This window comes from Lytechinus pictus, unplaced genomic scaffold (genome assembly GCF_037042905.1).
Source record: "Lytechinus pictus isolate F3 Inbred unplaced genomic scaffold, Lp3.0 scaffold_19, whole genome shotgun sequence".
NCBI classification, from domain to species: domain Eukaryota; kingdom Metazoa; phylum Echinodermata; class Echinoidea; order Temnopleuroida; family Toxopneustidae; genus Lytechinus; species Lytechinus pictus.
The window spans coordinates 17,263,649-17,335,737 of NW_026974140.1; the positions used below are offsets into that span (position 1 = coordinate 17,263,649).

The 72,089-nt window shown below is 35.8% G+C and overlaps 3 protein-coding genes and 1 long non-coding RNA gene across 6 annotated transcripts in view; 3 read left to right on the top strand and 1 right to left on the bottom strand.

The window, feature by feature from the left end:
• The window catches only part of LOC135157727 (uncharacterized), a 5,995-nt gene extending 4,891 nt beyond the window's left edge, over positions 1-1,104 (top strand). Inside the window, exon 3 of the long non-coding RNA XR_010296705.1 lies at positions 1-1,104. This exon is cut by the window's left edge and continues 1,689 nt beyond it. This is a non-coding gene — a long non-coding RNA (uncharacterized LOC135157727).
• Positions 1,105-10,452: 9,348 nt separating this feature from the next.
• On the top strand, positions 10,453-18,643 carry LOC129260783 (nudC domain-containing protein 2-like). Of its 3 annotated transcripts, none has more exons than XM_054898753.2 (6): positions 10,453-10,563; positions 13,007-13,208; positions 13,494-13,542; positions 14,436-14,587; positions 15,295-15,392; positions 15,916-18,643. In XM_054898753.2, the coding sequence occupies exons 2-5, from the start codon at positions 13,026-13,028 to the stop codon at positions 15,370-15,372; spliced, it is 462 nt and encodes a 153-aa protein (XP_054754728.2). In that variant the 5' UTR covers positions 10,453-10,563; positions 13,007-13,025; the 3' UTR covers positions 15,373-15,392; positions 15,916-18,643. The 3 variants fall into 3 exon arrangements, with proteins under 3 accessions (XP_054754728.2, XP_063970691.1, XP_054754729.2); XM_064114621.1 differs by having other exon boundaries at positions 14,436-14,513; XM_054898754.2 differs by lacking the exon at positions 15,295-15,392.
• Positions 18,644-25,017: 6,374 nt separating this feature from the next.
• LOC129260782 (gem-associated protein 5-like) lies at positions 25,018-53,403 on the bottom strand. The gene is given in 27 exon segments (XM_054898751.2): positions 25,018-25,166; positions 25,168-26,039; positions 26,432-26,585; positions 27,258-27,418; positions 28,455-28,587; positions 29,020-29,236; positions 29,795-29,914; positions 30,323-30,470; positions 33,052-33,189; positions 33,683-33,775; positions 34,916-35,023; positions 35,816-35,960; positions 36,478-36,705; positions 37,396-37,532; positions 38,068-38,239; positions 39,759-39,901; positions 40,423-40,982; positions 41,197-41,270; positions 41,884-42,017; positions 42,535-42,614; positions 43,137-43,222; positions 43,782-43,994; positions 44,435-44,591; positions 46,860-47,055; positions 48,268-48,464; positions 49,817-50,007; positions 53,018-53,403. Coding segments are annotated over 27 exon segments (5,211 nt in total). The 5' UTR covers positions 53,321-53,403; the 3' UTR covers positions 25,018-25,115.
• A 17,079-nt stretch (positions 53,404-70,482) lies between these two features.
• LOC129260781 (uncharacterized protein C8orf48 homolog) overlaps positions 70,483-72,089 on the top strand; it is a 10,420-nt gene continuing 8,813 nt past the window's right edge. The window contains exon 1 of the mRNA XM_054898750.2: positions 70,483-72,089. This exon is cut by the window's right edge and continues 94 nt beyond it. Coding sequence (XP_054754725.2) covers positions 71,937-72,089 — 153 coding nt within the window. The 5' untranslated portion in view covers positions 70,483-71,936.

The following is a 72,089-nucleotide window of genomic DNA, read 5'->3' on the forward strand; positions in this document are numbered from 1 at the left end:
CACATATGCTTTTCTGTGTTAGTGATCATCAGAATTATTGATTTTAAGTTCAAAATTCATGATTTTACAAAGATACAAGTTTACATTAATTTACCAGGGCCCCGTCTTACAAAGAGTTATGATTGATCCGATCAATCGCAACTATGGACGGCCAGCAACGTTAACATCTATTAAGCATGTTTGTTCAAAATATTTTCTAGCTATGATGTGTGTTCATGCATTCATTGTTTTCTCAAAAATTTGCTGCGCTTCTCTTTGCATACATAGGACATTGTGCAAATTTTTCGTAGAAAAAAATTATGACACTGATGGGTTTCCTTAGAGTTATGATTGATCGGATCAATGGTAACTCTTTGTAAGACGGGGCCCAGATCTAGATTATGTACAATATTTTGACAATTAACCTTAATTTAAAAGACTTTCCGAAGAATTAATTGTTTGCTGCAACTACTCTCTTTTACCCCTAAGTGATAGTGTAATACAACCCAAACTTTTCATAAGAAGTAATGTACATGTATGATTCTTTCACCCAAATGCGAGCTTCCATAAATCCTGAAATTATTCCAACTCAGGTATTTTTTTTTACATACATTACATAGTTGTCTAAAGTTGAAGGTATATTTAATTACAATTTCAACGAAAAAGCTTTATTCTTGGAAATCATTATGCCTCTGTTATGTATTAATGTGTATTTATACATGTACAATTGTATGTATTGGTATAACAAACATTGTAATTTCATTCCTTTGACCCTAATACTGCATTTTCATAGAATGATAGAAAAGTGGTTTTTTTTTCAATCTATTTAGAGTTTTCAACTTTTTGTTTTCCTTTTTTTTTGCTGGTAATATCATGTTATGCAACTTTTATTTATTAATAGAATATTTGCCACGATTTCGTAATTGAAATGCGTACATGTATTTGATTTCGTTTTCCATTTTTGTATATATTCGTTTTTTTTTTTTGGGGGGGGGGTCATGTTCTTGAGACTGAGACAAGTTATGCAAGGCCCTGGCATGGAGGATCATTATATTGTTACTGGGAATGCTAGACATTGTCAGACCACCTCAGTAGTCACCAAATATAGATAATCCTCAATGACAAGGTCTTTGAAGTGATGTGTGTATGTACATTGCATGTAGAATTTAATGTTAAGGTCATTATCACGTCAGAATACGTTAAGATATCATAGTTGACTCCAAAAGACGTCATATTCATTTCAATATGCGACGTCAATATGACGTCTATTACTAGTCAGCAATATGTTGCAAAGTCGTCATTCAGACGTCGTAGATGACTTATAAAGACGTCATAATTACATCAATATGACGTCTGAAACTGGTCAGGAATACGTTACAAAGTTGTCATTAAGACGTCGTAGATGACTTTTAAAGACGTCATAATTACATCAATATGACGTCTAAAACCGGTCAGGAACACGTTGCACGGATGTCATTAAGACGTCGTGGTTGACTCTCGAAGACGTCATAATCACGTCAATACACGACGTCAATCTGACCCTTGATACTGGTCCGGAAAACGTTGTAAAAACGTTGCAAAGACGTCATTAAGACGTCGTAGTCACTCTTGGAGACGTCATAATGACGTCAATATACGACGTCATAATGACGTTATTCGCGGGTGCAAGATCCCGTGATTAAGACGTCATGTTACGACGTCAATATGACGTGAGACTCGTCGTAAAAATGACGTAAATAAAACGTCATTTTTACCAGTTTCTGCTATCAGGGTGTTCTACAAATTATATGGTGAAGCCAATTTAAAAGGAGGTGAGGCAAGTTTCAATGGAGGTTTTTAAAAAGAATAAACTGTTCTACAAATTTAAAAGGAGGCGAGTCAAGTTTCAATTAATGGAGGTTTTTAAAAAGAATAAACTGTATTATGGTGAAGCCAATTCAAAAGGAGGTGAGGCAAGTTTCAATGGAGGTTTTTTAAAAGAATAAACTGTTCTACAAATTTAAAAGGAGGTGAGGCAAGTTTCAATGGAGGTTTTTAAAAAGAATAAACTGTTCTACAAATTATGGTGAAGCCAATTTAAAAGGAGGTGAGGCAAGTTTCAATGGAGGTTTTTAAAAAGAATAAACTGTATTATATGGTGAAGCCAATTTAAAAGGAGGTGAGGCAAGTTTCAATGGAGGTTTTTAAAAAGAATAAACTGTACTACAAAGCCAATTTAAAAGGAGGTGAGGCAAGTTTCAATGGAGGTTTTTTTTTTAAAGAATAAATCAAGTTTCAATTAATGGAGGTTTTTAAAAAGAATAAACCGTATTATATGGTGAAGCCAATTCAAAAGGAGGTGAGGCAAGTTTCAATGGAGGTTTTTAAAAAGAATAAACTGTACTACAAATTATGGTGAAGCCAATTTAAAAGGAGGTGAGGCAAGTTTCAATGGAGGTTTTTAAAAAGAATAAACTGTTCTACAAATTATATGGTGAAGCCAATTTAAAAGGAGGTGAGGCAAGTTTCAATGGAGGTTTTTAAAAAGAATAAACTGTTCTACAAATTTAAAAGGAGGCGAGGCAAGTTTCAATGGAGGTTTTTAAAAAGAATAAATTACTGTTCTACAAATTATGGTGAAGCCAATTTAAAAGGAGGTGAGGCAAGTTTCAATGGAGGTTTTTTAAAAGAATAAACTGTTCTACAAATTTAAAAGGAGGTGAGGCAAGTTTCAATGGAGGTTTTTAAAAAGAATAAACTGTACTACAAATTATGGTGAAGCCAATTTAAAAGGAGGTGAGGCAAGTTTTAATGGAGGTTTTTTAAAAGAATAAACTGTATCATGGTGAAGCCAATTTAAAAGGAGGTGAGACAAGTTTCAATGGAGGTTTTTTAAACGAATAAACTGTATTACAAATTAAAAAGGAGGCGAGGCAAGTTTCAATGGAGGTTTTTTAAAAGAATAAACTGTATTATGGTGAATTAGCCAATAGGAGGTGAGGCAAGTTTCAATGGAGATTAGGTCACAGACATCAGTATACATGTATACCCAAAATATTTCCTATTCGCATGTCGTACATAATCATTTGAGGGTCTACTTCCAATATGGCTTATGACTGGTGAAATGTTAGCCCATGAGGTCAAAGTGCATGGTATAACAGTCATGTCCTCAAAAAGCATATTCTTTCACCCAAGTGATATTTGTGACTACAGAGATTTTGCATATTTATGAGCTTGATGAAGACCAAAACACAAGCCACGAGAGGAATATGATGAATCTGGCCAATTTGCTCATTAGCATAGGGACCTGCACTCTGACTGATAAGTTTTTAATCTCCTGAATTCTTTGAAAGGATCAAAATGAAAATTACCTCTTGTGTGAGTGAAGATTTTTAGTCAAATTTATATTGTCAGCAAGGTCATGTTAAAAATGTAAATATATAATATATTCTTGGTCTAGCAAAGGCAGTGCCATAAATTTTGACTGCATGTAGTTGAGAATCCATCTAGTTAGTCATAAAACATCAACGGCTAATTGTATCCATTCAACTCAGGCGCGTAGCCAGGGGGGCGGTGGGGGCGGTCGCCCCCCCCCAAAAAAAAAAAAAAACGTCCCCAAAAAGAAAAAAAAAGAAGGGAAAAAAGAGAGGAGAAAAGGAAAAGCGAAGGGAGGAAAGGGTAGAAAGGTAGCTTTGTGGGTTTTTCTTCTTCTTTATTTTTTTTCTAAAAAGAGAAACTCATTCACTCTTGCTCTCAATTTATATATATGAATTTTGCTTCCGCGCTGCGCGCGATTAAATGACAACAATTCTTTGTTTCCCTCACCTTTTCTTTAACCCTGTTTTTCCACCTCAGCTATACGTGTTTCTTGCCAGTTCAAGTTCAAATGTATACATGAAGGCATGGAATTAGAGTAAGGTTAGGCCGAAGTGTATGAAGTTATTTTTTTTCTTCAAATTGATCGCGCAACTTCTAGACGGGTCGGCTCCGGGCTGGTCAAATCTTTATATCAATTTCTGCCAACACCTCCATGTAGGCAACTTCTCCCGACTTTCAGCTCATTACTAAACAACCATAATTTGGGGGCAAACAGGTTTCTAATTTAAAAAGAGGAAGATATAAAATTCGTGTCATATTAAATAAAAAAGTACAATATTTTTTAAATCAAATTTTATTTAATTTCATGTCATTTCTCTGCACATTCATCTTTTGTCGTCTTTTGCGCCCTCAGTTTGAAATTTTGAATGACAGTTAGGTTAATTTCTTTATCATTCAAAATGAAGTGCTTCAGGATTAGGCAAAGAAATTATATATCATCCTTTTTTATATAATTTCAATAAATCACAGATATTTCAACTTTTTGAGCGGCATTTTCCTTGTAATGAAGTTCAATAATTTTAGAAAATCAATTGAATTAGAGCCGATGGGGTATTAGAGATATCTGCATTTGATGAAACGTCCGCCCTTTGAAATTTCAGAGTTTCGAATTGCTCTGCACGGGGAGGAATATCTTCCTCGATCCCGGCATAAACCCTTCTTCTCCTCTGTTTTGCGACTTAATTAAATATGCACTGTTACTAAATTGTTTGTAATCAAACCTGATCTTTCCAAGGAAAGCATTCAATATGACTTAGAGAATACCCTTTTCTCGGGATTCTTTTCTTTGCCAAAAAAAATGATAAAACGCTTTAGCTTCCGCGCTTCGCGCGGGGTAATTATTATTATAATTTCCTCCATTTATCCCTTTTTGTGCGTTCACAAACACTTTTGAAAACAAGGTTCAAAATCACAATATAGTCAACTGAATTGGAGCTGATATAGGTACTAGAGACAAGAGAGACGGCCCCTTTTCATTTTAATTTATGAAACACCGAAAGCTTCGCGCTTCGCGCGGGAGGGGGAAACTCCCCCTCCCTGCACCCACTCCCTAGGGAGCGCGCTTCGCGCGCTCTGTAAGTGTTGGCACCGTTGGCACGCTTCGCGTGCATTTACCGCCCCCTCCAAAATGAAATCCTGGCTACGCGGTTGATTCAACTTAGGGTTTCTTACGATACTTGCTAATGTTAAATCATGGAAGAATCACCTGTGTAAATAATGATACATTGTTTGTTAGCATTAATCGGCATTGAGGCTGATCAATTTCTTTGATAACTATTTGATGCAAGATTACATGACCTTTTTGTTTTATTCAGTATATTTAGAATGTCTCATAGCATTTTGAACATAATTTGCGACCATTTTTGCTGCCCACTCAACAGTCTTTGTAGATGTTTGTGCAAAAACTTGATAAGAATGCATGCCGTTATCACACAGTACTTGCCAACTTTTAGTATCTTTTATCATGATCCTAGGCCTGCCAGTACTGAAAATAAACGTATTTTAAACTGTATTATAGCGTATATTTTTATTTACTCAAAATGCAGTTGCTTTCCATGATCATGTCCTGGTTTTATAATACTTGCTGTTAACTAATGTAATTGTCACTTGTTTTTTTCTAACAGCGAGAATATATTGCTATATGTGTCCAGCCACCCCAATACCAACAATAAATACATTGATTTAAAGATTCTCATTGATCTTGAACAATCACATCCTAAGCTGTAAAATTATTTATCTTGTTAATATTGATCAATAATATCCCTCGCTAGTACTTGATTGAATGCGAATAAGTTTGGGGAGAGTTTCAACAAATAAGAGAACAAGATTTGGGGTTCACTTAAGCATGCGATGTGTAATATGTAGTTCAACTACTTAGCAGTGAGCAAAACACGGATATCAAAGTCTTGTATTTTGTCTTCAACTTTTACAACCTCACATTTTGACAGTATGAAGAATTTTTTTTTCGGATAAACCAATATTCTAAATATGCGTTTGGAAAACTGAATTACTATTTTGGTTATTTTTTACGAACCTTCCCTGGCAACTTATTGTTGATATTTGGGTGGCTGGCCACATTTTGTTTTGTTGAGAAAAAATATCAAAGAGTATATGAAAAAAATATTTATGTAAAAAAGCTTGCCTAGCTGTTGGTATTTTCTTCTGTTGTACTTTGTCATGTAACTCTGATAGATTTAATTTCGTTACACAAAATGGGGTTCAGTATTCAGAAAAACCATTAACCTTGCCTCAACCACAACAGTACTTGCCAAACTGGATATATCAACATTATATCAAGCTAAGTAGAAGAACTTAATGATCATGTAGATACCATTAAGTGCATACATATGTAATGTATTTCAAGCTGTATGACATAGATATTCTTTTCCATCCAACATCAGCTTCTACTATTTTTTTAAGGTTAGTATTTATTCATGTTGGCAAATTGTGAAATAGTTCATGTTGAAATATGTTGCATTACCTGTCATGCATTTCTAATGTTATTTTTTAGAATATATTCTGTCATCATTTTCAGTACATAAAAGTTTATTCAATGTATGCCTTTACCAAAGTTGGCCATAAGCACAGTGGGTACTAACTATCACTAAAGACAACACGACAATTACTCAAAATATATAGCCTTATAAATGTACAAGTCAATAAAATCTACTATGACTACATAGCTTTTCTTTGTGCAACACAGTCATATTTCATTTGGATCAATTCAAAATTGAGTGGTGTTTTGGGGGTAATGCTATGGTAACTGCAGTTCTGTTGTCCTCTGACAGTTGGTGTTGTAATGATGTGATTGGCAGTGTGTGGACGTCATGTTATAAGAGAAAAAAGAAAGTTAAAGTGACAGTGTTGGCTTTGAAATGGACTCAACCTATGAAAGTTAAAGTTTGTGCTGCAGAAACTGGTGTGGTAGTGGGATGATAATGATGATGAGGAACATGGCCGGTATTCAATGCTACTCTTAAAGCCACAATTCTAAGTATATTTTACTCAGTATTTTGCAAAAGTAAAGTACTTATCCATCTTTGGTATTCAATTGCATTTTTTTTTGGCTAAATATTTTGCTTAAATGTAAGTCAGCCATCTACTAGTCTTAAGTCTACATATACAAAAATGATACGCACAGAAATACATTCACATATTTGGCACTATTTGGCTCAAAATTTATAACATCACAATGGGTATTAGTATTTACTTCAATTTGGATAAGGTAAATTCTGAGATCTGATCTGCATCAAGTTTAAGCATTTTGTTAAGCCAGCCAAATTGCTAAGTAAAATACTTACAAAATGAAAACTTAGAATTTAATAGGCGGCCGAGGTATTATTTTTTTTCCAGAGGACATGTTCAGATTTCTTGTTGACAAAGGATGACGACGTGATGATTATTTTGCATAACCTGGCTTATCAAAAAATATATTATGTATATTCCATTTCAGTGATAATTGCATTTTTGGGGAGGGGATATTACATATTTGGGGAATAGAAATGTTCAAAATTAATGCATACTTAACCTAATTACGCAGGGGGGGGGGGGGGCTCTGAGCTCTGTGATTAAAAAAAAAAGTCTTTTGCATGTTTTGCGAAGCCCGGGTACTGGGTTCTGAAAATTACCAAACAATTTGAAGGTACATATCAGACAAAAATGACTCAAAATTGTGATATTTGTGTATACCACGTCAATGGAATATGCGTTTTCAACCAAAATTCATAAATGCCTAATTGTTTTTAGTTTTGTTGAACTAAACTGATTTATTTTATGCTGTTACGAGAGTCCCAGCAAAGTTCGTTGAAAAAAAAAACAATGCAATACAAAAGTACAAAACCCAAGAATTATTAAAAAAAACACCACAAAGAGTTTCTAAACCAAAAATTAGACCATTTGGAGCTTTATTTGGGGAGTTAGAGGAATAGGTATAGTATACTAATTATGCACAAATGAGCATAATCAATTAATATCAATTTGCATGAAATAAATAACTACACAATTTTGTGGATTATTACAAGCAATTGCAATCTATTTCTTCACTATTCATTGTTTTTAGAAACCTCATTGTAGACTTGCCTCATGCACCTCCTCTCAAGTTGGCTTCATCATTTGAATTATATTCTACACTTATCATTCTTTAAAAAAAATCATTGTAGACTTGCCTCACCTCCTCTCAAGTTGGCTTTACCATAATATTCATTCTTTGTTAAAACATCATTTTACACTTGCCTCACCTCCTCTCAAGTTGGCTTTACAATACCCTTTTCGTTAAAACATCATTGTACACTTGCCTCACCTCCTTTCAAGTTTGCTTCTACATAATATCCATTATTTGTTAAAACATCATTTTACACTTGCCTCACCTCTCAAGTTGGCTTCACCATAATTTGTAGTACAGTTTATTCTTTTTAAAAACCTCCATTGAAACTTGCCTCGCCTCCTTTTAAATTTGTAGTAGGGTTTATTCTTTAAAAAAACCTCCATTGAAACTTGCCTCACCTCCTTTTAAATTCGCTTCACCATAATTTGTAGTACAGTTTATTCTTAAAAAAAACCTCCATTGAAACTTGCCTCACCTCCTTTTAAATTCGCTTCACCATAATGCAGTCTATTCTTTTTAAAAACCTCCATTGAAACTTGTTTCACCTCCTTTTAAATTTGTAGTACAGTTTATTCTTTTAAAAAACCTCCATTGAAACTTGCCTCACCTCCTTTTAAATTCGCTTCACCATAATTTGTAGTACAGTTTATTCTTTTTAAAAACCTCCATTGAAACTTGCCTCACCTCCTTTTAAATTCGCTTCACCATAATTTGTAGTACAGTTTATTCTTTTTAAAAACCTCCATTGAAACTTGCCTCACCTCCATTTAAATTTGTAGTACAGTTTATTCTCTTTAAAAACCTCCATTGAAACTTGCCTCACCTCCTTTTAAATTGGCTTCACCATAATACAGTTTATTCTTTTTAAAAACCTGCATTGAAACTTGCCTCGCCTCCTTTTAAATTTGTAGTAGGGTTTATTCTTTTAAAAAAACCTCCATTGAAACTTGCCTCACCTCCTTTTAAATTCGCTTCACCATATAATGCAGTCTATTCTTTTTAAAAACCTCCATTGAAACTTGTTTCACCTCCTTTTAAATTTGTAGTACAGTTTATTCTTTTAAAAAACCTCCATTGAAACTTGCCTCACCTCCTTTTAAATTCGCTTCACCATAATTTGTAGTACAGTTTATTCTTTTTAAAAACCTCCATTGAAACTTGCCTCACCTCCTTTTAAATTCGCTTCACCATAATTTGTAGTACAGTTTATTCTTTTTAAAAACCTCCATTGAAACTTGCCTCACCTCCATTTAAATTTGTAGTACAGTTTATTCTCTTTAAAAACCTCCATTGAAACTTGCCTCGCCTCCTTTTAAATTGGCTTCACCATAATACAGTTTATTCTTAAAAAAAAACCTCCATTGAAACTTGCCTCACCTCCTTTTAAATTGGCTTCACCATAATTTGTAGTACAGTTTATAAAAACCTCCATTGAAACTTGCCTCTCCTCCTTTTAAATTTGTAGTACAGTTTATGCTTTTTAAAAGCCTCCATAGAAACTTGCCTCACCTCCTTTTAAATTGGCTTCACCATAATACTGTTTATTCTTTTAAAAAACCTCCATTGAAACTTGCCTCGCCTCCTTTTAAATTTGTAGTACAGTTTATGCTTTTTAAAAGTCTCCATTGAAACTTGCCTCACCTCCTTTTAAATTGGCTTCACCATAATTTGTAGTACAGTTTATTCTTTTTAAAAACCTCCATTGAAACTTGCCTCACCTCCTTTTAAATTGCATGGCTTCACCATAATACAGTTTATTCTTTTTAAAAACCTCCATTAAAACTTGCCTCACCTCCTTTTAAATTGGCTTCACCATAATTTGTAGTACAGTTTATTCTTTTTAAAAACCTCCATTGAAACTTGCCTCACCTCCTTTTAAATTGCATGGCTTCACCATATAATACAGTTTATTATTCTTTTTAAAAACTTCCATTGAAACTTGCCTCGCCTCCTTTTAAATTTGTAGTACAGTTTATTCTTTTTAAAAACCTCCATTGAAACTTGCCTCACCTCCTTTTAAATTGGCTTCACCATTATAATATGCAGGTAAGGTATATTCATTCTCTTTTTTAAACATCATTGTTCGCTATAAGCTTAATCCCTCACCTAGATCAATTGGCTATATATAATACCTTTTATTCTACATTATTCTTCCCTTAAAAAAAAAAACATTGTACTCCTGCGCCTCCCCTGATCTGACATTTGCCTCTCAACGTACTGTACATAGTGTTATTATCTCTTTATATCGGAAACTTCGTTTTACCGAATTGCCATGCACTCTCTCCGACGCGGTGTGTAGTACAGCATGGAATACTACCAGCCGATGGTACACACACACACACGTTATTTGACAACTTGTCTCTGGAGCCAAAGTTCCTCGCATATAACTTTCTGCATGCCAGCTGTACTCAGTGTGTATTGAACACGCACGACCACGATCTAATGAATATTCATCGGCGAGAGTGACGTAATTTTACGAGTCTCCTTTCAAACTTGGTTCATAAGTGCCTACCATATTAAATCCAACTACTAATGGTGCCGAATTGATGTTTTGACTTCGAGCTCGAGCTGCTAAAGTTAGCTGTGGCAAGTGGGAAATCTCAGAAATATTGTAAGGCAGTAAAGTAAGTAAAATGAGCAGGATTAATATGAATAAAAGGAAAGGGGCAGTAAAAATTGAATGAATTCGAATTATTTGAAGGTCTAACTCTAAGTTACGTATTCTTTGCAATCATTAGCCGCTGTTCTGGCAGTGGCCTGGCCCACATCACATGCTTATTTTTGTGTTTGTGAAATTGTCAATTGTGTCAATATGGATTTGGACGTGTAACTTATTTATTTAGTTATGTATAGTGAGTGATTGTAATTTGTATTACCGACCGGCCTTGTATTACCGAACGCGCGCATCATACACATCATAAAAAAAATTCATACATTCAAAATTTCGCAACATCCTTCCAAAGAGAACTTGAATAGAAAGATGATGAAAAATGGTCAAAAACACATTTTCAAAGTCTTAATATTCTAAAAACAATAAAATATGGTCAAAATAGCTCATCAGTGATTTTGTTGTTTTCTCAACTTTTCCCATAGAAAACACACGTTCGGTAATACGATACCTTTTTCAAGTGACCAAAATATTTCACATGCGAAGAGGGGTCCGATTGGAAGCAAAAATCGTAAAAAGGAAAAACGATTGCGGCAAAAATTTTACATATTTATATTTTGTAGGTAATTGTGTATTTATGGTGAAAGTTTGGTGAATTTTATGAGAATAATGTGCTTGATATGATTGAATTCATGAAAAGTGTTCGGTAATACGATCCACTACCATACTAATATAGTCACTGTAGCCTGTAGGCCTAAAAAAAATGAGATCTAGAGTCTAGTCCTACTAGATTCTATTATATTAGTTCATACTATGAACTTACTTTATTAGAAATATAATCTAGCCTTTCTAATTCTAAGTTAGGACTAGAAAAAAAAGTAGAATAAACATACATAAAGTTAGATAGTCATACTCATGGACATATTACACCCATGGGCTCATATCATCTCGCGTGCGAAGGAATATCATTCATAATAACGCGACACACACGACACATCCATATACTACTGGGCTTTCGCCCACATAAAACATCACACATAATTAGGGATTTCACATTCTGCTATGATTTTATGAAACTTACCCAATCATTTAGATCCTTCCGTGACTTCTTGAAGTTTCTTCTAAAAAATATGTATATTTTCTTGATCTTTAGTGAAGATTTCACAGAAATGAAATTTGGTCAGCGCCGATATCAATTTTCGTCTAAAGAGGGCGCGCGATTTACATTCATATCAAAGACACGACAAGGGAAAGACGAGGCACCTACACTATTTTACACGCAAATTGACGCAGGTCATTACGCAAAGTCCGTGAAGTGTCCAATCTTTTCACTGTAAAGACTTTGGTATACCATATTATTGATGTTCGTTCTGCTGGTTTCGTTCCAGGCACGTATATTTTTTTCAATTTTTCTTTATTAGTCATCGTTTTAAATTAATTGCAGAAAAGTGTTATCATCGCCAATAATAATCTTGAATTATGTTTTTGATATGTTTGAAGGTATTTCATTTATTGGTGCCCATAATTAGTAAATTAATCATAAGAATTGCGCATTCAAAGAATTTAGACACAGTTATAAAATTACCGAGGAGCTGAATCAAGGTTGTGAAATTCATTAGCGCCACCAACGGGCCTCCTTGTATTTCCGTAGAAGAGACAAGCGAAGTTACTTTCCAGGCTGAGGTGAGCGATATTTGCTCTTTTTGACCGATTATTATATTCAAATTACATTTTTAATTTTTAATGTATTGCTACTTACCAGAAAGAGCCCTGGTGAGTAGCGAGAAGGAGTTTCGGCAAATATTACTTCAGCAATGAAGCGATGTTTGCCGACTACTTCGAAATCAAGGGTCAAACACGGTTCGGTGTACGAGGTTAGTATATATATATATACTAACCTCGTACTAGTGTGAGTGGACATATTAGTACATCATCAAATCATCATATAATTACTTCTAGGGCAGCCGGCAGGCCTGTGAATAATGCGAAGCGTATTCTTCCCAAGTTCCCAAAGAATTAAATCATATACTAGTCTTAATTAGGCCTACTCTAGATCTAAAACACGATAGGCCCCCTATTGGCTATTCAAGAAAATTCCACTTTGCTTTCTTTTTTTTGTCAAGACAAGACTCAAGAGAGACAAGTAGATCTACAAAGTACAAGAATCAATCAAGCCAAGGTCGGTGCAGGTTAGAGTGAAAAATTCGCTGTTTTGGAGAAGTTTTTAAACATTTTTAAAAAAAATTCAGCCCTCGTACACATATAAGAATTCCATAGGATTTGTTATGGTGGTGGTTTGCTCGACACTTAACTACAGCATCTCCCTTTTAAAGAGTTTAGGAAATAAGTGTACAAAGCATATTTCCAATTTTAAGAAAGATTAGAGTTTTTAAAAGAAAAAAAATGAATTGAGTCATTGAATAGTGTGAAATTAATTCTTTATTTTCCCCTTCTTCCAGATCTTTTGCTTATTGTGCCATGGCTAACTTTGATGAGAAGAGCGGTGTGGTTCCATGTCTAACTCCTTGGGGTTGTTGGTATCAGACCATGGATGAAGTTATGGTTGAGATCAATGTACCAGAAGGAACAACATCAAAGGCAATCAAGGCTACCTTTGGAGTCAATACTCTATCCTGTTCAGTCCCAGGTGTTGAAATCAAGGTAAGTGATAAGAAATACAAAATGAGTGATGACGAGCTATAGATATCAATTTAAGAACATTTTATAGCTTAATCTTATTCCTAAGCAAAATTGTATTTTCAAAATTGAACAACAGTAATTACCCTCTAAGTGACATTCATGTATGCAGTTCAAGAATGTCCTTGTCAGTTTTATTAATAATATTCTGTCATAATATTCAATCGTTGAGAGTTGGCAGCTTTGATAATGCTAAAAATGTTATTTTAATGATTTTTATTTTCTCTATTTAATTCTTCATATTTACAGGGAGAGTTGTATAGTAGGGTAGTTGCTGATGAGTGCTTATGGAGTCTAGGTAAGTTTACAGTTTAGAATATATCTTGCTCATGAAAAAATTAAAGGAAGATTATTGAGTTTTCGTGGGGAACTTGACACCATTTGAAAATGAATCGCCTAGAGTAGAACAAGATTTGTAACCTGCAGATGTTGTATAATGCCATTCTTAATTGCTGTTTGGTTAAGTCATTATCTTAAATTTTCCTGGCCTGACAGTTTCGGAGGCTAAGCAGGCATGCCTTAAGAATTCATTAAATTGGCTTTCCCGTTAAGATGTATCTGTTACAGGTATTCCCAATGTTTCCTAATGCTTTTCACAAAGTCTGGGATCAGCAAATGATCTTCCTCCACGAAAGCTTACACCCATTTGAGTTCAACATATTCTACATTTACCGGTATTTTATTTGAGGTTGGTTGGTATGTACCATATTACTAGGCAGTCAGACAGATAGAATGGGATAGGTATCAGAGACTGAGAGTCTAAATTAAAGACCAATAATGAATATGATCTACATTTAGTGGGAACTATTGCTGCCCCCCCCCCCCACATAGAGATTTACAATCATTTTGCACTTCTCATCCTGTAGTAATTACCATTAAAACATTGATATGATTGGCTGCTGATGAGCCCTGTTACCATCTTGGTGAATATTGACAAAGTTACAATAATTGTAAATCTGTATGAAATGGCCACAAGATGATGGGACGATACTTTGAAAGATTTACTTCATATACCACAGTACATGATGCTAGTTAGATAAATTCTGATAATTTTCTTTGTTGAAAATCACTCAGATATATTAAAGTTTTTACACCCATTTTTCAATTAAAGAAAGTTGTCATGTACTACTCTGAGCAATCAATGATAGAGAATCTGAAAGTTCCTTTGTTTATGTTTGTTCGATATACCAGAGGACAGGAAACTTGTAAGATTGGTTCTTATCAAGTCAAATCGTCAAGCAGATAACTGTTGGAAGTCACTTCTCAAAGGTCAGTATGAGGCTGACCCTTTGACCTTTGACCAGATGGAGAAGAAGCTTACATTACAGAGGTTTCAATATGAGGTGAATGGTTGATGTTTATTAATCTGAGGTTCAGGCCTTGTCATATCAAAGCCGGTCCAGGGTAAAGTTTCATGAAAGACTTTGTTGGATATTTTATTCGACAGTTACCATAGTAACAGTCAGAGCCATGTGCTACTCAGCCAATCAAAATCAAGGAAAACTTGTGAGATCTGATAACTTGTTATATTTAACAAAATGAAGAAATGCACTCCTAGAAAGTTTTTCACCAACATTTGTCCATCTCATTCTTGGTCTTTTAACTTAACTTTATTTGATGGACCAATTTCAAACTTGGCTCGGGTATCTTTTGTAACGATGCCAAAGATCACAGATCATTCTACATGTAAACAATTCTTACTATCTTTATATCTAAAAGAATCATTAATGAGATCATAGGCCACAGGTTATTTCAGACATGAAAATATCTCCTGATAACTAAATTTTTATTTTAAACCCATATTGTATTCAAATGCCTTTGAAACTATCTCATAGAACTTGCACTATTTCCATAGGCTCTGTATCTCACTATTCCTTTCATGCGAATCTCCCAAAGTTTTGCTCTTAATTCTTTCTAGACAAATTCTGTGTTTATAAAGAGGGATTAATTAATTCTCTTTAAAAATCAACCTTCCTGTAAGGCAGAAAGTATATTGGTTGACCATCATCACATTATAATGCGGTCATGATGCCATGGTTTACCCCTACAGCAACCAGGGTTCGATTTCAGCAATGCAGATATAACAGGCAATTATACAGGAGGGGGGCCCCAGCTACCCGGGAACTAGATAGCTTCACAATTAGTCAGGTTAGAGTCTTCCGTAATATTAGAATCAACGCTTCTTCTTTCATGCATGGAAATATAAAACATTTTGATAAATTACTTGGGTACTGGTTTGGGGTTGGTAAATACAATGCTTTGTAGATTTCTTTGCATATCAAGAGGCAATTTCAGAATCACTAAAGTGCTTGCATTATCAATTTGATGATGTTAAATGTTCCAGAGTAGAATGAAATTTCAGATGAGTCAATTCTCATCATCAAGATTTCACTGAATGCATGATAACTAATCTTTTCAAATATTTGGAGTGTTGTTTGTAGCACTTTGTAACTGAGATGAGGTGCTCTATCAAATATCTTCTGGATTGGGTCATTGACATGTCCTCATTACATTCAAAATGTGTTTGCATCTACACTTTCATAGAATGTACAGAATTAATTCAATTTTTTTGTTAGATATCTTGATAATCACCATCACCATATTTTGATTTTATTTTCTCTTTCATCCTGCTCCCTCTCTCATTCTCTCTCATCTCTATTTTCTAATGTAGTATGTTGATCAGTTCCCATGATAGTCATCTGAAGGCAATGAAGACATAAATGAGTCATCTCTCTACTCTTGTCAATGGAGCAACACATCAATCTATCTTTGAGCTTAACAACAAGTGGATGTATTCTAGGACACAATATACTGTCATAGGTAAATGGTGTGGATGTGATATCAAGAGAACTTATGTGATGGGTAGAAGATCATTGTACTGGATCTGTTCTTGAGTGTAATTCCCTTTGCATCAGAGTCAGACTGCCCTCTTTATTCATGAATCTTCAACATATAGACTTGTTCTATTAAAGACAAAAGACAGGTGCTTATATGAACAGCATGGATGGATAGTCCCAAGTGAGATCATACTCCATTTGACTGAAGACAAATGTACTAGAGATATGTGACAGGAAACGGGTCTATAAAAGGTGGTGTGAAATTCTGATGAAATGGAGAAGAGGCGCCTTTTTTGTTCTTTCTTTGGTGACACTGGAGCGTATCGATAGAGAATGGGTCCATATCCCTTACATTATGCTGGCATGATGTGCTGCATTGAGCATCATTTGATGGGTCACCCAACATTTTTTTCTTCAATGATTGCTCCCTTCTTCATTTTCCTGAAGAAACAGAGTGAGCTCTTAAGGTTCTAATCAGGTTATGAATAACATACCTGTATTAGGACTAGTGTTAGGGTTAAGCTTTGTGGTTATTATTCATTTTAAGTCTAGGGAACATTGTGAGAATATCATAACAAATCTATCAAAGAGAGGCCCCCAGACTAAAAGTTGATTATACCATCCTAAATTTCAACTATTGATTTTTTTTGTTTCCGTAGAGCCGTACTTTATACTTTGTATTCTTCTTAAAGTGCTCTGCATGGTTTATCTAATAATTGAATTGAAATGATATCCTTTGAATGTATCACAGTTCATTTCATTTTTTGTTTATTCATTCATTTTTTTTGCTAATTAGAGTTTGATGTATTTGGATAGATAAGTCATTTTGAGATTGGACATGAATTGTCTGTTGTTTATTCACTAAAATGATTATTATGGTGCCATATCACTTATTTTTTTTTAGCAATTCACAAAGTGATTTGTTGGCTATTTTCTCTGCTAATTGTGGAAATTTACAGAAATCCAATGCAATTAGCGATTCTCACAGACAAGGTACTTCATAAACATGTTCCCATGTTAGGTAAGAATCAATGTGCCAAATTGTAATTTTTAAGATAGCATTTTGAAATAGTTTTGAAACCATGAAATGTCTGTTTTAACTCATGTAAGTCATGTATTTTTTGAGATGTGATAATGTATTCAAAGTTTTAGTTTTTGATTGTTGTTAATCCTTTGTTGATGTATTTCTTGTCAATATGATTGGCCTGTTGCAGAAATAGTTGTTTAAAATGTGAATGAAAAAAAAAAATCAAGTGCAAATAAAAAATATGAAATGATGATTCTGAATATGAAATTGCGTTTGAATGTTAGTAGCATTTGGTTGCAAATTTTTGCACAACAGGCCTTATATCAGGCTCAATAAATCCCCAACTGACTGTATAGGGGCCTGTAGTAGAAAGATTTGCAATTAAACGCAAGTCAAAAAATCAATCGCAATTTAATTTTCAACCAATCAAAAGCCAGCATCCAGGAATTTTCTTAGTTTCATTTTAAACATAACTGTTTCTACAACATGCCACTGGAGTATTGTTTTCAAGCTACACAGTATCTTTGTGGATTGGCTTTGAGAAAACCTAAACACTACAATTAGTTTCAAGTATCAATTGACATACACATATTTATTAATTCTGTTTTGTTTCCAGGTATAAAATACCTATAAAACAACATAAAATACATTTTATTGTTCATTCCATTTTTCAGTAAAGTAAAAGAAAACCCCAAAGGTAACCTGAGGCACATGGATTAAAAATAAGTATGGATATGATTTTGTTTAAGATACTCGAGAAAAATATCTTTTGAGAATTGCTGATGCGTTTAATAGGCATTCATTCATTCCAGCTTATCTTTAGTTTTGGTAAATGCACCTAAAGTGCATGTCACTATTCCAGTTCATTACTAGATTATACATGTATGAATGCATGTGCCCCAAAACAGTTATAGTGTGAAGGATATAAACAGATAATGGGTATTATTGAATAAATATAAAAATTTTATCAAATTTATATTAATCAGGTGCCCAATCAATATAATATATCTGCATATTTTTGTCATGTATAAAAACCTTTACTTAGGGATGGGATGGGCTGACAATTTGGGGATGAAATCTGTCATTAGTTTTCAAATATCCTATTGTAAAATCTGTGCCGAAAGGCCAATTTAAAATAAGAATTTAAACATAGAGAAAGAGGGCACTAGATGCCCAATGTATATTTTAACAGCTGACAAAATTGCCAATCTATATTTTAATGGCTGAAAACACAATCAATGACAAAGTACTACACTTTTGTAATATTGGAATATTAATATGATATCAATACACATTACTAACCCTGTATCACAGCTTTTAATGGGCTTTAAAATACAAATGCAGCAATTATTGTTGAGCTGTTTTAGAATGTCTGAACTGTGATTGTGATGTTGATAATGGTGGTACTCTGAAAGAGCCTTACACTTTTTTTTACTTCGTGATGGCATTCATGATCATGCATACAATGCAGATGTGTTGAAGTTTAATTGTGCTTTTGAAATACGTAGAATCTATATTAAAATGTTTTGATAGTATATGTATTGATGTTTGTATGTTATTTGTATGGGTTGATCTTAAATGCTTTTTATGGGGGCTCACTGGGTGAGGACTATTTCTATTCATGAATGGTCAAGGGCCAGAATTCAAATGGTATCAAGAGGACTCAGTCTGAAATGAACAGGATTTTCAAATGGAAAGGTCTCTGCGGTCAATCCCCCCCCCCCCCCCCCCCCGCACCTTGGCACTGCACTGCGTGCAAATTCTTTGATTGTTCATAATATTTTGTGTGCTTAATCATTTGATTTTACCATAACATTAATCAGAACTATTTCCTTTCTGAACTTGTAAACAAAAAATGTGCAGTTTTTATTGGCATGTTCACACGATTCTGATCTGGATTATTTGAGAGTGAATTCATGAAAGGGATATTAGGTACCTTGTTAGAAGTAAAAGCCATGTCGTTACGGCAGGAATCCTGCAAGCAGCCTTTAATTATCACACTTCATCATAAACATAACAATGGACAGTGCCAGAAAGGTGCAGCAATGAAAAGATGAATAGTATCCATATTACTGGAATCCTTCATAAAGACAGCACAGAGTTATGACAAGTTGCTTAATGCAATGTGTATTGATTGAATATTATTGTTCACTCATTACCAGCTTGCTCGTCTTTCTGCCAAGTGTACAAATGGGCAGATTAGTTGAAATAAAAAAATCATGAATTTCTCAATTTTGTTATTCAGGGATGTACATTTGGGACTGTCCATTTTTCCAAATTTCCTTATAACGCAACTCTGCTACATGTCCCTGGACTCCTGAATTGCATACCTAGTTCATAAAAGAATAAAATCCTGTCTATTAAAACTTCTATATATGAAAGTTGCTCTTTTATGATTCCTCATGATATTGGTCCATAAAAGCAATGTTTCCTTTCATATATTCTATGTCGATAAATTGAGATGAAAATTTAATAGTATTGTAACATATCCTTATAAGGAAAAGGGGTTTATATGAACTTTTGGAAAGGAGGCCAGTTAATTGATCCGAAGACATTAAATCCTTATCATGTAAGTGATCTTGGTGCATCTTAGATACAAAGCACCTGGGACCAGTGACATGTACAGTTTCTCATCACGAACAAGCTAAAGCATTCCCAACAGAAAAACTGATTTATATCCTCACCTGCTGTTTTAGATACACGGTTGATGTCCTTTCAGATTGGATTACACGAGAGTCGACTAAGAGAGACTCATCCCCAATGTAAAGATGATCCTTGCATTGTAACAAAGTTTTGTGATTGATCATACATTGGTTTTGTGCGATTTGTGATCAATGCAATCGGTTGTTAATATCAGCTTTACAATGTTACAATCCTGCACTTAAAGGTAAATTCCAGTTCTGGTAACGATCTCAGAATGACTTTTTACAGAATCTAATATAATGACCACCCAAGTGTCTGTTTGTATGAATAAAAAATATGTGCCAAAGGATTCTGGAAGAAATTGTGTAATTGCTGAGAAATAAGCGCGGATTCAGTCACTTCCGTCGGGTCTTTATTCCAGCAATAATAATACTGTCCCACGTGTGCCTATCTGTGTTGGCGATCTTCAGTGTGATCGTATTTCAGCTTAGATTTTATGATTTTACAGAGTTCAGTTAATGTGACTGTACCAGATCTAGATCCACGATGATATAGTCATACTTAACCTTGGTTTTACAGACTTTCTCACGAAATTAGTGTTTTACTGCAACTACTATCATCTAGCTTTAAGCATTGTTTTATATGGGGTCTCTGTATATTAACGTTACTGCTCATATGAAGAAAAAAAAATCAAAATTCCAAAGGTTTGTTATTCCAAAAACGAACTAAGGTTGTTATTCAGACGGTTCAAAAGTTAGAATTGTAACTTTAGTTGTGATCCATCAAACCTACTTTACCAGCAATAGTTTGTATGGTTTCTCTAATTAGGACATAGAGCCTTGGAAGGCTTAGATGTAACTAAATCACAAGGAAATCTTGAGCCTATCACGCATCCAGCAATAATGCTTGATGGTTACTAATCAAGAGGAATGACGAGGACAAATCTTAACTCCATCGGGAGATCCATGTCCAATTGTATAACAGTTATGTCAGATTGAACTAGAAAGCACTGTCATAAGAAATTGTGATCCTGTTAAAGTATGCAATGTTTATCAATAAGCTCCCCACCCCCCCCCCAAAAAAAGGGGGGGTAAATGAAATGGTAATTTTGGAAGGTTTGCATGGCAAAGAGGCTTCTGGTACACATGTATAATAATAATAATGAAGGTATATTTACCCAGGGTAGCCACTTCAGTTCCGAAAACTGTTCTCCCAGCGGGCCCTGCTATTATTACTCGGCTAAGCTAGGCTACCTATTCGGTGCACACAGCTTTTTTGAGGAATTACTTCCTGCCGTCTCTTGGAATTTGAATTTGTTATACAATTAACTGTTATACAATTAATGTCTCTTGGAATTTGAATTAAAAAGAGTTAAAATATGTTCTTAGCATGATCTTTGGATTTGTATTAAAGATAAAACCAGAATGTCAAAGTTTAATACTTTAATACTCTTTAACCCTAAAAGGCCCGGGGGGCGGATTACACCCCCCTCTATATTTTACACGATAAATCTGCTGCGTGAAGTTTTTCAACCACGCCGTGCGCTGACTTTTTACTTTCAAATCTCGCACAACTTTTGAGACCAAATTTGCGATGCCCGGATATGCGGTTACAAATTACGCAACATTACATGTATGTAAGTGCATGTCATACCCAAAACTGCTCAAAAAACGTGAATTCATGTACAAATCCAATGCAAATTGTGTATTTAGCCAAATTTCATACATGTAGCATTATTTCTACTTTTACTGATTAAACTTAATTAATTTTGTCTAGTTTGTGATAAGAATTAAGTCTGCAACAATTTCCATTGAAAAACAAAAGTCGAAAAACAAAGAAATACATAAGAAAAAAATTGTGATACTAAATTTTTTTGAAGTACATTTGATCGGGATCCTACAAAGAGTCTATGAATAGTTATATCATGGACACTACCGTGGTTATATGCACCACTGAGTGACATGCAAATGAAAGAGCTGATGGGCCATTCTTGGTCACTTGTGTGACCCAAATTATGACAAATCTTGACTTTAATTAGTTATAACTCAAAATTTTATAGAATTAGCAAATCGATGTTTATATGACAGTAACATGTTTGGTCAATTCTCATTTGGAAATATTTCTTGGTGACAATATGCTTGTTCAAGGTCAGAGGTCAAAAGAAGTGGGTCACGTGTGTGACACAATTATGTTGCTGTCAGATAAACATTGAATTACTAAATCTATAAACTTTTAAGAGTTATAATTAAAGTCAAGATTTGTCATAATTTTGGTCACATAATTGCAAAGAACGGCCCTGATGATGTCCCTCACTAACTTTTTCTTTGAATTTTTTTTTTCAAATTATACAATATTTCAATTTTTACAAATTTTACAATAAGGACCAACTTGACCGAACCACAAATGTTAATTCCGCATATTCAGGGAGGAATAAAACTCCCTTCACATGACAGTGAGAATAAAATATAAAAGAAATAGTGGATGATGTCATCAGTCACCTCATTTGCATAACCAGGATGTGCATATAACTGTTTTTTTTTATTAACCGAAATATAAAAATGTCATAACTTTCTTATTTTACATCCGATTGTGATGAAATTTTCAGTGTTATTCTTGTTGGATTTTTCTCTTTTTATTCATATCAATTTTTTGTTGAGGTGGACTTGTCCTTTAATGTCAAGAACACTAATGCTATGAATACCCTCCCATTGGCAATGCGAACAAGATCTGTGACGTCACACATGTACGACTCTCCCCTTTGAACATTGAAAATTTACCCAAAGCATCTTTTTTTGGCGCATTCTAATGATAGGACAAACAATTCATCCATAATATACTGTTGTGAAACCTATATTACATGTCCTCTCATAAAAAGAACACCAGATTTTGTGACAGACAAGATAAAAGAGATAATTTACGTGAAATATTTACCAAAGTAATGGGGAAGTTGTGACATCACAGACCTTGGTTGCATTACCAATAGGGATCTACATAGCATTAGTGATTTCAATATTCAAATGCTCATAACTTTCTTGCTACTCACTTCATTCTTCCTCAAACTTTCACTGATCTTTTTTTTTTCTTTATACATTGTTTCAAGGGTTTCATTTACCTATAACACATGTAATTTACTTGGTAAATTATCACTTGGTATACACCCACTTTGGTCTCATCAATCATGAATCAATCCTAGTTCATCTATTAACCATTTGGTTAAATTGGCCCTTAGCACATGTACTAATTTCAAGTTAGACTATACCCATTTTGTCCAATCCACTTGGTATAAGAATACTTGGTTTATATGATTCATGAACCAAATATTGGTAAATATTGGTATAATAAGTATAACAATACCAAAGTGCAAAAATGTATTAAGAAGATGAAGTGAAGACTCAATATTCCTGAAACCTGTCATTTCAATCAATAAGCATTTCAGAATCAAGGGTAATGAGATAAACAAAAGGCACTGATAAAACATGGTTATTTTGATAAAATTTGATACATAATTGTTCTATCAAGCAAATCTATTCATTACTCAAATCAATTATCTTATATAAATACATGTGCAAATAAGATGACAAATGAAGGCAATAAGTAGTACTTCAAAATTAATAAAAGGTTTCAAAAACATTTATTGAATGATAATGCCATGATTTGATCAGCATGTAACACATTTTTGGCAAAGCATATAAAAATAAAATATAAACAATACATTTATATCTGGCAGCTATTGCAACCCAGTTGACAAAATACTTGTCATATTTCTTCAGTGGCCTGTTTCATAAAGATTTATGATGATACTTAGTAGTATCTTTGCCATGTTACCATGGTAGTTATCATAACAAAGTAAGCATAATTATAAGTCGTCCATGAAACAGGCTCAGGTGAGTGGCTGAAATCAATAAACATGCTTAATTATTGCTTTTCCTTAGGCTTATAGCAGACAGGTAATACATATCAAACACTTAGAACCACAAACAGCTAAGTGGTACAAAATATCAATATGACAGAATGAGTGAGGATCTTGCTCATAACAACTTAGAAAAAGACAAGCAAATAACATGGAAGTGTTTCATGAAGCAAACAATGATTTTCACTGGCTTATTTGTTATAAGCCAATTAGATGCAAAGATTTTGTTCATTTATAATAGACAGTGACAATCACTGTTTGTCTAAAGAAGCATTTAGACAGGAGTCATGAGATAATGATTGCCGTTTTACTTTCTACTCACATTTTTTGCCTTATTTTGCTGTCATTTGTGCTTCCAACCCTGGGGAATCCATATTGTAAAACATTCAACAAAATTTTCTTTTTCTCTATTTATTGTAGTAGCATTGAAATCACAAAGATGAGTTGCCTTTTTCTTTTCCATCTTTACATATGACAGACAAAACATACTGGTATTTCTGCCTAAGCTGAATCAGGAGACCACAGAAATATTTACATTTTAGAGTAATCAACGTTAGAAGACATAAATTACACATTTTGTATAATTTAGTCTGAAACATTGCTTCCATTTGGGAGGCGATTATCTAACATATGGAAGTTAACTTGAGAAGACTGTATTGTATTTACACTAAAAAAAAAATGTTGCCAAAATGAAATGTGGATTTTTAAGTCTATCTTTCTGCATATTGCAAAATTAATAGAAATGATCCCCTAAATTAAAATGTGTCATCTTGAAATAATGCTGAGTAAATATTTATTAAATATGTACTCGGCATTATTTCAAGATCATATCTGTAAACTGGATAATCCTGTTCAGATGGTGATTGCCTTGACGTAATTTACTCTAGAAATTAGTGTGTGATTTCATGTTACAACCTCTTAAATTTTCGAATGGACAAATAACCCCATTCTCACTTTTAAGCGACTGTATTTTCATTTGATGCTCTATTTCAAAACAAGGATGAAACAATATATGTATTACTTTTTGCAGTCATTTGACTCTTTAAGAAATAAAGGAACATTGTGCTACCTCTTATTGTGGCAAATCAAATCTTGGATTGAAGTGATACCCAACTAATATATTCTTTCATGGATAACTGAATTATCATGAGTAAAGGTATGCATGAGATAAGAGAGCTGGAAAGTAACTGACTGCTCACAAATCAGTAAGATTTAGGACACAATCATCCTCATGCTCAGCTATTTCCCCAAATAGCACACTTAATTCGAGATTTTCACATTTGATAGACTCCCATCATCGTTCTTCTGCAATGTTTCACTTTGGCAGTGGATGGATCTCAATATAAATGTAAATTATTTCAGTAGATAAGGATTTCCCTTCATATAAAATAAAAAAAATATAAGCCTCTGCAATGCATTCTGTCTCGCTTTCCATTTATCTTTCTCTCTCTCCTTCAGATAATACTCTGTTCCATGGCCTCACTGCTTTGTTTCTTTGCATGAATCAGTCTGGAGGAGCTTTGAATATAGAATAGTGAGGACAGAAGGTTGTTCTTTTATCAGGATACTTCTCATGGAACTTATCAAAGGAGCATCCTCATCAGGGAGACATGGCTGCTGGCCACCAGTCCAGTAATGCTGTCCCTTCTTTTCTGTTCCTTCAATTGCTTCATGGTTTATTTGTTCAGCTGCTTGAGGACCAACCGATTTCTCACTTCTGATATCAGATGGCAGGGCTTTACAAGATGCTCTCTCTGTAGCAGTACCTGCTTCCGAGGTTGGTTTGATGGTCAAGGTCGGCAAGGTACCAATAAGTGTTGGGCTTTCTGTAACATCAACAGGACAACTGCTTCCATGATCAATACCATTCATACTCCTTTCCTGTTCTATTTTCGAACTCTCACATAGCAAGGCTGGGACTTGTATTCCACTAATCCTGCTAAGAATAATATCAGCTAACTGTTCTTGTGTCAGACCCTGGTTAGCAGCATAAAATGATCGTGATGTCAATGAGAGACAATCATCTTGTGATTCTACAAGGCACGATGAAGACATTGTCCATGATGAATCCCTGAGGACGCCACTCTGGAAAAGATATCCTTCAGTTCTGGGATTCAACACCAAGCTATCATCATCTGTCTCTTGTTCCTTGATGACATCATCACCTGATTGTCCATCTTGTTTTCCAGGCAAACCCTTGAAAATGCCATCATCCTGTAATTCTTTACCTTTGTCCAATCCTGGTGGTCCATGTGATCCTGAAGCTTTCATTCTTGTCCTCAAGTGATAAAGTTGAGTGATTCTGAATTGTGCTCTGAGGTTGAGTAGTTTTGGGTTCATATTTTGTTGGTCATTTGACATCATCACAAACTCCTCATCTTTAAAATGAAATAGCAATGAAATATTAAATGATAGTAATCATTCTCATGAACAATATGTTTCACATAGTTAGCTACAATTTGTTTTTATTTTTCAATTTTCAAAGAAACAGACAGACACAGAGAGTTAAGATATGTGCATGTTGCTACAATCTCTCCTTGCTTATAAATGTTTAAGAATAATAATAATAATAATAATAATACGACGTTGCTTATATAGCGCATATCACTACCCATGGGCGTCTCTATGTTTTTTTAATTGTTATTTGTATTTCAGTCACATTTTTTAGTGCAAGACTTTTACATATTAATTGGATGAAGAATGAATAACTAAACTAGCTTTTACAAATTGTTTTTATTTCCTACCAAAACCTTCCTGAATAGTACATTACCTTGAAACATGGTAAGCTGCAGGACACCTATTGCTACTGCTGGATGACATGATGTATGACATAGCTCCAAGGCTTCTGCAACATGACCCATCATCACCATCTCATCAGATGAACTAAGAACCTCCAATATCTTCTGTGCAGTGCATCTCAATACCTGAAAATATATGAAAGCTTATGAATACCCTGTACACTCACTCAACTTGCCATTTTCTATATTTGTCTGAATATGTTCATAAAAAGATATGAATTACATTTTTAACATGAATACTGATAGCATATTTTGTTTGAAGGTTTGCATGGTGGAATGTACAAAGAAGACGGACAGTCAACCTGCCCGAAACGTCGAGTCTCTCTACTGTTTCTACTCATCATCTCTACTCGCCGACTCAAGCCAGCATCTCCTCATTCATCCTTTTACTCAAGCTGTTTTCAACTCATCAATCTCTTCTGGTTTACAGTCCTTTTCAGGACTACATTCAAGAAAGATTACTCTACTCTCAAATTTCCACTTTCTCGCCTATCCATTTCTTTTTTCTTCTTCTATCCACTGTTTCTATAATACTCCACATGGTGTACCGTAAACCACATCAGCGATTGATAGCATATTGGAGATAATAAGTCATTTATGAAATAGGGCCCCTTGGTGAAAATGACAAATATCGGCAAATGTATTGCCAGGCACCGGTATACTAAAAAAGCATTTTTCTGTGAAATAGTGACATGGAGAATTACGGCCACTTAAGGGTTGGAAAACCACGCATGAAGTATCTTTATAAAAAAAAGGAATTTCAAAATATCAAATTAAAAAAAAACAGTAAAAATATACCTTGTTGATATCATGAGCCAAGTCATATGATGTCTCATCCCTCAGGCACTGTAGATCATGTGACTGATCACATGACAATCCTGCTCTAGCAAGCATTGTTTTCACTGACAGAGCCCCATCTAATGTGGGAACTGACCACATACAACTATTGTCACTAGGCTCTGTAATAACGAGAATGTGAGAAGGGGAATATCATCATTTGTACAACTAATTTTCAGCTGGTTTCATAGTTTCTAAATTAGGTAAATTATTCTGATGTGTGACAAATTTTTCACTTTATTCAGAGAAAATGTATACAAGAAACAAGATAATATATTAGTCCATGGTAAATGTGAGCATTACACAGAATCTTTGCTTCCAAATGTTATAATACAATACAAATGATATATAATGTAGATAGAAAACATAATACATCACAACAACAGAATTCAATATTAAAAAACAATTAAGAGAATAAAATAGGTGGGTGATATTAGATTCATGCCTGCTGAATGGAAATTACTTTAAAAAAATGCAGATCTTGTGCTACCACACCCTAAGCCTCACTTCCCTTTTATTGGGTTGGATTATCTACTACTCAAGGAGATAAAATTCTGTCCCAGTCAAAGTTATCATGATATCCCAGTAAATTAGATTCAGATTTCACTCTACTTTATTGTGCACAATCAGAAAAGAAACACCATTGGTTTCATATATCACATATTATTACCATGCATTTGGCTAATGCTTGATTGCATTTCTGCACCAATGAAATGCCCCCCAAAATACTGCTGAGACAATTCGGTGGATTCACAATACAGTGCATCATCTATTGCTCGCAGCCGACAGGCCAATTTCTAACTTTGGGGTCGACATCACGCGCACGCACTGTCTATGTGACTGTGATGCTTCAAAAATGAAAACCATATGGCAAAAGTGGAAGAAGAATTCACCAAAAATGGTCGAAATTTCGCAAATAGATATGCGGCCAATTTCTCTCCTACCTCCTGGACCCTAGTTAAAAGCACAATTTCATGCAAACCGCATCGAACAGCGCTGCATAGTGCACATGCGCAACAGATGTCGACCTGTTTCCCATAAGGCATTGCAAATTTCGACCTGTCCGCTGAAGCCGATAGGTGGTGCACCGTATTGGGAATCCACCAAATTCCTGTACTGAAGCGTACAATCATTTATGATAAAGTGAAGGAGTCTTACTTTTCCATTGAATATCAGGAACACTCTTGGTATAGGTGTCTGTATGGCTGATATCATGATCCGATGTCAGGTATCCTTCATGAGTCAAACAGCAAACCAGAAGCTCATAGATCATAACAAGTGATGCATACGTCTGAGATCAGAAAGAATTGTGGAACAAAATATTTCAAACCTTGATGATATTCAAGATAAATATTTCTCCAACAAATATAAAGTTTACATTGATCTCTTTTTGCACCAAGAACACAAATTATCCAGGTCTATAAATTATATTATCAATCATTAAATCATCCTGTACAGAAAAAACATTATTACATTGTACATTGTTAAAAAACATGATTTCCTCTGGCATTCTAAAAGTTACATTCTAATTGCGAGACGTACAGAATATGTATTTTTTACAATTATTTTTTCCAATATACAGATAACTAGTAATATTTCAAACCAGAGATTGAAAAAGAAATATCAACTTATCAAAACTAATTTTGATTGATAAAATCTTCTGATTTGATACTTGCTTATGAAATTTTTGTGTTTTAATCTATGGTTAAACAACAAAATGTACCTGATATTTCTTGTCAAGTGAGAAGATATCAAGAGCCTGCTTCCATTGACCAGTCAATAGACTGAGGTTAAGGAATCTAGTTGCTATGGATACTACTAGTCCTTCCTCTGTACAGCCAGACAAGATGGCGACATGAAGGGCTGTTCCAAGAGCTGTCACATCTCCCTTCCTGGCTAGTAACTTAATAGCATTTAAAGGCTGGTTCAGGGCCAGGTAGCTGGAAAAAAAGGAAAAACATCAGGGTATTCAAGAAACTTATCTTGGGATGGAGAATACAACAAGGAAAATGTTTATGATCAGTAACCCAAGCCCCTCCCCCACCCCCCCCCCCCAAAAAAAGTAGAAGGCCCAAACCTGCAAGAACCCCAATTATGATCTAAACATTAACATAGAGAAAATTTTAAGTAAAGTTTGTGGAAATTCAGTATCTGAAATGTAGTCCATTCTTTTAAAATATTATTTAAAACTATTTTTCTAATGTTCTGTGTTTATATCAATAGAATTGCCAATTATCATTCTGATATTCCTGGTTCAATCAAGATTAATTTGCATGAGTTTTGTATTTCAGGGTAGTATTCTATTAAACTAATTAATATAAGCTACTGAAATCCTTGCATATGATTGGCTCAGAGCAAATTTATCAGAGAAAATCACTGACAAGGTGCTTCCTGAAATATTCCCCTGGAGCTCCAGGAAAGTTTGTCTGAAAATGGTATAGGATCAAAGAAATAACACCAATAATGGAAAGAAAACAAGGAAATCTTGATATCCTTACCATCTAGCTGCCGGTTCATAGCTGTTGCTACTTTCAAGCTGGTTAGCCCAGGTCAAGTAAAGGTCATGAAGAACTGGGTCAGAGGGCAATAACCTGACTTGGGCAAGAGTGATAGCATCCCTGCAATACAAACAATGAAACCCATTACAATTATGTAATGTTGTGGTGAAAATAGCATGCCGACTACATTCAAGAGAATTCATATTACATGTAGTGACAACGCTGCATAGGAAGACATCTCCCTAACATCATCAATTAAAAAAGAATCTAATTATGATATCTCTATCAGGGATGCCACTCAGAAATTATATAAAATCCTGAAAATCATTATTAATGAGCTATGAGCTTTTGTACAGAAATGTGTTTTCTATGGCATGATGAGTTGTTGATAAAACCTGAACTCAGATTTAAGCAAGTAAAATGACATCACTGCTCTATGATATACTGTAAATATTCAAACAACAAGTGCTTTGGAAGTTAAATTATTTTAAAACAAATAATTTGTAGTTATGAAATGATATATTTCACCTGAACATTGAGTTCTTTTTAAGGATAGCAATCGCCTTGTAGACCTGATGACTGATAAGATAGAAGGAGACAGCCCGATGAATCTGATCTTGAGATTCTAACTGTTTAGCGTAGGCATCACAGGTCTGTAGCCATACATCATGTCCAGCTGTGAAACATAAATCATACCAAAATGTGAGACTCTGTGGGGTATAAATATCGTTCTTGGAAATTCCATACTATAATTAATATTTTATAACCCAATTTTTATTCTTTCTTATTGTTGAGGAACGACTCAGGCCACGTTAATTTGAGAAAATTATAACTCTTCATAAAAGTTGAAAAAAAAAGGACAAAACTTTCCTGTGCAATATCAGAGCATACTGCATGATTTGTCAAAATCTGACAAATTCCCCATAGGGTTCTGTACAAAATTACTAATTATATTGTATGGCTTTTCTTCATAAGAGGCCAGAAATGCTCTACTCCTTAAGACCAATACCATGGAATATTTCTAGTCTACAGTCAGTCGGCAGGTCCCAAGAAAGTGGCTTCTTTCATCCAAGTGATATTCATGACTTCAGGGATGCCACTAGGTGTCCTCCAAAAATACTGAAACTTATCGCAGGTCGGGACAGTGTCCAAGTAAATTTTTTTTAGGGGGGTCCACCTTTAATTTTGGGATGGACACAGGTAAAAAAATTGGACAAGCAAAAAAAAAAAAAAAAAAAAAAATTAGGAGGGGGGGTCCGCCCCCACCTCAAATTTAGGGGAGGGGGAGGACCAAGTGGCCTTTTACCTTGTTGTGATCGATGACTTTGAAGTCAATTTGGTTTTATAAACTGATGGTAGTTAGTTGTTGTGTGTTTCTCATTGAACGCTAGACGAAAAGCTTCAGTCTCTGTATTTTGGTTGTTCAGATGAACCGCGTTGGCTCCACTCACCAATACATAGACTGAAGAGTTGTTGGCCAGTACATAAAGACAACGTATCAGCTAACCCAGGGAGCTCCGGCCCGCTTTCCGGGCCGGAGCTCCCTGGGTTTCCGTATCAGCATGCAGCAGTAACGTTAGATCTAACATTCGGCGGAAACCCGATTTTCAGATCGTTTTTGGTACATAAAATGTCACATTATAAAAAAATAATTACATCCAAACTTACGAGAAAATATATAAAATTCAGAAACATCGTACCTTTAGACCGCAGTTACCGCTAATTCCTTTCAAATGATGATCAAAATTTAGTCATCCTCGATTCCTTCGTTGGTCATCGTAAGTTGCCATCTTGGATGACGTCATCATCTTTACAGACGTATTTACCAGTCGCTATTATACCGCGATTTGTGCCGCTGCTTTGCGCTTGTCTATGTGCGTGCGTTCGGAACTTGTCGCTCACATTGATTGGCCAGGATATCGAGAATTCTATTCAGAAAGCCTTGATAAAAGCATAACTCAATGAACGTAGTAGGCAGTGCGCGCGTTTATAAATTATGTACTGTATAAAAGCAAATATCTCGGAGAAATATCTCTCACTTGGTCGATCGACATGCATCGCAATTGGGAGAGATAGGGGGAAAAAAGGAGGACTTTCCGATTGTTTTAATACACACAAAACAGGAAAAGTCGGAAATACGGAAATAAGACAGATAGCAGTAAAAAAAGCCAGAATTCCGTATAAATATTGAAAAGTGGCATCCCTGTGACTTGAGATGTTTTGCATATTTAATGAGCTTGATGCGGACCAAAACACCTCTTTTCATTCGGTCATTGTTGCTCTAATTGTGCATCGAATTTCATGATTTTTGTATCATTGTAAAGAAGAAGAATCATTCTTTCAGGTCATGTGTTTGAATTTATTCAAAGACTTTGTAATATAGGTTAAAATTTTGATCTAAAATAAGCTCCAAAATAATTATTTTTACCTGACAAAAGCTGCTATTTTCACACTTTATTTTTGGTTGAGCCCAAATGATTTTTAGATCATGATAAAGCTGGATATGTATGCTTTAAAATGGAATAGGTTTCAAAATAAGGATTGGTTTAATCGGGTCAAGATCACACTTTTCATTGGCCAAGTACATAAAGCAGCTTGAAAACAAGAATACTGTACTCTGAATGGTCAAAGAGACCACACACTGGCAAATTCCAACGGTTCCAGTGCCTGGGTTCATGGGAAGGTCACACTTCCCATGTGGTAATCTCCTCAAATTACCCACGCCTGTTGTTCTGTGAACCTTATCTAGCCAATCAGAACGCTGGATTTCAGAAATCTCGTCTTGTACCTTGGTGGGAAGCGTGATCTTGACCCGATTAAAAGGTGCTGCATATCAAGAGTGGCATTGTGAGAAAGTACAAGAGTTCAGCTTTATGGTGATAGATATATCATTGAGGCTCAAAATAAAAAGTTTTGCACAATTTGCAAAAGAAAACAGAGGAAAAAAATTCAGTTTTGAGGCACATTTTCAGGCCAGAAATTTACTTATTTATCAAACTATTGTATACAAAATAAATGACCAATATGAAAGAATAACATTTACTCTATCTGATGGTGCAATATTTAATGTAACTTGAGGGTTAAAACAGGTAAATTCTTAGAGAAAGAAAATCTCACGAATCACGAGATTTTGCAAGGAGGATTCAGCCACGAGATGATTTGGATGAATCTGGCCTTTTTGCTCATTAGCATAGGGACCTACCGTCTGACTGTCTACCATCCTAAGCCCCCCATTTTTAATATTATTATTGACTTACCTAGGGGAGCCATAGCTACCAACCAATCAGTGAGCTGTCCTTTATTGATAGCCTCCCTAAGTGGTTGAAGAATGTTACCTTTCCATAGATGAAGCTGATATTTCTGATCATAACTACCATTCTCACCATGCTGACATACTGAGGGGCAATATAACAAAATAGAAACTATTTAATACCCAATACTATGTGGTAATTTGCTTGGAATTAAAAAGTCACAACAAATTAGGGATCAACTGGAGATAGTAAAGATTCATTCCAATACTTTAGTGGCTAAAAAGGTTATATAATGAAAGAATGTATGACAGAAATCTATTTATCTTCTATTCATTTGTTGCCTTTCCATAATGTATTTTGTAAAGGCCTACAATATTTTGAATTGCATTATCAACATAAAACAATCAGGTCAATGAAATTATACCCCACTTTTTTCCATACAAGTACTATTACATTTTTTTCAGTGTGAGGGTACAATATAATCTCTCTGATTTATAAGTGAAAAATTAAATACCATCCCATCAATTATCCCATTCAATTTTACCAATTTATCTTCTGAAACCTAAAGAACTAGTAGAATATCAATTTATTTCTGTTAGCTTCATTGTAAACCATCTTGAAAAACCGTTTTTATTACCTTCATCATTAAGCATCTTAACTGCCATCTTCCGATCAACGAACAAACCAATATGGAGGGGAGGTTGGTCTGAAATCTCATTATTGCTTGACCCTGAATAAGTCAAATATGAAAAAAACATTAATACAATACAAAGAGATGCAAACCTGATCGGGAACATTTCAGTATTTTAAAGGCTGAAAATCAGTGTTTTGGTTAGAAAATCAGTATTTTCAGAGAAATACCATAAGACAACAGATAGACAAAAACTTTAGAAATCAGTAATTTGTCAGTAATTCTTTCTCATTTTTTCAGTAATAGTTACTGAAAACCAGTACTACTTGGGAGCTCTGTTGATACATCACAATAAGTATGCAAAATATAAAAACATTTCAATATCATAACAGAAAGCCTATGTGCATTGACCAGTGTGTTGGCTCAGTTGGTCGAGCGTCTGTCTCAAAACCGGGAGCTAGTCAGGGGTTCAAACCACGGCCGCGTCAGACCAAAAGACGTTAAAAGATGGGAGTTGCTGCTACCCTGTTTGGTGTTCAACGATTAAAGGAATAGAGCCTCATTGATCTGGCGCTGCACAGCGGCTGCCGTGCACACAATCAATTGGGCAAAGCAAATTTTCAGAGTATTTCATTTCATGTCTATTTCGAACAATAAAAAATATGGATTTTCATCATCCACAAATTGAACCAAAAAAGATATTCTCTAAGGTTTATGTATACATGTAGTTGTTTACTAAATCTGATACAATAACTTATTCCCTTCTTGTAGAGAAATCATATGTGAATCATAGTGCTCCCACTTAAACACTGGAGAGGTTTTATCAAACCATCATATGAAATAAGCCTCATTTGAGATTTCCATTAATGGTGGGGGTTTTTTTTCAATGGAATGTACGATCTGTTACCTTACGGGTAATTCAATAAATATGTACATCTAACCCCTATATGTGGGACGTTTAAGAAATGATTTGTCTCTATTTTTAGTTCACAAGAAAAGTTGTAATGCTATCAAAGTAAAATAAGAACTGCAAAAATAGTGTTGGACACACAAAATGGTTGACTTTTTGATGGAATTGGCCTCATTTCATTCAATAAAATATACATGACTAACTGAAACAAGCAATAGTGATAGTGCAAATACTTCCCTTAAATTAACCCAGTAAATATTGAATTATCAATTTCAGTTTGCTACAGGAATCACAGTTCTGCACCCAACATTCATTAGGTTAATTATTACCTTGTTTGAGATTGGCTAATTGAACACAATCTTGTTGAAGGAATGCTTTCCCTCTGTTATCCTGACCAGCGTTGGATGGAAACAAAGATTTGAATCTCTTGTGTCTCCCTGGTGATAAAAAAGCAAAACAACAAACGAATCAATTTTGTTTATATCATACATCACACGTCATTATTACAACCATCAAGTTATAGCACATGGATTTTTATTCACATGATACCAACTTTTATAAAACCCGCTAAAATCAATATATCAGAACTCAAAACAATTTGTATACTGATTAATCAATTTTGTATCAAGTGGGTTCTGATTTAATTGAAATCAACTTGCATAAAATTTGCTCAAATCCTAAAATCAATGTATCTCAAGTACAAACAATCATCAAATTTACTTTATTAGGAGTCTTAGGGTTGCAATTTTACAATTGATTGATCACTTTAACTATAGCAAATCAGATTACACTCCTTGTTTAATGGAGCAAATTAGCAATCAGTTGCAAATTTGTAATTAATTGCAATACATATGATTGATTTAGAGACTGAAAATAGACTTGCAATTGATTGCAAGTTTCTTGCAACGCACCAATAATGTGTTTACAACAATGCAGCATAATTACACTGGCATTAACAGGCAATTGTTACACATTATGTACTTCAAGGATTAAATCCTATATTTACCTCACCTAGATTGAGCGCAGCATAACATAGATAAAATTCTTGCTGAAGGAAATTCATACAATGCAGATGGATTCAAACCGATGACCCGTTGAGTGAAATACGAGTCTGAACCACTAAACAACAACGCATTCAATGACATCACATACCTCTTTGTGGGTAAACGAGTAAAACAAAAGTGTTTTTAAAATTGTCACATTTGACAGCATTAAAAAAAAAACCTCACCTTTCTTTGATCCAGGTACAGTCATGTCTTTGAATGCACCTTTGTCTTGATCTCTTTCTATTTCTTCTTCTTTGGGAGCTAATCGATCTAAGATGGCCGACAGAGCATCACTTTGTTCTCTAACTAAGCCTTCTTGTTCATTTGACTATTGAATAAAGGATAAATTACAGAATGTTTAGTTATTTCAAAAATTCACTTTCATATTTGCTAGTCTATCAAAAAATAATGAACTAGAAGTTTCAATATTTTTTGTTCAACATGATTAATAACCACTCACTTATTCTTATGAGAGGCTCCTTTGGTTTCACTTTCATTCCTTAAAAAACAACATATCAATCATGACGATGATGAGATGAGTAATTTTGAAAATCAATGTGTATCAAAATTATACAATGGAAGTGCAGAGTTGCAGTTTCATATGCATAAACAGAGTGAATACAATTGATCTTATGTGGAAATTTATTTGTTTTTATTAACATCCATAAAAGTTTTCTTTCACAGAATTGAAAATCTCTTCTTATAAAACAATCTGAAAATTATAGAGTGTGACTACAATCAATATATGCATGAAAAGGCTGTTAATGTAACAGGGCTCAGTGCACTGCTACAGCACAGACACACAATGATATATGTATTACATTTATAAGGAATATTTCTTATACCTCAGAAACAGGAGCAGTAGCATGGTCGTCTTCACATTGTTCTTCCTTTTCTCTTTCAATCCTTCCATCAATCTCCTCAACCTGAGCTAATAGCTCTTGTTTCTTCCTCTCCAGTAACTGTTTAGCATCCTCAACTTCTCCTCCTCCTCTTGACATGGCATCCCCTTCAGTTTGATTGGCTGGTAGAGTTCCATCATTCAACTCTGTGTTTAATACTGGCCCATCAACCTATCATGTGACATAATCAATATCCAATAAAACTAATTGAATCAAACCTAAACAAGAAATTTGATAAATTTAATAAACTGTTTAAAAATCCAGTAGACTTAAATTTTAACTTTCTTTGTATATACATAGTATAAACTAATCACGTATTACAACTTGCATTGGTGAAAAAGTGTGTTTTAATGTTATTTTTTTTATTGTAACTTATCACATAAATGTTCCAAGTACAAGTTTGGATATTAAAGCAATACTATTTGAAACAGTAACTGTGTGCAGAAGACGTTTAAACGTGCCATTTATTAATTGAAGTGTTTTTTCTAGTGGAGTAGATTTATATCTACATTCTCATACCCTCTCAGAATGGTAGTATGTTAAAGTAGGGTTTTAATCAATATAAAGCTATCAATGCTGTGACCCAACATGTCCATGATATCTCTGATTGTGCTCTTATAACTGGCCTCAATTCCCCTTCCATTGGATTTGGAAGGTTTTATGCCTTTTCTGATTCCCCTTTTGTGTTACAAAATAAGAAATTATGTTCCTATAGTAAAGTGGCATTGCACACAAAAAAAATATGACCTGATAAAGATGAGAAATCACATGAACATAGTTACTTTGTATGTTATATTTCTTTCATAACAATACCTTCTGTGCCTTAAGATCTACAGTACTATCTATGTCTCCTTGAAATACCTTGCTTTGTTTATCAGTGGCTTCTAATAATCCTGTTGCCAAGACAATATCATTACTAAAATTCCCTTCTTGATTATTCTTGTTTTGTTGTGGTTTCTTTCCTTTCTTTCCAGCTCTTTTGAAAGGCTTCCTGCTGCCTGAAAGAACAAAGGATTAGGGATTCCTGGCTGACATGATTTCATAATTCTTACTTCTATAAATAACATATTGAAATCAAACGATTATATGTAATTCAATCCTTTGATCATTTCCTCTCCCTCTCATATCACATCATGTATTTATTAATAATCATGTTTCAATAGTCTATGCATATGGAAAATGAAACGATAAGCCTTTGATGGCCTTTTAGCACTTACAATCTCGCTAGAATCTTGCTAGAATTACTTAATATTTGCATACATTGATGTTTCCATCAAGCATTTGGAAATTGATAACACATCAAAATAATAGCCTGACACTATCAATAAAATATATCCCACCAACAAATATACTCCAAACCAAACAAAGATAAAGATTATTATAACATATTTAATGATTATTACAGAGAGTTTCTTGCCAAAGCAACACATAAAGGTATATTTGTAAAGTTCTTGGAAATTGCACTTTATCAAGTGTTTATTTAAAAGCAGAATATTATCATTACCAAAGTGTAAGAGTGAAATATCATCTTACATTTTGGAGGTTTGGTATGATTGACCTTTGACACGTTCCATTTCATGAGACAGAAATCTTCCCCTCCCGTCATGATGAGGTCTGGGTCAAAACAAGACCAAGCGCAGGAGAATACACGACCCATGTGACCTCGGAAGTTTGCTATCGGTTCTCCTTTCAAGACGTCCCAAACCTACAAGGAATCGAGGAACAAAGGCTAGTAAAATTCTATATAATTCATGAATTTCATAAGAAGCAGAATCATCACAGCATCAAAACAATTAGGTTACCATCAACCATGTCAGATATACCAAGAACACTAAAACAGCACTCCAGGGTGCTCTCTACCATTACTTCTAAGGGATCTTCACAACTACAGAGGTTACACCAATACGGAGCAAAATCTTGTTCATACCTTAATTTTGAATGACACAAATGCTATAGTATGGGAATATTGGTATTCCATGATTATGAAATCTGTTAATAATAATATGCTTATATCTAACAGGAAAGAGCACTTGAGGAGTAACACCAGTAGTAACACCTGACATTCATAAAGAGCCTTTTAAAGACAAAATCCATCTGGATATATCTGTTTTTGAACCTGCATAATGGCCTCACATGGGTGGATGGGAATGGCAACTACCAAACCTCATCCCATAGCATACCACTGTGCCTACCAGTATTCATGAGCATTGCACTAGTGTCAAGAAGTGTTTCAATGTGTTGCATAAATGAACGTTCTACACAAAGAACTGATAAATAATGGCGTCTAGCAGGGCTACACCTTATTTTTATAAATCTTTTTCCAGTTAATGACACAGGCAAACAGTAGTTACTGTATGTGATTGTGTTTCTTTATAGATAAAATGCACATCACTTAATGTCCAAGAGATACGTTTGATATGGTTCTATTAGTACTAGTGTCAAAGTTGTGTGAAAAGTGCAAGCACATCTAGGCTAGATCCCGTTATCAGATTACCTTCATCTGAACATAGCATTTATTCACATCGGTGCTATCATCTCCTAGATGTTGTAGACTGTCCATCAAGATCTGATTTTCCGAGTCTCAAAGGAAAGGTACATATCTTACTTTTATATCAAAATCATTCATAAATGGAATCAATCAAATTACTGGTTGCAATGGTGATGCCTCAAACCACACCTTGGCCCATTGATATTCCTAGGTTTTGTTTACAAAGCTTGTAGGCTAGAAGATGGTAGTATGGAGATGATTCAGCCCTAAGCTATTGTCTGGATGCTCCAGGTACACTCCAGGGTCCTGTCTTACAAAAAATATGATTGATTCGATCAACCTCAAATATATGGAAATCCATCATATTGTCAAAATTTTTCCTCAACGAAATTGGCACAATGTCCTTTGTACACAAAGAGGAGCACACAGAGTTTTCAAGACACAATGTATCATGTATGATTATACACCACATACAAAAATTTTGAAAAACTGTGCATTTTAGCTGTTGGCATTGCCGGCTTTTCATAGTTGTGGTTGATCGGATCAATCGCAACTCTTCGTAAGACGGGACACAGGTTACCCTCTATAAATTTGGGCAGTAGCGGGTGGTAAAAAATTATGAATTGGCAAGACTCTTTTATACTGTCTGAAAAAGCCCCACTAATTGGTGTACATAATATAATTGCTCATAGACAATTGTTATTTTATGATTATCATAGATAAAATCTTGCTATACCTGAGCTGAGTTGTCGTAAGACGTAGAGACAAGTCGACCATCACCATGTGGGCTCCAGGTCATATTAGTGACCCTTCCTGTATGACCGGTCAGTGTGCGATAGCTGGACGTTATTGGTACAGTCAAAGGCTTTCCTTCTTTACCTAAGAAAGTAACAGCATGGAGATTACAATTACTTTTATGAAATTCTAATCAATGCTCATGACATCAAAGTTTTCCTTCATTACCTAACATGAAAAATATTAATAAATTCTATTGAAATTCTGGAAATTATAATAAATGCTTGTGATAAACAGACTTCATATAATCAAAACAGTGTAAAAAATTCAGAAACTAAAATTTTGCAGATCTCTGTTCTCTGTCTTATGAATGAATTAAAACAACATATTGATGGAGAACCTACAAAAAACTTGATCTAACATAAAATAAAAAAGCAGTGTTCTCACAATCAAACCCCAATTGTAACTCTAGTCCACACTTCTATGACATACACTATTTCAATTTTCATCTTTTATTTTTGTCAATATTCATGAAAATTATATTGCACAAAAACTATTATTAAAATTCATCTAATGGATCTTTTGGCAGCTGGCATTCCATAAAAGTGGGGTCTAAGTTAATCTAGTGCTAGCTTTAATAATCAATGGGAGAATATTGCACTTACCAAGAACACTCAACAAATCATAAATCTCGACTTCATGATCATTAGACCCTGATGCAAGCCAATACCTCCTCTCTGACTGACCATCGATATCGGTCTTCTCAGACGAACTCTCACTGAAATCCTGAGGTACATCAGTCTCCTTAGATGAGCTTTGAATAGAATCCTGGGGTATACCAGTCTTTTCTGATGAGGTCTCGCTAGAGTCCTGAGATTGACAAGTTTTCTCAGATAAAACTACACCAGTCTCATGGGAGAAATTATCACCAGTCTGCTTAGACAAATTCTCAGTCCCATTCATAGTAAGATCTGTTCTTGGGTCACAATCATCCAGATCTTCAAATTCTTTGTGATTTTCCTTGGATGCTGTTTGCCCTGTTGCTTCTTGTTGATTGTCAGGTAAAGCTTCCTTCAGTTCTGATTGGTTAGTTTTGAATTTCCCAGACTCTGATTGGCTGGTTTCTTCATAGTAAGGATACCATCTGAGACAGTTAATGATTTTACCCTGGACATGAATTGTGCAGAGGTGATGGAGGTCTGGAGAAGCAAATACTTCAATTGACCTAATGGAACAACAAAATGAAAATGTGTTACACAGTTCTATCTAAATAAAGAGTAAGAAACATCAACAGAAACTGAGATAAACAAACAAACATAGGTATTTGTACTTAAGCGTGATAAATAGGAATATCAAGCTTACTAAATATTCTATAAATAGCATCACACATCTTTAAGATAGCGTAATACTTTATACATCAATTATCAAAATATACTCACCCATCCTCATTTCCAATGGCAACAGCTTTTCCATCTGATCTCCAAGTAACATCAGACCTCTGAGGCAGAAGATGCTGAAAACAGATAAAAATAATTTCTAACAACATTTTTCTCGTTATAGACATGAGTGTCAAATAGAATTTCATGGAGACAAACAAATGCAAAACAGAACATGGGAGTAGAGTATAACATATCTTGAGAAGCAAAGAAAAAATATTGTGAGGTACAAATGCTGATAGAATACAAACAAAATCAACTGGCAACCAAGATGATGTTTGCATTTAGGGCATCACTAATTTCCATTTGAACAGATAGGCATTATAAATTAATACTATCAATACTACTACTTAATTATAATAACTGGATTCACATTTCCCTTTTCCAGAAGATACAAAGCAAAACTATAATTAGTCATGCAGCATATTTCATTATCAGCATTGTCATATAACCTGCCCTGCAATGACCATTTATCAGGATATACCTTGGGTTCACGTGTTCTGCTTTTCTTCTCTGTATGTCTTTGCTGATATAAAGTGCTTTATAAATTTTGGGTCCCGAAAACAATCAAATGTCTTGCAATTAGTCAAAAATTGGCGATTGCTGATGTGCTTCTTGAAAAAAGGAGTGTTAACTTGTCTGGTAGCAATTGCAATTATTTCCTTTCAACTATGATTGCAAGTATCTTACCTTGTAATTGTTTGTCTGCTTGATGAGGGTATTGATGTTGACACTTTCCTGTTCTAGTTTGGTAGGGTTATGTTGATAAACTAACCCTTCACCTCCACAGCTGTATATATGGTGGGACTGAGAATGACTGCCACCTTCATAAAAAGAAGTGAAACAATGGTAATCTTCAAACTAATTTCTTCCAAAGGAATCATGTGTGTGACACACTTAATCTAAGCATCTCATTTGTTTGGAGGGGATGTTTAATAAAGCTGCTGAAAAAGTGACATAGTTTTATGAGACACTGGCCTTATAATATGGAGTTCACAATTGTGAGCAAATAAAAGTCCTCAACATTGTGTTTACAAGTGTGACTATATTCATAATAATCTCATAAAATTGTTTCATATCCTTAGACTTCTGTTCACTACAAAGTTAATCACTATCACAATAGCTTTATAAATCTCAGAGAATAAATTCAGATGAGCTGAAGAAGTGTCTTGGATCGGACGTGAAACTGTATTTTCGATTTTAAACAGTAAGTCCAGCTGATCAGACTTAATTCTATTTGTTATTTGTCTTTCTTCTTGGATGAATCAAAACATACATCATCAGCTTACTAAGAGAATAAAGTGAAAATAAAGGACCAAACAAGTTAGATTAGAGACTAACCTGCTTTGGGACATGGAGGTCCCCAGCATAATGAGTAGATTGTCTTTTTGTGATAAGTCCAGAACTGCTGAGGTGGTTTGCTGGAAAGAAATGAAACAGACTATTGAATAAATTAGTTCGGACTAGATTGATACTGAATAAGCTCAAAATATCTGCGCACACACAACAATATTGACATGTAAGCAACCCATTCAAACTATCTGGGCCTGTTTTCATAAGAACCAGTCAACAACAACAAGAATTCAATAGAATTTTTATTATAGCCAATTGTTTATATAGTACATGGCACAAATTTAGTAGTTAATTACATAAGCTCTAATCTTTCACTAATAGTAACAACCGATTTCATGAAACATGGAAATGACGAAAGATGAAAGATTCATAAGACAGAACACAATCCCAGAGCACAAAGCTTAGTGATTGATCATAAGCTTGATTTCAATGACTAAGATACATTGCGGTCAATGCAATCAAGTGAATGTATAAATTTAGTCACAATCAATTTCTATTTACAGGCTCTGAAATCACTTTCTGTCTCTGTTTCAAGGGATGAAAAGTGGAAGGTATTACACTTAAATATACTGAAATTAAAGGAAACCTACTTGGGAACGGAGACATTGAAGATACCAACTCTTCCATCATCTGTACCATAGGCTAGTGAGTTCTCCCTGGTAGGATGCCAGGATACCTGTTAAAGGATGGAATTAATTACCTTGGTGATTATAAACTATTATAAACTGGTGATATGGATCCTAATCAAATGATTGGATGAACTCTATCAGGTGACCAGTTTTATCTTGCCTATCAGGGAATGTAATTTTCCATTGGCCAAAAGAAAACAAGAACAAAACTCCAGATGTCTAAAGAGTTACCAATCAAAAGTACTATTGAACTTGTAAAGTTAATATGCTTTAAAGGAAACCAGCCAAAATAATAGGAATGAAGTGTCCCAGAATTAAGAATAGATAAATATTAGATTCAGAAAAGAAGAATGTTATGAAAGTTTTGAAAGCTGCAATTCACATTGTTTTTGCAATCCATGTCAGGATGAAAAATACAAGGAGTTGGTGAATTAATCAAATGAGTCAGGCATTAGTAATTTATATGCCCTTTGTAACTTTAAAAGGTCCAGAACATGCCTGGCTTTGCTTTTTCAGATTGTAATAATCCAATATTCTTCTTCCCAAATCATGGGTATCCTCAAACTGACAAGATATAAATCTAACAATCAATAAAATGAATCTTACCACTGTGACCTTTGACTTGATACCCTGCCACAATGTGATGACATCATACACCTTGCCTCTAGCTCCTGTATTCCAGACCCGTATCATGTTATCCCCTACACCTACAGCAAGTCTAGCAGGGTCTAGGGGTGAGGGTACTATACAATAGACAAATCCACCAAACGTTGGAAGACTCCACTCAGACTGAAGGGTCAACAGGTTCCAGCAAATCACCTTTCAAAACGAAAATAGGATAAATCATAGAACTTCAAAGTTCTTGTACAACTATTAGATTTATGGATGACACAGAACCATACAAATAGATTTTTTTTCTTGTTTTTTTCTTAATATATTATCTATAAGGACCTGTAAGTCTCTGATGACACCCATGAAAATTCAAAGGTTGGAAGGGTAGATTATAGTTACATAGATAGATATGTGAAGTAAAGTCAGTCCTACAAGCTCAAAGGGGGCAACAGCCGGACCAGGTCTGTACTCTTGGGCAAGGGCTTTAGTCAGTGTGTTGTTGCTCAATAAATTTCATTTTTCAATCTTTTTTTTTCTTCAAATGAATGGTATATCATCATACTGAGCATGAAGCTATGAAGGTCTTCTTTTATCTTTCAACTCATGGGACGTTCTCATTTTACAAGCAATGATGAAAAAGAATTTACCTGTCTGTCCATAGATGTAGTAATAACCCTGTCAATGTCACCTTGTCTACCAGAGATGTTAAAGACCGATCGCTGATGAGTAGAATCTCCTGGTCCCCCAAGTATCTCCCATTTAGGCTGGCTTGGTTTACTCAGGTCCCATACAATCACATCACCACTACACATTTAAAAGTTGGCAGATTGAAAAAAGAGAGACAAATACATGCTTGATTACTGGAGACTAATTACACAGAAATTAGTTATTCAGAACTTTCACTGCAGTTTGTTAATATTAAGGCATAGTCCTGTGGTTTTTATTATTTTATATGATACATGCATGATGTAATTGGCCATAGAGATCAAGGCAATATCCATGATGGTGGATTGGTAAAATGATTGCTATAAAACCAAATTGAACAAGAGTGTTGCTAAGGCGAGCACATAATACGCCTGCCTGTAATGTGGAAAATTAAGTCATTGGTCAAGCAAGAAATGTGGATGGTGGCAACTTCATCTTAGACCTTCTGACCTCAAAATAAATAGAATTCCTGGGATCTATGCTAGTATCATACACACCAAATTATATGAGCCTAGGTTCAGTTAAACTGAAGTAAACGTGTTTACAAAGACTTCAGAAGGGTAAGATGAAAACATGTCACTGTGACCTTGACCTTTGACCTCAAAATCTAAAGGCTTCCTGGAATCCATGCTAGTATCATACACACCAAATTATATGAGCCTAGATTAAGTTAAACTGAAGTAATCGCGTTTACAAGGAAAAGTTAATGGACGGACGGATGGACAGATGGACGGACACTGAACGTGATACCATACCATAATACGTCCCGTCTAGGACAGGCGTATAAAAATGTCTATGGAATGGAAATATGAAGTGACTGAAGGTGAATAAATTAGGAGATAGCTTTTAAACTGGATGATCAGATAAATTATATTTTGATAGACATATGAAAATCTATCTAATCAGTATTTTAAACTCAGATTCAGATTCATTTATTTCACACCTCTTTAAAATACAAAAATACATAAATACAAATAAAAATCTTATACGACAGAACAGATATTGACAAGTATAAAGTATAAGTAGTCATAAACAGATAGTAAAACACAGTAAATAAAAACATTGATTTCCGCTGTACGGCGGATGTGGGGGAAAGACAGAAAGCCATTGGCCTATCGAGGTCTATCCCCCTGATTACCGTACAACAGGAAAAACAAAACAAACACAATGCAAGAACTTTGGGGATAACAGAGGAATTAAAATCCTAACTAGCGGGGGAGAGGGGGGGGGGGGGGGGGTGGCAGGCAAAGGAGGGGACACAAGTGTTAATTATTTAATATTGTATAATATTGTATTGTATTGTAATAAGTCATTATGGCGTATATACACATAAATATACTGATACAGATGTATATATAACATTTAGAATTTCACTTAATTATTCTATATTTTATGATAAATATGAATTAAAAGAAGAAAAAAAAAATAATAATATTTGCACCAACATGCTGTATGACATAAGAAGCAGATTAGGCTATAGTACAGTATGTAAGAGAGCATGTTTGTATTTTCTCTTGAATATGTTTAATGATTGACTATCTTTTAAATGATTTGGAAGGCTGTTCCAAATCTGGGGCCCTTGATAGCATATACTTGCTCTGGAAACATCATATTTAAGAAGTGGAATATATAGGTCTGTAGAATTTCTGCAGTTATATTTATTTACGTTATAGTTATAGAGGAAATATTCATTAATTGAGAGAGGAAGTAGATTATGTATAATAGAATACCGGTACATAAAGACTGCAACGTGAAACTTATAAAGGTCATTCAAAGGGATAATTTGTAGTTTTGTTAATAATAGTCCTAGTCCTATGTGGTAACCTCACTTAAAACATACACGTCTGTCCACAACACAATAAAGAATATTCAAATCTATGTGAAAAATATAAAAACTAAAAAGATTTCTGCACTTTGAGAATTAAAATCTGTTATAAGAAAGTAAATTGGACTGGTTTATATTCACTTGGTCTAAAAACATTTGGCTTACTTCTCAAATAAATTTATACCACATAGGCTAAACCCATTTGGGCTAAACCTTCTTGGTCTAATATCAATCTGGTCCAAACTAAACTCAGTCGGTTTGTATTATACTCTAATGCAAAGTTAGTTTAATTTCCACTTTGTCTTCTCGTTATTCTGCACTTTGTCAAATGAAAATTTGTTTCATAAACAGTTCAACTATAGACCAAGTGGTATTAGACCAAGTGGATATTAGACAAAATTGGTATAGCCTAGACATTGGGCTAAATGGCAATTACCTGTAGACAAACTGGTTAGTAAACATACTTGTTGTAGACAAATTAGACCAAGTGGATTGACACAAAACAGAACATAGACAAGGTGGAAATTTACAATCAAACTTACCCATATGAGCTTGATACGAGTTGGGATGGCTTATCTTGAGGCCAATATAATGACACCCAAACCCTTGATTTCATCCCACCTTCATCTCCTCGATCTCTGGGTCGTTGACCTCCTCCTCCTCGAGGGGGAAGGTTCATGACCTTGAGAAGTCTACCCTGACTGGTGCTCCATACACGAATGGTCTTGTCTCTACTCCCTGGTATAAAGGTAACAAAAGGTTTATTGTTTAAGCATCATGTAGTACATGGCATTGGTCCCTAGGCACAGCACAGACATTTGATTTTCATAACTCGTGGAGGGCTCCATTGTAAAACAGTTTTTAAACTGAATTGGACTACCCTCCAGTTTTTATTGATTATGTTAAATAAAACATGAATAAATAAATAAATCAATAAATAAACTCACATCATGCATGATTTTTATCAAATAAACCATTTATCTATCTATCTATAGATCTATCTAAAGGCAGAGTCTGAAGTAATGAGACTAGATTCACAATGTACTGTGGCTACCTTTATACAGAGAGTTTTGAGTTTAGTCTTTACTCTAGACATGGTGCAATTGGTTAAAATGTCAAAATTAATGTAGTAATCAAATGAAGATTATACAGTATACCACTGCTTCAAATGTGGCACAAAGTCTCACAATTGATTAGAGAACTTTTCCCGAATAATTGCATTGACCATAATGCACAATAGATCACAGAAATTTTAATGTGTGATTAATCACAACATTTTGTTTTGCAGGACCCTAGTATCATTCTCTCAATGAAAATACATCCAATATAGATGATGATAATAATAAATAAAAGCTAATTCACAGAATTCTAGTTTAGTAGATTTTATCATGAGAACAAGATATTTTGTAGTATATAATTTCCAGTATATATTTTCTACACTGTATTATAATCGTTTTGTATATATTTTCTTCTGATATTGTTCATCTGTTATCACTATTTATTAAAATTAGTCGTGTACAGTAGTTTGTCCTAAAAAGAACAAGTAACCTGGACTTAGTTTTAATCTACTTCCCTTTTCATATTGAATAAAGGTATACACAAAAAAATATGATCTTTCCCATTCAATTTACATCAGTGAGTGCATAGCTCATAGTACTTCATGTCAAAAATCAAAAGGTCGACATTACTATGGAGAACAGGTTCCATAAAATTTACTTCACCGACAATTGCTCCACTGTTAACACCATACACTAAAGGAATGACCGACTTTATCCCTGGATTTAACACTATGCCCTATCCTAAACCTAGCATAAAACCCTATTGCAACCCTAACCCTACACCTTATACAAAATAAAGCACAGAGCAATTGTCGCCGGAACAAATGTCGTGTCACCAGAGAACAAGAGAGATTGAAGAATGAAGAATTTCTTGTCAAATTTGTTTAATCACCTGATATTAGGAGGCACCCTGGTTCTGTATGTTTGTCAGAGTCTTCATCATCTGATTTATTCTTCAGGAATGCATCCTCTCCAAGGAATGGAGCCCATGCTATGGATTGAATCTCATCGTTATGACCTCTTAGATGCTGAAGAACTTGGTTCTTCTTGGAAAGTGCATCAACAATAAGAATCTTTCCATCCCTATACCTGAAAGATATGATTGCATATAAGGTTGACTTTACTTGAGTGCTTTTTTTCCAAAGTCCAATCACTTGACACCACAGAAATCTATCAAAGTTTTGAATTAGATGTAAGTAACACGTAAGGCAAAACCTGGCTGAAAAGATTGCTTTGACTTGGGCAATTGTTTAGCCTGTGAAAGGCAATCTTAGCAAGTTTATTATGTGGTGAAGATTTTATTTTGTCACCAGAGTCATCAGTAGGAAATGTTCTGATGGGCATTTTCTAAGCAAACTCCCATCATTTGTTGTTTTAGAGATAATCATACACACAATGAAAAGTGTGTAAAATTGTGCCGTGTAACGTCAGTTACCGTGAAAATGCCCTGATGAGGATTGCTTTGGGTTTTTTTCTCTGGCATATTCATTATCTTTTTTTATCCTTCTTGCATAAACCAAAATTATTATTTTTTCTTTATTTTCCTCTACATGAATAATTCAGATCAACTTATTATGGATGGATTTAGCCTTTAAACACAGGATAGAGGGTATCAAATGCACAAAGTAAATGTGTATTTGGTCTAGACGAGACCCGTATGATCTGTCTGACAACATACTTGTAACCAATGGACCACAAACATTTCACTGAGTAAAAAAAAATTAGATTAAAGGGTTGTAAGAGTACATCAAACAGCTTAGAGTTCAAGAGATCCTAATACTGAATGAGATTTAAATGATTTGAGTTCAAGAGAGAATGCATACCCCAGAATGAATGGGATGAGAGGGTTCAACTTTCAAGAACATATATGAGATTAAAGGGTTTATACTAATTAAAGAGAGAATACCCAATAAATAATGAGATCAAAGGATTAAAAAAAAGAGAATATATACCCCCAGAAAACACAAGATCAATCGGTTTAGAGTTTAACAAAGAACATATTCACCAGAATGAATGAGGTTACATGGTTTAGAGTTCAAGAGAGAATACATACACCATAATGAATGAGATCAAAGGGTTTCAAGTTCAAGAGAGAATACATACACCAATTACAGCTTAGAGAGTATATCCCAGAATAAATGGGATCAAAGGGCTCAAAGTTCAAGAGAGAATATATACCCCAGAATGGATGAGTTCAAATAGTTTACAGTTCAGAGAGAATATATATCCCATAATAAATGGGATCAAAGTGTTTTGAGTTCAAGAGAGATATATACCCCAGAATGAATTGGATCAGAGGGTGGAGTTTAATGAATTGGATGAAATGGGCTGGAGTTCAATAAGGAAGATTTAGCCAAAATGAACAAGATCAAATATTTTGAGATTTAATAGAACATAATCCTAGAATGAAGGTAGTTGAAGGTTTGAGAGAAAATACTTACCCAAGCGCAACAATCTTGCCATCATGTGGGCTGCAAGTCAGACTGTAAATACAACCTTTCTCTGGTCTCAGCAGCTTTGCATCATCTTTCTTTGAAGATTTGATGTCCCAATAGATAAGACATCCTTTCTCATCTCCTGCTACTACAATGTCAGGATTAGCCCTTGACCAATCCAGTGCTGTGATTTTATTCTACAATGAACAGAAAAATAGTCTCATCGTACTTTGTGACTTCACCAAACATTAAAATAATTCAAATGTCACCAAAACTGGTATGGTCAATTGAAGACATATTACTGATCATGTACTGTAATCCAATCAGAACTATATTTAAAATAAAGAATAAAAATATAAATCCTCTAGACTTGAACATTTTTATTTTTGTCCTCATTAAGATATATATCGAGAAAGGGGTGTAGTGTAACATTAATTAAGGAATTCTATTTGATCTATTCTGTGATTGAAAAGTAGGGACAATGACCATGATCATTGCACATGCCTTGTCTCAATCTCCTATATTATATTCTCTCTTTAATACCAAACCACCCACACAAATGAAAGATTTATTATGTTCATTGCTATACAAAGCAGTAAATTAAATTCCCTGTGATACGCACATCCATGTTTACATATCATGGGTCAGGATTGCACAAAAAAAGGGGAGAGAAAAATTTGAGGGTGGCAGATGACCTGAAGCAGGAGTGGGCAGAAAACATGAACAAATGATTTAGGGAATAGAGGGAAGAGCTAGAGGGGTGGTGGAAAAGGAATAAAATGAAACAAACATGAAATAACAAGAATGACAAGCCTGAAAAATAATTGAATATAAAAGTGACTTTAACTGAAATAGCAGGGGCTGTATACGTGTTTCAGAAAGAGCAATTGACAAATATTTTCCTCTCATTCTTAAAACTAGGGGTAGGGCCTAAATACATTTAAAAAATCAAAAGAAAAGAGGTAGAAAGAGTGGACAAAATATTTAAGAATGTAATCATGTCTGGGTCACATTAGATGATTAGTGAATCTAGCTCTTTAACTTAACAAGTGGAACGCCTCTGGCAATCTCGCCCACATTACGCGATACATATAGCAGCAGTGCTGACTTTGAAAACAGCTGTTGAATAATTATTCACAAAAGAAAACACTCATATGATAATAAAATACTATGTCCATTGACCCAACATGACCTTTGACTATGATTATGTGACCTAAGACGTGTGCAAAACAATCATTCATACTTGATTAACCTTATATCTGTGTTTCATGAACTACATGTGTAGATCCATAAACTTTTTAAGTTCTGATGACAATTCAACAAATACCCCCAACATGGCCAAAGTTTATTGACCTTAAAAGACCTTTGATCTTGGCCATGTGACCTGAAACACGCACAGGATATTCAGGGATATATGGTTACTCTTATGTCCAAGTTTCATGAACGAGATCTATAAACTTTTTAAGTTATGACAATTCCACAAATACCCCTAACATTATCAGTTTGTTGACCCTAAATAACCTTGATCATGTGACCTGAAACTCACACAGGATGTTTAGGGATACACTATCACCCTTATGTCCAAGTTTCATGAACTAGGTCCAAATACTTTCTAACTTATGACGACATTTCAAAAACTTAACCTTGGTTAAGATTTCGATATTGATTCCCCCAACATAGTCGAAGTTCATTGACCCTAAATGACCTTTGACCTTGGTCATGCAGGGTGCTACATAACCACTTGCCCGGGGCAAGTAAAAGTTAGAGTCGGGCAAGTGTTTTGAAGTAGACCATAACTACACGCAAATTGGGCAAGCAAAATTCACAGTAGAAAGCAAAATTCTCACAGTAGAATGACCAAAATTAGGGTCGATATGATATGATATTGACCCTAATTTTGCTCATGGCAGGCAAGATAAAATCACTTTGGAAAAGAAATGCAATAACAAGGTAGATCAGTTCATGTCAAAAGAGAAAAAGGCTAATGGTTTATAAAACCGCAAAACTTTCTTCTAAAGAGGTAAAACTTTTTTCAAGGATTTTTTCGGGCAAGTGAAATAAATTTTTGGGCAAGTATATTCCAACCATTTAAAATTTACTTGCCCAACTGGGCAAGCGCTTCTAAAACGTTATGACTTATGTAGCATCCTATCAGTATCATGTGACCTGAAACTCAGGCAGGATCTTCAGTAATATACCTGATTACCCTTATAAGTTATATAAGTATAACAAATCATATCCAAGTTTCATGAACTAGGTCCATATGCTTTCTAAGTTATGAGGACATTTCAAAAACCTAACCTGGTTAATTATTAATGTTGACGACGCCGCCGGAGAAGTGGCGCCTATAGCTATACTAAAACTCTCGCTCTGCAGGAGAGACAATAACTGAATTAGCAATAGCATGTCTGTCTTGACCCCCTCGGACCCTCCCCTCCATCAAAATACCATGGTGCCACATCCTGGACCCTGACTAAAGTCTAATGATTAAGCCTAAAGCCTAGGCTAAAGGGACGGGCCAGGCCTAGGGAAAAATAAGTAGTGAGAAAAAAAAAAGGAGACTAATTTTAGTAAATCCTGCCCTGAGCTGTGGCCGTGCCACTGATCAACATGATTGTCATTGAGTGACTGTGTTGTTGAGTGATGAGAGTGACACTTATCTTGTCTGTGATTTTATTTGGTAAATCACACAAAGCTCAAACTCAAAAAGCAGAGTAGATCAATCATCAACATGATCAACAGTAGAGGCGCACGGCCAATATTGGAGACTGTCTCCAATGTGGGAGATTATCTCCCAATATCAGAGACTTTTGTAAAGAATTTGGGTATCCAATTTCAGAGACAGTCTCCAGTTTTGGAGACCAATTTCCTTTGTTTACATTTGCTGCAAAAGGATTACCTTGGCGGCAAATAAAAATGTGATAAGCAGATTCCTCATGAGAAATTACCCCTTTTCACCGTCTACTTTAAAAATTCACCGTCTACTTTTGTTTTGATAAGGATTTTTGTTGTCAATCACACACAAAACAAATGGGCTTCTGACCTCAGTGAGACAAAATTTTGGGTGGAAAAAATCATGCTTTTGTTGGTGTTGTTTCTTTTGTCCTTTTGCAAAGCAAGTCTCCAATGTGGGAGATTGTCTCCCCTATTGGAGAGAGTCTCCCATATTGGCCGTGCGCCTCTACTGATCAATGCAATCTAATCTACCTCTTGACATTTTTTCTCGCTTAGAACAGATTTGTTTTTCGTGTCCCAAATCTTGATGATCCCATCATCTCCAGCACTAGCACACAGACGTGCATCTCCATCGGTGACGGTTCGGCAGAAAGCGACAGACGTTACCCGCTCTGCGTGCCCACTCAAACTTCCAGCAAACGTCGGCGGGGAAACGGTCACATCAAGAAGCAAAACTGACGATTTTGTAGCAAAAGCAAAAATTCCGTCTTCACTACAAGAACTAGCACTAGTCAAATACCAATTAGGTGAAGGTGGCAGTATTTCGAAAGCCATTCTGGAGATTTAAGGTTAATAATTCGTTTCAGTTTCCCACTGGATGCGCGTGCATCTCATGTGGAATTGAGATCATGGGAGCTGACATGTTTAGGCTCTTTCAGTATTATGTCTATATATCAATATCATTCAACTTTAAATAACACATATTTATCACTTCTCAAACAAAAATTATTATTTATAGCTATTTTGAAATTATAAACTTCAAGGTAAAAAAATTTTATGTGAATTTATTTTACTAAAACATAACATTAGAAAATCTAATAAACTGACTCAATTGCTTTCATTTCCATTTCGTTGACGTTCGTGGGAAAGTTTGAATCAAGTCATTTTTTTAAGCGAAATATGTTATTAGATTTGGTAAATTCATCAAGACTAATAGGTATTGATATGTGAATTTTTAGACCATTTAATAAAATCCATTTTCATGCATACTGTACGCCTTATTTGCTTGATTTTTTTTCTAATCTGTCTGAAAAGTCTGATGAGTGTGACTGTGAGTCTCTCGTTTCACAGTTCCGTGGTGGTCGATGAGGCAAACTGGCTGGGCTCAAGGCGGGGTGAGGCGGCGGTCGCGGTCGGTCAGTCGCCGGAGTTCCCCGTGAATAATAAATAAGCGGCGTTTAGTTATAATAGCGCGGAGCTGAACGTAGTCGTAGGGGTTAATTAGAGAGCTAGCCAAGAGGACTTTGTGATATTTATATGAAAGTTAAAAATGTGGAATCTGCACCATTTTTTGAGAGCAGGCTGTGGCTTCGCCTTCGGCTTATTACACTCACTAACTTACAGTCAGACTGCAGGTCCCAACTTAAGAAAGTGGCTTCTTTCATCCAAGTGATATTCATGACTTGAGATGATTTGCATATTTAATGAGCTTGATGCGGACCAAAACACCTCTTTTCATTCGGCCATTGCTGCTCTAAGTCTAATTGCGCATCGAATTTCATGAATTTGGTATCATTGTAAAGGAGAAGAATCATTCTTTCAGGTCATGTGTTTGAATTTATTCAAAGATTTTGTAATATAGGTTAAAATTTTGATCTAAAATATGCTACAAAGTAATTATTTTTACCTGACAAAAGCTGCTATTTTCACACTTTATTTTTGTTTGAGCCCAAATGATTTTTAGATCATGATAAAGCTGAATATGTATGCTTTAAAATGGTATAGGTTTCAAAATAAGAATTGGTTTAATCGGGTCAAGATCACACTTTTCATTGGCCAAGTACAAAAAGCAGCTTGAAAACAAGAATACTGCACTCTGATTGGTCAAAGGGACCACACACTGGCAAATTCCAACGGTTCCAGTGCCTGGGTTTATGGGAAGGTCACACTTCCCATGTGGTAATCTCCTCAAATACCCCGCGCCTGTTGTTCTGTGAACCTTATCCAGCCAATCAGAACTCTGGATTTCATGCAAGTACAAAATTTCAGAAATCTCGTCCTGTACCTTGGTGGGAAAAGTGTGATCTTGACCCGATTAAAAGATGCTGCATATCAAGAGTGGCATTGTGAGAAAGTACAGAAGTTCAGCTTTATGGTGATATAGATATTGTAGCATAATGAGTTATACCTTTAAGATGTATTTCATAGTTTAATCGTAGAGGGCGATATTTTAGTTGTGATATGCTTTGCGATTATTGGAGTACGTCAGTTCGCTGGGAGCTGCGGTGGCGTGCGGTTGTAAGATGTAAGCTCCGAATAAATCAAGTTGAACTGTATACTGAATCTCCCAAGTTGCTTCATTTGCATGATCTATAGGGTGAGTGAGCGGGTGATTTGGTGTATTTCAGAGGAGCGAGAGAGTGTACCACGTTGCACAATATACTTTTGTGAGCGAACCTGCCCAAAAGAGATATATAAGTGAGAAGAAGCGTGGACTGGGTTCTGGAGACTGCGAGACGGCAGAACGCTACCCCCGACAGGGCCCGGTTACGCCACACTGGTGGCCGCGGTGGGATTGAACAACGTGGTATTGGAAGCTCAGACAACTTAGGCGCCTGTATTACAGGGAGCGCCACGTATATTTCCTATGAAGATCGCCAGGAGAGAGGGGTAAAGAGAGCCGAGGAAGGGTGTGGGGAGAGAGGCAAGAAGAGATCGTGCCTACACACGTTGGTGAATAGCGCCCTGGATGTGTGTGGCGGAGATAGTGCCTACACACGTTGGTGAATAGCGCCCTGGGTGTGTGTGGCAGAGATAGTGCCTACACACGTTGGTGAATAGCGCCCTGGATGTGTGTGGCGGAGATAGTGCCTACACACGTTGGTGAATAGCGCCCTGGATGTGTGTGGCGGAGATAGTGCCTACACACGTTGGTGAATAGCGCCCTGAGTGTGCGTGGCGGAGGTAGCTCCTACACACGTTGGTGAATGGCGTATTGAGTGTGTGTGGCGGAGATAGTGCCTACACACGTTGGTGAATAGCGCCCTGGATGTGTGTGGCGGAGATAGTGCCTACACACGTTGGTGAATAGCGCCCTGGATGTGTGTGGCGGAGATAGTGCCTACACACGTTGGTGAATAGCGCCCTGAGTGTGCGTGGCGGAGGTAGCTCCTACACACGTTGGTGAATGGCGTATTGAGTGTGTGTGGCGGAGGTAGCGCCTATGCACGTTGGTGAATGGCGCCTTGGGTGTGTGTGGCGGAGGTAGCGCCTATGCACGTTGGTGAAGAGCGCCTTGAGTTTGTGTGGCGGAGATGGCGCCTTGAGTGTGTGTGGCGGAGATAGCGCCTATACACGTGGGTGAATAGCGCCTATTGAGTCGGTGTGTAGACGACAGCGTGGATAGCGCCTATACATGTAAATGTATAGCGCTTACGACGAGTGGCTATGAAGAATGGATCTGAAATTCCTTGCAGGATAAGTGCAGCATGGAGATGGGGATCTCTGAACGTCGAAGAGAAGTACTTGTTGGATATGCAGATACTAGCAACGAGGGAACTGGAGCTGTTCTATGTTGGGAAGGAGCAAGTCATATCCTATGCTAGTGGGGTACTGCATTCAGAAAGCAGAGAACAACTACTATGGGGCTTATAAAGAGTCATGGGCCATGGTAGTATTTCGGAGCTGCAACAGAACTTCTATGGGCGGAGATCAGCCGAGATCAGGACGGAGCATCGGGCACTTGGTTGGATCTTTGCAGAGACAAGGATGGTTGCCGTGGAACTTGACATATCAGCAATGAGCAGTTACCAACAGAAAGAACCTTCGATCAGATAGATCTTGGAAGCAGAGCATCAGTCAGTCGACCGGCCCGATTGGTCAACGGTGGCTTCAAAGTCTAGTGTGGAGAAGTCCTATTGGAGGATGCACAGCTGGAGATGAAGCAAGACATACTCTACAGGAAGTAGGAGTGTGACCAAGGTCGGAATGTAACATGGCATGTGATGTTGTTCTTCAGATAGATAGTTCGAAGGAATTGCGTTGGATGCACATCCGCTGATTGTTACGGCAGGGTAACGCCTTGGCCTCCAAAGAAGTCTTTGTAGAGAGAGATCGAGATGATGAAAAGTAGTTCTAGACATGCGCCTTGAAGAAACTCCCAAGAAGGAATCCTCTAGCACTATAATAGAAATCCGCAGAATAGATATTGGACAGAACTTTCGCTATATATTACTTTGTGCCAGAAACAGTCAGACTCTGACGCATTTGAATTTTGTATTCAACATGTTGTTTTATGCCTTGATGTATTCTTTATATTTTTTGCTTCCATGTTTCCTTTTCCTATTTTCTAACCTTTCTTATGTAATTCTCTTGACATTTTCCTGATCTCAATGCTACTCTCTTTACTCTTTCTATCTATTTCTGTATATAGATTATTTTGGTTGTTAATGTAAGAACGGTACTCCCTTTATGTACTATGCCAATGTATATACCTGTATATTTTTAACGCTGTCTTAATGTTTTCTATACTTCTGTTCTTGGGAAGAGCGAGATAACATTTAAAGAAATTCACTTTTATGCTTTATTGTTAATATACCTGGTCCGAGGACAGCCCAGACTTGGGGAGGGGCTGTGTAGCATAATGAGTTATACCTTTAAGATGTATTTCATAGTTTAATCGTAGAGGGCGATATTTTAGTTGTGATATGCTTTGCGATTATTGGAGTACGTCAGTTCGCTGGGAGCTGCGGTGGCGTGCGGTTGTAAGATGTAAGCTCCGAATAAATCAAGTTGAACTCAACGAACGTAGAGGGCAGCAACACACAAGCGTGTTGCTCTAAGGAAGGTCAACTCCGCTCGAATTTTGTGACCACTTTAAAAAATAAGGTGGGGTTTTGGGAAATTTGTCGAGTTGATTTTTTTTTCATTTGTTAATTTCAAATATTTTTTAATGAACAATTATTAGATCGGTTATTCTGGGTATAAATATTAAAAATATTACTTTTATTTTTAAAGAAAATATTTAGCTTAAATAATCATGATTTTGACATTTTTCCTCATTTTGGAATATTAAGCCTGTAACGAGGATACCTCATATCTCTTATTTTCTTCTGCTGAATTTCGCTGCACCACTAATAAATGCATAGACAACCACCGTAATAATCGAGGTCATTTTTCTGGCCTGGGTGCGCCGAGTCTGGGCCGGTGTACCGGCGGATCCTGCGCCTGGCAGATACCGTTCTAGGCACCAAATCCGCCGGCGGATATGGTTCTCCTCCGGCGGATTCAGTACCAAAAAAGGCCACTCCCTTCGGAAGATTCGGAAGATATCGTTCTTGCGCTATCGCGATATCCTTCATTCATCACGTTCACACGTCATGCATGCACGCGCACCGCGCGTGAATAACGTTGCGAAATGAAGTTCGAAGAAGAGGTGGGTTAGCCTTAGTCTAATTGAGAGCCAGCTACCTTTCGGATTCTAGTTACATTAGGCCTTGAAGAGGAAAGCCTCAACATTTTGCCTTTATTCTGATGATTAGGGACAGAGTCAGACTCAGACTGACGTTAATCAGAGATTAAGTTTGCATATTAGGTTGGAACTAAGTTCTAGTGGAGACGCCAGCTTATCACAACGTTGGCCCCGTAAGGTGGTCTTCAGGGACGTCGCGCGATATAATTACGTTATCATGAAGTTCGAAGAAGAGGTAGCTCTCATTGAGAGCTACCTTTTGGACTCTAATTACATAATTTCCAAGGCATTGAAGAGGAAGGCAGCCTACCCTTTTCTTTGTTTTCCAAAAATTAGCTTTTGACTAATTGTATTTTACCTTCGTTTCGCGCTATTGTTTGCCATTTTGTCATCTTTTAATTTATTTCCCACCGTGCTATTGCATTACATATGCCTGTTTTGGAATGATTTGTTCTTTCTCAAATGTTCTTCTTTCGTTCATTTTCCCGATTTCCTTCCTTTTCCATTAAAAAGGGTTTTTTTCTTCGTTTTCTTTTCACTTTTTCCTTTCCTTTTCCCCTCATTCCCCTTTCCCTTTCTTTCTCCCTCCTTTTTTTTCCTTTCCCGTTTTTCTTTTATTCCTGGTTAAATCCGCCAGGGGGCAACTCCCCCCCCCCTGCCTGTTACGTCATGAATATCCATTAGGTGGACTGATGATGTCACATCTCCACTTGTTCTTTTGTAATTTATTATATGAAATTAGGTTTATTCAAATTTTTTCCTCCAAGAACTAGAAAATTTGGATTGACAACTGATTTAGTGCATTAGATATTTATTGCTGCAACTTATTTCATTATAAGGGAGACATATTATTCACACAAGTATGAAATAAATGAAAAAAATATGGTTTTGTGTGATAACATAAGAAAACGGAAAATGGGGATGTGACATCATCAGCCCAACTAATGAATATTCATTATGACTGTTTTCACAAAATATTGCTTAACTTTAAACTTCAATAACTTTATTATTTGTTATCCGATTTTGATGAAATTTTCTGCATTTTGCTCAGTGAATTCTACTCTATGTATTAAGATATAAATATTTTCAGCCCGGACCATCCCTTTAATTCAGATTCCTTAACAAAAATATTTAAAAAAAAAGAATAAAAAAAAAACAAATAAAAAAAATACATGACAAATTAAAAATAAGCCTACAATAAACTACATAAGATATTAATCATGTTTTGAAATTCTTTTTTTAAATGTTTGTTTGAAAAAAATTTTCACAAAAAATTAGCACTCTACAAGCAATAATATGAGTTAACAGCAATATATATTCATAAACTAATTTGCCTCATTTATTTTGAAATTATGAAGTTTTAACTCGTTGAAAATCTGTTGTTTTATAAAAACCATGGGCCTATATGGGGGTACAAATTTTCGCCAGTCTGGCAAACTTACACTAATCATGGTGTGAAAAAGCACAGTTAAAGATATCGATGCATACTGCGGACTGAAAGTAGTATAAATTTTCACGTAGGGCCTACAAAACAAAATGATGAAAATTTCATCAAAATCTGATAATAATAAATAGCAAAGTTTTGGCGCATGTGCCAGGTCTATGTATACATGATATATCGAGTCATTGTTTCTCCTATTCCCTCACCCCCATCGAGCCCTTCGTCAAAAGCTGTATGGATCCGCCCCTGAATAAAAATTCACTAAAAGTCTAAAGGCGGACGAAAATCCCCTCCCCCCATTGGTAACGACATTGCCAGAGCCGCGCATGCGCGCGCTGCCGAGGTTGGACGTCTGTCCAAATAAATATTACACGTATCGTCAATAGAACCAAATCCGCCGAGGAACCAAATCTGCAAACATCAAGCCGCGTCAAACCCGGCGGATATGGTTCCGATTAAAAACGATATCGGCCATTAAGAACGATATCTGCCGGCGGATACGGTATCCGCCGGTGGAACCGAATCCGCCGCTACACCGGTCGCGCAGCTAGCTAGTGACGTTGATGATGCGCCGGGGCTTCAGGCGACTCGTCATAGATCTAGCAACTTAGACAATGACGTCTAATTTGCCTGGCCTGATTTGAAGTGTAATGGCTTCAGGGCTGATGTTTATCAACGATGATTGTTCAAGGTTAGATTTCAAATTTTAAATGTCATTTGACTTTTAAGTCTATAAATCTTAAATAAAGGCGCTGTATCCCCGAAATCCGGGTCTAAATTTCAACTCTGAGTCCGAGACCATGGCATGGACGGCGAAAAAACAACCCATGCATCGGATGCATTGCATTGGCTGCGCGCTGCGCTGCAGCTGCACTGTGATGATGGGTTCAGCGAAGAGCTCAGAGAAAATAAGGTGGTTATATTCAATCCCGAAATGCTTTGCGAGTGGTCACAAAATCGTCTCGACGCAAATCACCTAATACAGCCGTCTGGTGAAATCGCTGATAACAACAATCACCGATTTGGTAATGATTTTAGTTTCCTGAAACTTATATTTGTAAAGTTTTAAATATCAAAGTATGTTTTTATATGTATGTATATTCCTCAACATATTTTTTAAGTTATCTTTGATATTGTTGTAGTCATATTCTTTCATATTCGTTTTTTGATCGCTACTAATTTGTTGTTGCATTCGGTATTTTATAGATGGCAAATATAGCGATCTTCAACGCTTATATATAAGCGTCGAAATTTGTAGCCATCTCCTTGTATTAGTCTATATTATACGACGTGTCAAATTGTAGCGAACTAGTTCGCTATTTCCAGATCTCCTCTATATATATATACACGACGGGAAATTGTAGCGAACTAGTTCGCTATTTTCCAGATCTCCTGTATATACATACGATGGGAAATTGTAGCGAACTAGTTCGCTATTTTCCAGATCTCCTGTATATACATACGATGGGAAATTGTAGCGAACTAGTTCGCTATTTTCCAGATCTCCTCTTAACGACGGGAAATTGTAGCGAACTAGTTCGCTATTTTCCAGATCTCCTCTTAACGACGGGAAATTGTAGCGAACTAGTTCGCTATTTTCCAGATCTCCTCTATATACATACGATGGGAAATTGTAGCGAACTAGTTCGCTATTTTCCAATTCTCCTCTATGTATACGATGGGAAATTGTAGCGAACTAGTTCGCTATTTTCCAGATCTCCTCTAGGCCTATATATATATACACGACGGGAAATTGTAGCGAACTAGTTCGCTATTTTCCAGATCTCCTGTATATACATACGATGGGAAATTGTAGCGAACTAGTTCGCTATTTTCCAGATCTCCTCTATATATATATACACGACGGGAAATTGTAGCGAACTAGTTCGCTATTTTCCAGATCTCCTCTATATATATATACACGACGGGAAATTGTAGCGAACTAGTTCGCTATTTTCCAGATCTCCTATATATACATACGATGGGAAATTGTAGCGAACTAGTTCGCTACAATTCCCACGTACTGGTGTATATATATATCGAGGAGATCTGGATATAGCGAACTAGTTCGCTACAATTTCCCCTCAGGCGCGGATCCAGGAGGGGGCCGAGCCGGCCCCCCCTATTTTTTGACAACCTGCAGAAAAAGTGTACTCTTTAACTTGATAGAAACTATGAAAAACAGAAAGAAAAGTAAGAAAGAGGTATCATACCCATGATGTGTAATTTACAACCTCGTAACGGCCGGCCAACCCCGAAAGGAAACAATAAAAGGGTGAAGGGGAGAATTAGAAAATAAACTTTATATAAAAAATTTCGCTCGCGCTTCGCGCTCGCATTGATTGTGTAATGAATCCCATTCAAGAGGATTAAATGGCACTTATACATCCAGATCTGAAATCAATTTTGCACACAATATTTTAGCTCGCACATCAAGCTTTATTATTTTGTCTGTTTTACACAAATTGTTTATATCAAAGTTTTCAGCTCGCGCTGCGCGCTGGCATTGTTTGATTTGTGAGTTACCTATCCTCTGGAAATTCTTACCAAAATATGTCAAAATTCTCCTTTATCATGTCAGTTTATAAAAGAAAATGAGCTCGTGCTTCGCGCTCGCATTTAATTATTTGAGAAACACAGCTTTTTCTGTATTTAAATAAAAACGCGCTTAGACTGTCCAGTTTTCAGGTCGGAATATCAAAAATTTTGAGCTCGCACTTCGCACTCTCATTATTTAATTGGTGATACTTGTATCCTTTTCATTAATCACTAAAAACAGTCCTAATTGAGTCCCTTTTCACGTTACTATGATAAAATTTAGGCTCGCGCTTCGCGCTCGCGTTGTTTAGTTGGATACTTATCTTTTTTCATAATTATAATTATCTTCAGAATCTTCAGGTCTAAGGACATGAAATATCAAAGAATTTGAGCTCGCGCTTCGCGCTCGCATTATATATTAAGACCACACGAGATACCTTATCTTGTTTATAATAATAAAATTAACATATACTTAAAACTTCAGTCTCTCGTTAGGACTACCCCCTTGTAGGGTCGTTTACAGCTCACGAAATAAACTTCCTACACGGAGGGAAACTATAACGTTCTAACGCACACAAACTTGAAAGTCACCACGACGCTTAATAAATCACCACGAAGACCTTGTCTTAAAGTTCCAACCAATAAAGCCTTGTTGCATTTATTCAATGGATAAAGATCGACGAGCAATAACAAATGTCGAAGTGTCACTTGATTCGTAACATAAACTTGTGTGTGAACACGACTTGAGCGTAATGTGTGAACACTGCTTGAGCTTATATGACGTACATGTGAATACAACCAGTCGCACGTGTTCCACTGTGTGTAGGTGTGTATGTATGACCAACGTGTGTGTGTGGCCAACGTGTGTGCCACTGCGTATGTGTGTGGTTAGCTGAAACAAATAAACATAAACATAAATTAATGAGTAAATTGTATAAGTTAAATTAAACTGTCTGATTACATACATGAAAACTCTATGATATTATACTTGTTGAACTACATGATAAACACCAAATGTAATATTGTGATGTGATTAATATTCTTATTAAACCAAAGTAATTGTTTGTGGACTTATCTTTCAAATGTGAATTGGGCTCTTAATAGTGATAAGATGCGTTAATGATACATTGATCATAACTTGTTATTCATGATCTATTCTATACATTAGATACTGAGATTAAATATAAGCAATAAAGATTAACTGAATGCATGTATACATAACACATGAATTATTCCTTTAACTTTGCTGTAGTACAACAACTAATAAGAACTTCAAACTAAACTTTCGTTTCTGTCTCTAAATGACATTCCTATAAACCCCATTCACACTAACTTGGATCAGTGAGAATTAAGTTTGTGTCGGAACAGACCTTCAAACAGTGGTTTTCTCTGAAACTCTGCTCTGGAGTCTGATTCATCACCAGCCAGAGAGTGGTCTGCATCCCCTCACACACACTGGTATTGGTGTATTGCATGCATCGTATGCACAGTGTAGGGCTTCCCTTTGTGAGGAGATACGAGCACTGTCCAGAGTATGATGATGAGTCATAAACTCCTTCTCGCTCTAAACTTACTTTCACTTCTTTCCCTAACTTGACTATATACACAATATGTGATATATAAAATGATGCTACTAATGAATTACATACATCTATAACTGAAACAACTTATCCCAGATAATATACAAGGATCAAATTAATCTTAAACTAAGATGAATCTATCATACATATAATAGAACATACATCAAATGTAAATTATATCTTGCTGGGTGTGCCCATTATGCTGCACACATAATTATCTTGCATTACAGAAACATATATATATACTCCATGAGAGAGTTGGTATAATTACTGACCAACTTGCAACATGTATCTTCCTAAGTTAAATCTTGCAATTCATACATTAATTTGTAATTACAACATTATGCAATATAATAAATGAGAATAATTAAACTCACCAACTGTTATATACCCCAAAATGATGAATTCTTGTCAACTTGCTGTGAGCTTCTTCAAGAGCAACTGCATCCAACTTTCTTTTTCTAAGCAATGAGCTCTTTGTGCAAGTATGATGCCCACTCCTTTGGGCTTGACCACAGATATGCAAATTAGGGGTTACACTCCTAGCCTGCCTAATAGGGGTGTTACTCATATATTCTTAAAGGTAAATTTTGGGAACTAATTCTGACTGGTAGCCGCCGTAACACCCTAAAAAACCGAAAAAAATCAGATTATAGCGGCCAATCGAGAAAAACGTTGATAAAAATATTTTTCGGCCCCCCCCTATTGGCGAAAGCTGGATCCGCCCCTGCCCCTCGTCTATAATCGAGGAGATCCGAAATAGCGAACTAGTTCGCTACAATTCCCACTGGTGTATATATCGAGGAGATCTGGAAATAGCGAACTAGTTCGCTACCATTTCCGCCCGTCGTGTATATACAGGAGATCTGGAAAATAGCGAACTAGTTCGCTACCATTTCCGCCCGTCGTGTATATACAGGAGATCTGGAAAATAGCGAACTAGTTCGCTACAATTTCCCGTCGTATATATATATATAGAGCAGATTTGGAAATAGCGAACTAGTTCGCTACAATTTCCCGTCGTTAAGAGGAGATCTGGAAAATAGCGAACTAGTTCGCTACAATTTCCCATCGTATGTATATACAGGAGATCTGGAAAATAGCGAACTAGTTCGCTACAATTTCCCGTCGTGTATATATATATAGAGGAGATCTGGAAAATAGCGAACTAGTTCGCTACAATTTCCCGTCGTATATATATATATAGAGCAGATTTGGAAATAGCGAACTAGTTCGCTACAATTTCCCGTCGTTAAGAGGAGATCTGGAAAATAGCGAACTAGTTCGCTACAATTTCCCATCGTATGTATATACAGGAGATCTGGAAAATAGCGAACTAGTTCGCTACAATTTCCCGTCGTGTATATATATATAGAGGAGATCTGGAAAATAGCGAACTAGTTCGCTACAATTTCCCATCGTATGTATATACAGGAGATCTGGAAAATAGCGAACTAGTTCGCTACAATTTCCCGTCGTGTATATATATATAGAGGAGATCTGGAAAATAGCGAACTAGTTCGCTACAATTTCCCATCGTATGTATATACAGGAGATCTGGAAAATAGCGAACTAGTTCGCTACAATTTCCCATCGTATGTATATACAGGAGATCTGGAAAATAGCGAACTAGTTCGCTACAATTTCCCGTCGTGTATATATATATAGAGGAGATCTGGAAATAGCGAACTAGTTCGCTACAATTTGACACGTCGTATAATATAGACTAATACAAGGAGATGGCTACAAATTTCGACGCTTATATATAAGCGTTTAAGATCGCTATATTTGCCATCTTATAATTTCCCTGTTGCATTTGATCGGCATTTGATTTCGTTGGCATGAACAATAAAATACGCGCGCAGCTCAGCTGCATGCGCGTATCGAGTTGACCTTCCTTATAGCAACACGCTTGTCAAGGCCCTATATAAACAAGGTTGCGACAACAGGGGTCAAAGGTCAAATTTGAAGGATCTCGAATAGTTCCAACCGGGCCTTTTTGTCGACTGCTACCATTGGAAATGCGTGTAAAATTTTGAATCATTTTTTATAATTATATCGGAAATCGACGTTAGAAATTTATTTTCACACTGCACATCCATATCAATATATTAGCGGCCACCTAAATTTATCAAATTTGTACAATCTTGTAACAAAAATCGTGAAATATCGTTGATTTGAAAAATGGCAACCGAGTTCGTCGCAAGCCGCAAATGCTCACTGCTGCTGGTAGCGAGCGGGACGCTGCACTAATTTTCCCCGGAACTGTCGGGCTGGATGTAAGGTTCTGCTGGCCCCCACGGGTCGTTTAGAGAGGTGAGCATGTACCGGAATGTCATGTGGTGCCATAAATACTAGTTTCATCACTTTCATGTCCTAAATTCTTATTGTAGATTTTTTGCCGTAGTAAATTTAGCTGAATTTTATTTTTTTTACCAGAGCACTCAAAAACATGAATGATTTGAGCATATCTTTGTGCCTGTCTTTAGTTTGAGTTTGACTGAGTCTGAGTGGGCCCTTAATCATTAATTAATTATTTATTTATTTTTGATTTCTGATATTTAAATAGGCCACAGGGCGGCACATATCATCAACTTGCTGGTTTTCCATGTGGCCCTATTAACAAAAAAGTACAGCAAAAAATGTTACTAGATCTATTAATAATACCAAATAGATCTAACGTGAGATCTAGATCTACATGCAGCTGCAGTGAGTTAAAATAAACATGACAAAATGTAGGCAAAAAATGTATGTGAACATGTTATAGGAAAGATGATTGGTATCCTTAATTGGGAATTATGTTCATTTAATATTAAAATCAACTATGACAATTTGAATCAATCCTGTGAATTTAGATTTTGAAGATGAAACATATCTTGCCTATTAATTGATGGAAAGAGAGATAAGTGCTGTGCAGAATGCAGATATTCAATTCTACTAACCTTATTTTTATTAAGAACAAAATTAATTTCAAGAATTCAATTTATTTTGGGGGGTTGGGGCCAATGCATAAAGTGAATTTACAACCAGGACTGTACCAAATAGTGAAGTGCTTTATCCAGTTTAGATCAAAAGAACATAAAAAAAAAGAAAGTAAATAAATATTTATTCATTTCAATCACCACACAGCACAAGATTTACTAAATGAGGATAACGTTAGGTTACTTATATCATAAAATTTTACATTGGATAAGTGGTCTTGTCAGTTGTCAGCAGAATAAGGCTAGTGCTAATTTCCCCTTATATTCCTATCGCTACAGAATTTTTCATAGCGTTCTTAATATTTCTACCCTTTATGCCCTGTAAAAACATACCATGGTGTTCTTTGGATTTTATACCATTTCAATGCCTTACATACATGTACCTCGTTGCTCTCGAGATCAACATGCTTTGTTTTATTTTCATATATGATACAGGCCAGGGTTATCCTTATAGTTGCCACCGTGATGTAAAACTGAAATACCCAAGTAGGCCTAGTACAGTACTAGACCAAAAGCTTAAGTTTAGTATCTGTATTTGGTTGTTTTGCTGAACTGTGTTGGCTTCTCTCACTTAGTAAAATGTCAGAAATTGTTAAATAAATCCCTAGAAATGGTTATTCCTGTCTAGCCTAGTACCAATTTGGCTATAAACTCTTTGTTGTGTACTGGGTGAGTTCAATTCTCACGAGGCATATTCGAACATCATTGACCACCAAGTCTATGATAACCCGAAATGCTTTCATGGTGTCAGTACATGGACAAATGAGTTTAGTAATCCAGTTGGTTTGCATGTAGCTTCCTTTTTTTTTTTAAATATTACTTTCATTTCTGCACTGCCAATACTTTGCACATTTTCTAGACCAAAAATCTTCAATCTCTGTACCATCTCAGATGTTGTTCTGGAAGTTTCCATGGCAAAAAAGAATAGTGTAGCAAAAAACATCTGAGATAGTGTAGTAGGTTTCATGGTCATCATGTATCTTTCTTGGGCAAATGTTGGTCCTGAAAAGGACCACCCAATCTTGACGTTGCGACAAGTGTGTTCTTGTCGTCCTACTCATGCCTTGTGTACTGAAAACCCTCTCGCTCAGACAGCAAGTATTGTATGTGCTAGTCCTTACGTGGAGCCACACTTAGAACAAGTTTCATTCAGTCTGTGCCTGCAGACTAAACTAATGTGGCCATGGCACCTCCTCACCCATCCAATGCCATATAAAGTTCATATTGGCATTAAAATGTATTTGCTTAATAAAACAACCTCTTTACAACTATCTAAATTAACGCATGATCCAACTATATTATCATTATATGTACACTAAATATGAAATAAAAGAAACAATAGGTAGAGAGTGAGAGATTGACCCTCATTTTATGCTGTTGCCACCAATGAAAGTTCTTAATTTAAATTTGGAACTTCATGAGAGTCGAACTCATCCAACATTGCACAAAATGCGGTCAGAAGACAGGCGGAATGATACATGATGAAAGATTTAAAGGAGAACATTTCAAGGAAATAAGAAAGATTGACTGCACAATGTAGCCCTACATGTATGTAATATAATCACATCTTATTACAATCATGATGAAAATCAAACAATCATACTTACACAGCTTACTGGCTTATCCAGTAGTTCCTCTCATCCAAAACAGATCAATCGGCAGCAATTACATGTAGGGCCTATTTTATTTTCCGTAATCAAATTGAAAAAAAAAATCTACATTTAGATCTAACTTAGATAAGTTTGGTGCATCAATGATTATCTTGTCAACTAAGCACGTATTATCATTGGCTTTTGTAATTACTTAGTTATCACACCATACATATCAACAGAGTAGAGGTCTACATGTGCATGTATGCTAAATTAGGCCTTTAAAGTTTCTTTGAAAAACTACAAAGAATTGATTTTAATTCCAAACCATTTCAAATTGCTTGGCCTAGTCGAAGAAAATTTTGGTCTAGATACCCAACCTGTCCGGACATGCAACTAGTGGTATGATAGGGGCACTTGTCCAATACTACAAGGTTGTGATAACATCCATGTGGTCTTAAACCACTTTTAAAAAATGCAGTGCTAAGCTAACACCACTTTTATCGCAAGGTTGTGATAACCTTGTCCACAGTTAGTAACCTGTGTGGTGAACAAGATTGTCAACAAGATTGTCAATTTTCTCTTGATCTAGACTGGATGAATACTTGATATTTTGGAACAGTCAATTTTGACCATACAGTGAATTCATCATCATAAAAAAATGCCTTGGCACAAAACTAAATTGAATTCTTGAAATTTATAATTTTTTTCTAATTAAAAAGAGATTAAAGAGAGAGTCTGTGGAGATGAAGAACTGCATCAGTCACAGAGGGCCTCACAAAAATATGCTCAAAATTAAAAGTTTTTGAGCGCTCTTGTGAATAAAAAAAAAAGATTTCTAAGTCTAGAATGAAAACAAATAACTGAATGGATCTGTCTTTTTGAGTGTGCATTGTACATGAATGTTGCGTAGACTCAAGACAGAAAGAGTGGTTGGAGAGTGCAAGAGGATGGGGTGCTTCCACTCTTCCCGCAATTCAAGAAACTTTTACTTTTTCCAGGAAAGGTTCCAGAAATGAAAAAAATTCCAGGAAATTCAGGGAAATCCAAAAATTACAAGGGGGGCCTTGACAAGCAAAATTTAAAAATTGTAATGTAGAAATGCAGAAGTGTGCCCCCCCCCCTTTGAACGTGAAGTCCCTTTTATTTTTGCATGTCAATTTTTTCCTCAGGAAAATGTGCCTCCCCTTTTGGAAAATCCTGGATCCGCCCATGATTACAATTAAATGACAATTTACCGTAGCAACTTAAAAATATTCATGTAATATTTTACAAAGATTTAGATCTAACATTAGATCTTCCTCCGGATCCAGACATAGGCTCCGTCGTCGGAGCTCAAAATTTTCTGCCCTCGTCATTTCGTAATTTTGTTCCTATTTTTCAAGAGGACATGACGAACAAAAATGTTTTATTTCTTGATTTTGGTCACTTCTTGGACCAAATTTAGGCTCACTGTATTAATTATTATTGCCAGATTTGAAAAATCAAAATGGAAAATTCCAGGAATTGTCTATGAATTTCAGAAAATTTGGGATTCATTTTCAGGAAATTTGTTTTGGATCTGTGGAACATCGATGAGGGGTTTGGTGTCCGGACACTGAAAAATGAAGCCTTGTATTTGTAGAAGTTTAGGCTTGCTGTTGTTTAGACAGGAATAACCGTCGTTTCTGGGGATTAATTCAACAATTTCTGACATTTTACTGTGAGTGGAGCCAACGTAGTTCAGCGGAACAACCAAAATACAGAGACTGAAGCTTTTGGTCTAGCTGTTGTTTATCTCACTGACTTTTTTTCATTTTTTTTTATTTCACTTCTCAGCAAAATAAAGCAAAAAATATAGCTTGGATAATGCTTATCACCATCATTATTTGTTCTTTATAATATTTTCTTACATTCTGAGCTAAAAATAAAATCAAAGACATTGCTTGTATTTTTTGTAAACTTTTCAAAATTAAAGGAGATGTCGTGAGTCCGGACCCAACCCGTCAGGAAACACAACCACAGCGTATATCGGGCTACTGAGCCAGCCGCACTGCCGGCTACAGTTGCCAGTCCCATACCGTATCTTTACTGTCATGTTTACGCCTTGGAACTATTAAAAATTAGTAAAAAAGCATGTTAAAATTCAAAATTATTGCAAACCAATCATATCAAAATGAAGCACATAAAATTCTCTTTAAAAACTATCATTTTGTTTTTCTTAATAACAATTGTTATTACCTGAAATTTGCTGTCGAAAAATCTCCCCCATTGACTTTGTACACAAACTTCGGTGAATTTGGAACTATTCAAAAGCTCCATGAGCAAATGACGGCTACTTCCGGTGTCGCAACCTTGTTTATATAGGGCCTTGACGCTTGTGTGTTGCTGCCCTCTACGTTCGTTGGTTGAACTGTATACTGAATCTCCCAAGTTGCTTCATTTGCATGATCTATAGGGTGAGTGAGCGGGTGATTTGGTGTATTTCAGAGGAGCGAGAGAGTGTACCACGTTGCACAATATACTTTTGTGAGCGAACCTGCCCAAAAGAGATATATAAGTGAGAAGAAGCGTGGACTGGGTTCTGGAGACTGCGAGACGGCAGAACGCTACCCCCGACAGGGCCCGGTTACGCCACACTATCATTGAGGCTCAAAATAAAAAGTTTTGCACAATTTGCAAAAGAAAACAGAGGAAGAAAATTCAGTTTTGAGGCACATTTTCAGGCCAGAAATGTACTTATTTAACAAAATATTGCATACAAAATAAATGACCAATATGAAAGAGTAACATTTACTCTATCTGATGCTGCAATAATATTTCATTTAACTTGAGGTTAAAACAGGTAAATTCTTAGAGAAAGAAAGTCTCACGAATCACGAGATTTTGCAAGAAGGATGATTCAGCCACGAGATGATTTGGATGAATCTGGCCTTTTTGCTCATTAGCATAGGGACCTGCGGTCTGACTGTTAGCTGAAATTTAAGAACCGCTGTTGCCGAAAAAATTAAGAAATCTGTGGTTTTGTTCTGAGTTTGTTAACGTTCTTGCAAATTTGGGATCGTATCTTCAAAATTACCAATCAAAACAGAGTTATACCGCATTGAATTTGCACAGAAATCAAGTTGACGGCATGCTAGCTAGCGGTAGCTGGCAGGCAGGCCTCCATTCAACATGGGAACAAATGGCCGCTGCAACTAACGGGTTGCATATTGGTTGTGGTGCTGTGCAATTTAGCGACGCTTGCACACATTGACTTTTGAACACACAACGTGCTATGTCGAACGGGGGCGGGGCTGTTGAATGGTGGGTGCAAAACATTGCGATTCAATTCAAGATATTATGAAGTACTAGTATTGAGATAGGAGAAAATAAACATTGCAAAATTTGCAATTAATACTATTACTAGACGAACATATTCAACATTGATGCAAAATTCATTTTGTGAAACAATATTTTAGACCCCAAAAAAATATTGCGGAAAAGCTTAACATGTCGAATTCTGGGCAGGTAGGGTAACTAGTACTATATCATATTTATAAAAATACCACAGAGTCTTAGATTCCCACCTCAAATTTTCTTACTGTAGTTTTTAAATTGCCTATGCTTATTTGTTATTTATTGTCTTGTATTCATTTTCACAGAGTACCGGTATGTTTTATTCTAAGGGAGGAAGAGGTGGAGATAGCAGCAGCAGCACACAAAGATCCTTCCATACTGCAAACAGTAGTTTAGAATCTGAAGATGAGATCAGAACCATCATTGCCTCTTCGTCAGACACATCAGAGATACCATCACTAGTACTA

Bases quoted from the DNA above. Each gene is read 5' to 3' on its own strand.
- LOC129260783 (XM_054898753.2), top strand. From the start codon at position 13,026: ATGGCTAACTTTGATGAGAAGAGCGGTGTGGTTCCATGTCTAACTCCT. The intron at 13,543-14,435 runs GTAAGTTTACAG...TCGATATACCAG, and splicing joins TGAGTGCTTATGGAGTCTAG to AGGACAGGAAACTTGTAAGA. The intron at 14,588-15,294 runs GTGAATGGTTGA...TTACCCCTACAG, and splicing joins TACAGAGGTTTCAATATGAG to CAACCAGGGTTCGATTTCAG.